The following is a 72,089-nucleotide window of genomic DNA, read 5'->3' as shown; positions in this document are numbered from 1 at the left end:
TTCCTGGAAATTAAGATAATTCCTGAATAAAAGGAAAATTCATTGTAAATGTGTAGGTCGCTCCACACTTTACGGAAAAACGAAACCCTGTAAGGGAACGAATAGACTTAACTTCTGCGAAACCTAATCAACGTTTCCCAAAAGTTGGGGGGCAAATGATAGGGATAAATAAATTATGATTGTATAATTAAATACTGTATTAATTGTACAAGCTGTGGACTGCTAGGCCCAATAAAAAGATATATGATACTTAGACCATAAAGGTTAAGCCTGATGGACCAGATCAGGCCTGATGGAATAAAAAAGGCCCAAAAGCCCTGATTATTAATTAATTTCATAATTAATTAATAAGGGAAAAATCAGATGTTGAGAAGAGTCCCAATAAGGATATAAATCCTTAGAGATTAGCCTCAAGGGGACCTAAAAGGATAAGGAATCAGTTTCCTACTATCTAGGACTCCAAAGTCCATTCTAATTATGAGACTTGCCCACCAAGTCTCCTATACCAAGTCCAATTCAAGGACTCCCAACATCTATATAAGGGGCCTCACCCCACAAATCAGAACTACATTTTTTGGCTTGATTCTCTAATTCACAGAGATACGTAGGCATCTCGTAAAGGCAGATCGAGCCACGAAACACGAGAGCAGCCATTAAAGGCCTTGAGCTCCCGAATCTTAGTAATAAATACAGCAAATAATAACCTTAGTTTTTTATCCATAACAATGTGTAAACACCAGGCTCTTATATGCCAAAGCCAGGCTATTTCTATCAAGACTATATATAACCAAATAGGGTAAACTGCTAATGCCTTATTAAATCGACCACCAAGAACGCTTCCTAGTGATATAGAATCCAATCCAGGAAAAGGGAAGTTGAAGAACAGGTGAACGCCATCACCTTGAGGTCTGGAAAGGTTACAAGCCCCCAAATTCAAAAAGACGAAGAGTCTGAAAAATCTCAAGTTCCAGAATTTGAAGTTTTAGCTGAAGAAGATGTGCAGAAGGAAGCAGAAGTGGAATCAAGGAAGAAAAATATGGTACATACTCCTCCTGAGGGTAATATATGGGAGAAACAGGTCTATCCTCCACCTCCTTTTCCCAAAAGGCTGTAGAAGCAAAAGTTGGATAAGCAATTTGTTAAGTTTCTGGAGGTGTTCAAGAAACTTCACATCAACATACATTTCGCTAAAACTCTTGAACAAATGCCTAGATATGCGAGGTTTATAAAAGCTATTCTCTCTCGGAAAGTGAAGCTCGATTACTTAGAGATCGTTGCTCTAACAGAGGAATGAAGTGTTGTGTTACAACAGAAGTTGCCTCCAAAGCTTAAAGATCCTGGAAGCTTCACTATTCCTTGCACTATCGGAAACTTGTCATTTGATAAGTGTTTATGTGAATTGGGAGCTAGCATCAATCTAATGCCCTTGTCTATCTTCAAGAAGCTTGGTCTACCTGATCCGAAGCCGATCTATATGTCCTTGCAGTTGGCCGATCATTCTATTACATATCCACGAGGCATTGTGGAGGATGTGTTGGTCAAGGTGGACAAACTTATATTTCCTGATGACTTTGTAATTCTTGACTTTGAGGAGGATAAGAAGATTCCCATTATCTTGGGGAGACCATTCTTAGCTACCGGCCGAACTATGATCGATGTACAAAAAGGAGAGCTTACGATAAAGGTTCACGATCAAAAGGTCACTTTTAATGTATTCAAGAAAATAAAGTTACCCACATCTAAAGAGGAGTGCTTTAAAGTAGAGTGGGTCGACTATGTAGTAAATTCAGAACTTGAGCAATTGCTAAAGTCAGATACCTTAGAGAGATCTTTGATGGGGAAATCAGTTATTGAAGACAAAGAAGGAGAAGAGCAATTGCAAGTTTTGAATGCACCTCCATGGAAGAGGAAGTTGGATCTGCCATTCGATTCTCTTAGGTTGGCAGAGCTGAAAATTTCTCAGGAGTGTTTTGAACTATCTATTGAAGAAGCTCCCACACTTGAGCTCAACCGACTGCCAGATCACTTGAGTTATTCATTCTTAGGTGAACCCCATGATAAGAGGTTGGGATATATTTTTGATAATATAGAGAGTGGCTGGATGGATCTTTCCGTGCCTACAGAGGGTTCTTCTCATGTGTAGCAGGTAGCTGATTGGACGGGTGTTGGTGAAGAGCAGTACAGGCGATTGACTAGGCGTATGGAGGCCATACACGATATTCACCATCATTTTGCTGCAGATTTGACACAGGCTTTGGGCACTATTTTCCGAGCCACTGGTGTCGAGGTTGATTGGCCACCTGATCCTCCACCCGAGGAGGGTGATCCTCCAGACAATTAGGTATGCCTGAAATCCTTATTATTACCTTTAATGAGGACACTGAAAATTTTTAAGTTTGGGGGTGATAATGTAAGGATTAGTTTGCCTGTGTCCATATAGTTCCTAGATTTATATAGATTCATGTTGTATGTTTAGTTGTATTTCATTCATATCTTTGCACGATTGTTCATATAGGACATATTTTTTTGTGTTATTATGTGAGCCCATGTAGTTGCATTTGCATGCACACAACATGATCCCTTAGGTTGAACTATTTCTAATTGATTGGTTGATATTGATGTGAGTGTAGTGATGACGAATAGAGGGATGTTTAAGTCCTAATAAATTTGATTTACATGCCAGAAAGAAAAATTCATAAAGTCTTATAGGATTGCTTCAGAGCTAGATCATGATCATATTTATTTATTTGTTGAGATTGAATCACTTGGTTATATTTAGAATTTCTGGTATTCTCGTAATGGCAAAAAGAACACTGATTTTTAAACTGGAGAAAAACTTGGACTTTATTGCTAGTTGTTGTAAGGCTAGGCGCCAAATGGCTAGTAGCCGGCTCATATTTATATGAGTAGTCTATGGTTGAATGAGATGGAGCGAAACGCACTCATTCAGAAATTATTGAAAAAAAGAAAAAAAAAAGAAAAAAAAGAAAAAAAAACTATGTGTCTATGCATAATTGATCAAGAGTGAGCTCTTTAATACTCGAGTTATTAAGTTCTTGGGGGAATTTGTGCCTAGTGACCTAAGACTTTCATAGTCTGGGATCCGCTAACCTAATGCTTGCTACATGGGTATTATTATGTAAGTCTTGGGACCTCATTCATTGCACGGTCAAATGAGCATCTTTGTTATGTGTTCAATAATAGTGTTAATCCTTGTATAACTCTAGTAGGAAGGAGGTGTTGTGAGTCATTATATGTTTAACATCTATTCTAGTTATAAACTGGTGATTGTTTTGATGATAGATAAGTTATGATTATTGATCTAGTATCAAGAGTATTTCTGGTAAGCATCCATACACGCACGTTTCTGGTTTGTGAGTTGGTTTGTGGGATTTATTCGAACTCTATTAAATGTTGTTACATTCTTGTAAGTCATATGTCATAGACCTATTTGTATATTTGAGGATTCAACTCAACTCAAATAAGAATGTAATAAGTAAATAGTGGATCGACCGTCAGAGAGATCTCGCAAAGTAATATCTGTCAAAGGATTCAGAAACAAGGTTCATCTACAGACTTGAGGAGTTAATTCCTTGGAAGAAGTTCAAGAAGTTGATCATGCCTCAGTGATATAAATCAAGATCGTGGATTTAATCAAGTGACAGAGATCTCGTCAGAGTATCATTAAATACAAGGATTTAATCTGAAGAAAATCAAAGTGTCAAAGTCAAGACATGAAGAAACGTCACGGAAGTTAGTCACTCATGAACCAGACAGTACATCGAGTGTCAACATTGAAGTGGTGGAATTGATTCATAATTTTCAGTGATTTTCAGAAGATCTGTAGAAGGATGGGTGCTGTTGAAGACTAGAATTAATTCTCTATTAATTAATTAAGTCATCTAATTTAATTAAGAAAATAAATTAATTAATTCTGAATTAATTTTAGGAATTTTCAGAATTTAAATTGGATTAAAATCTGCATTAAATCAACAAGACAATTGAAAATGAACTAGCATGACAATCAGGATTGTCATACCGATTGTCATGCTAGGCCATTTTCAATTGTCTCACCGAAAGTTACACTAGGAGGAGGATTGTCTTGCTAGTTCATTCTGATTGTCATGCTAGTTCATTCAGATTGTCTTGCTAGTTCAATCCATTGTCCTACCGATTGTCTTGCTGAGCTTAGGATTGTCTTGCCAGTTCAATTCTATTCTGTTGATTAAAAAGAAGCAGACAAGCAGCAGTTCAATTATCCATCCAGAGAAAAGAAGTCAAGAACATACAGAGAGAAAAAGCAGCCAAATATTTCATCTTATCTGCTAATTCAAAGATCAAATTTCTAGCTTGTAAAGTTAAATCCAATCAACTAGAAATCATTCTCTTGTTCTTGTTTAACAATCTAGCGGATCAAAATCCCTAGAACTTAATCTCAAATCGCGTTTAGCATTTGATTCTAATTATTGCAAAAATAGAAAAAGTTCATGTCGAATTTATTCTAGATTTATGATAATTGATTTGAGATTAATACCTTGTAATCGATACAGTTGTTGTAACACCTTTCAAGTTTAATAATATTTTTATTTAACTTGAATTTTATTTCACATTTTTTATTCCGCATTTAATTCGATTATTCGGTGCTGTTTGTATTCAACCCCCCCTTCTACAAACACATTGGGACCTAACAATTGGTATCAGAGCCTTCTGATTAACGAACAAATCAAGATCCTAGACTTTTGTGATTTTTCAACTCCTTGAATTTTTATTTATTCAAAAATTCATAATGACTTCACATAAAGTTGGAACCGTTAAAATTCCACAATTTGATAAAGAGAATTATATCATGTGGAAGAAGAAGATGCTATTATTTTTACAAGTTGCAAATCCCAAATATTCAAACTTGTTAAAGAAGGGTATAAAAACTCCGATGATTATTGAACCGGAGGTAATAATAGATGGTGTGGTGACTACTGAAGCTAGAACCTATCCAAAAAAGCCTGAAGATTTTACTCCTGCTGAGAAGGAAGAAGCCTCCTTGGATGCCAGCCTTCAATTAATATTAATTGATTCCCTTGATCCCTTGATGAACAGACATGTGATGAACTGTAAAAATTCCAAACACATGTGGGAAACTATTGAGGTGATTAATGAAGGCACAGAGGAAGTTAGGGAGAACAAGTTGGAAATCCTAACCTCTGAATATGAACATTTCAAATCAAATCCAGGAGAAGGAATTACTGAAGTGTTTGAGAGGTACAATGCGTTGATCAACAACCTGAACATCAATGGAAAGTATTATTCAATCAGGGAGGTCAACAAAAAGTTCCTTTTAACACTGCCAGCTCATCTTGAACATAGAATCACTGCCATTAGAGAAGCTAGAGATCTGAGTGAGATTTCTTTGGACAGGCTCTATGGAGTGTTAAAAACCTATGAGTTGGAGCAGATTCAACAGAAGGAAGTCTACGGGAAGGATAGAATGGTCAGCACATCTACTGCACTTGTAGCTGAAGGTCAACAACAACAACAATCTCAACAGTTAGAAAGAATGGTACAGTTTTCCAAGGGTGAGGAAAATGAGTTAGTAGCAGAATATGATCCTCCTACTACAAATCAATCAAGTGATGATTTTTATTCCTTGGAAGAGCTGGAGCAATTGGAAGATGAATCAATGGCCCAAATTGTCAAGAGATTCTCCCATGTCAGATTCAGGAGGAATCCCAAGCTTAAGTACAAGTCCAACTACAACAAATTCCAGAAAGGTGGATCTTCATCCTCTAACACCAGCAGTGGTGGGTACAAAACAGGGATAGTTGATCGAAGCACCATTAGATGCTATAACTGCAATGAGTTGGGACACTTTGCCACAGAATGTAGGAAGCCAAAGCAAGTAAGAAAGAACTCTGAAAGGGCTTATCTGGCAAAGGGAAGAAGCTGGGATGATACTGACAGTGAAGATGAAGATGAAGGAAATCTTGCTCTTATGGCTATTGATGGAAAAGCTTCATCGTCAAGAATAGAGGTAAAACTTTCTGATGTTGAAATGGTTTATCATCTAAGAGGTAACTTAGATTATGCACGTCGTGATAATGAACTGTTAAGTTTAAAGATCACAGACCTTGAGAAAGAGGTCAATGAATTAAGACTTGTGCATATTAATCAAGACAAATTAAAAGAACATGTATCTTTTCTAGAGAATAGAGTTGACTGTTATAGAAAACTCGAAACTATTCTCAAAGACAAGATCACCGGTCTTGAGACTAAGGTTAGAGCCTACTTCAATTCTTGTTCGAAGGCTAAAGAGTTCTACAGTAAGCAAGCTGTTAATCAAACATCTGGAATATGATATAATTATAATGCTGCTATTGGAGAATTAGGCATAAACTCCCCTCCTCATGTATGTGCTAAAGGGAGGGAAGTACCACATGTGCTTAAGGGTGTTGATGAACCCCTCTATAAAGCATCAATTGCTGAACCATTTAATGCGACCTCTTCTGTTATTCAAGAAGAAATACGTGCTGAGGATCATGCTAATGAGAAGATTGTTTCCAAGTCAAGTGAGTCGAAAGTTCCAGTCAAAGTTGTGAAAGCAACTGAGACTAACTCAGACACACATGAGTTGGATAACAATAATGCCATGTCTACCATGCATAAATTGCCTGCTGTTAATCACTCTCATAAAGCATGTGGTGTTGCTAATTGTATGTCTTGTGCTTTTAATATGATGTATGCTTATTTTAATGGTAAGCATGTGTCTAATGATAAGACTACTCCTCGTCAGCATGTGAATAACAAGAAGCATGATAGGTCTAAGACTGCTAGTCCTTCTAAGGCTAGAAAGGAGACATTTGTGCCTAAGCTTAAACAGAAATTTGTTAACGCTGTTTACAAGGTCAAATGTTCAGTCATTGAGAAAGTTGAGGCAATTAAAATTAAAAATGTTGTTTTGCCTGACAAAGGACAGTTCTACAAGTATGCCGGGCCCAACCAAGTTTGGGTTCCGAAGAAGGTCTAATCCATTTGTAGTGCAGGGCATTAAACAGGTGTAACCGGTAGTGTGGATTCTTGACAGTGGATCATCAAGACATATGACCGGAGATAGAGCCCTGCTATCAAATGTGGATTGAGAAAGCTGGCCCCATGGTTACCTTTGGAGATAACAGCAAAGGTTTATCTGAGGGATATGGCTGTTTGCAAGCTGGATATGTTATCAGTGAAATTTTGTATATTGTGCTAGGTTATTATCAGGAAGCAGTATCTAACATATAGCACCAGTGACGAGACTTGAGAATATTACGACATATCAAGCACCTGCTGCACATTACACTTGGAATTGTACTCTAGTAAGATGTGTACAAGTGTACTCCTGGTTGGTGAGTCAAAAAGAGAAAGTCAATGCATCACAGTTCATGAACTTTGCAGCTGCAGATCTATTGGACTATACAATCTCTTCTTCACAATCTCACTTCAGGTTGGTATGAACTAGTATACTGCTCAATCAATTGTCAAGGACATGGTATGGCACTCTAACTACAGTTATAATTTTATATGAATAAGTAGAGTCGTCATATTTATAACTCTCTTATCACTAGGCACAATCATATTGTTTTATATGTGCAGTGGTATATTGTTAATGCAACATAACAATTAGTATCTAAAGTACTTGACAAGTATCGGTCAATGATATGTTGTTAACATTATGTTGCAGATATTTGTAAGCTTTTGACATGAATGAGAATTACTTAGACTTTACCCTAAGTGATCAATGTTTTATCAAAAACTCATTCATATTGAAAAACAAAATCAAACTTCTTTCTACATTAGTGATTTCTTATTTCATGTAAAATCTTTTGAAATCACTATTGTAAATCATTTTCTCTCTATTACCATATGTTCTATGATACAGGTTCAGTCTCCAATGACTTTCTTTCATTGACAGTCATGAGGTTGAAAACCCACAACATCTATCCCAGACTGTAAAGACAAACACAAAAACAGAACCAACCAACACTCTCTTATCACTAAATATAGTATGAATGAGCGTGAGGGAGATAGTGCCTAGTGCACCACATAAGGAAGGTTCTGTAGTCAACCCAGTAGCTCTGTCTCCTACATAGATGAGTAGTATTTAAACCGAGACAACTGCTAGCCCCCATACATCTTCTCAAAAAGATGTAATGGCTAAAAAGGCACAAAAAAAAACAGTTACTAGATTCATTCTCTCAACAGGGTGAGTCTATTGAATTTTGCCTGTCGGCCAAGGTATCCGATGTAGTGTCACCACTTCAAACATAAACAATTCTTGATGCACAAGGAGAGGTTACACACACAAAGGATGAGTTGACGGAAACAAGAGTTTCGACCATTTTAAGGTCAGATTCGATTGTTCAAGGTTCGTTAATGGACCAATTGCCTTTACAGGTGTTAGGAGAGGATACTGATCCAAAAGCCATATGTCAGTGGTCAGTGTCTACCTCCCCAGGCTTAAATCCCCTGGATGCATCTGCGGATAGTGGATCTGACATAGGTGCAGATCGGCAACTTGTTGACAATGATTCAGATATTACCTGATGAGTCACAAGGAAATGTCTTCACAGGCATTAGAAGGGAACTGTGATCTTTATGCTAAATTCTTTGGATCATTGTTTACCTTCCCAGAATTCAAATCTGGAACCCTAAAAGGGAAACTAGCAACTTGTAAATTATGACTCAGATTCATCTGACGAGTTTAACAAGGATGGGGATTTGTGAACTCCCATTGCACCACCTGTGACCTCCTTAAGGATGGCTAAGGTGATTTTCCTTGCAGGTACAGCTGGATTATGGAGCTATGAGAGAAGAGTGATACACTTGTGAGAATGAGTGTAAACACGAGTGGAGAGAAGAGTGAAACACATGTGAGGTACACAAAAACACAATCACACACTCACAGTGAGGAAGAAAGAGAAACTTCTTGTTATTTCTTTTCGAACCAAGTGAAATATGAGAACTCCTTCAGACGACGGCATACATTCCTTCTTTAAGGGGGAGATAAAAGCTTAAGTAATAGTTTGGAGGATTCCTCAACTACGGGGGAGAAATAGCAGGGAGTAAGAAAAAGATCCTAAAAATGTACACTACACCACACCATTGTTGTTTGTAACTACGGATCCTATTGTACGGGAGAGGTGGTAAACACAAGGTGATTTCCTAGTAAGGGAAGAAGCTGTTAGGGGAGTACCATTGGTTTTTATCTGCGGATCCTATTGTACGGGAGAGGTGGTAAAACGAAGGTGATCTTCTTTAATCAGTTGATTCTCATAGGGGGAGAAGCAAGAGATATGGGCTTCTCAACAGGAAATGTGGTTGTACAAAAGAAGATGGAACTACTTGAAGATATGTTCAGTCTAGAGGAACATCTACTTGGAATCTGGAAAATGTTAAATCTAGTCCAGAACTTTTCTACTATTTACTTTGCATTTATATTTATATCTTTTTCTTATTTGTTAGTTGAGTTATCCTCTAGGTATTTGTGTGTTATTGTCTAACAAACAAATAGGGGGAGATTGTAAGTCATATGTCATAGACCTATTTGTATATTCGAGGATTCAACTCAACTCAAATAAGAATGTAATAAGTAAATAGTGGATCGACCGTCAGAGAGATCTCGCAAAGTAATATCTGTCAAAGGATTCAGAAACAAGGTTCATCTACAGACTTGAGGAGTTAATTCACTGGAAGAAGTTCAAGAAGTTGATCATGCCTCAGTGATATAAATCAAGATCGTGGATTTAATCAAGTGACAGAGATCTCGTCAGAGTATCATTAAATACAAGGATTTAATCTGAAGAAAATCAAAGTGTCAAAGTCAAGACATGAAGAAAGGTCACGGAAGTTAGTCACTCATGAACCAGACAGTACATCGAGTGTCAACATTGAAGTGGTGGAATTGATTCATAATTTTCAGTGATTTTCAGAAGATCTGCAGAAGGATGGGTGCTGTTGAAGACTAGAATTAATTCTCTATTAATTAATTAAGTCATCTAATTTAATTAAGAAAATAAATTATATCTGCGAAGAATAATTTATTTATTAATTGAATTAATTGATTAATTAATTCTGAATTAATTTTAGGAATTTTCAGAATTTAAATTGGATTAAAATCTGCATTAAATCAACAAGACAATTGAAAATGAACTAGCATGACAATCAGGATTGTCATACCGATTGTCATGCTAGGCCATTTTCAATTGTCTCACCGAAAGTTACACTAGGAGGAGGATTGTCTTGCTAGTTCATTCTGATTGTCATGCTAGTTCATTCAGATTGTCTTGCTAGTTCAATCCATTGTCCTACCGATTGTCTTGCTGAGCTTAGGATTGTCTTGCCAGTTCAATTCTATTCTGTTGATTAAAAAGAAGCAGACAAGCAGCAGTTCAATTATCCATCCAGAGAAAAGAAGTCAAGAACATACAGAGAGAAAAAGCAGCCAAATATTTCATCTTATCTGCTAATTCAAAGATCAAATTTCTAGCTTGTAAAGTTAAATCCAATCAACTAGAAATCATTCTCTTGTTCTTGTTTAACAATCTAGCGGATCAAAATCCCTAGAACTTAATCTCAAATCGCGTTTAGCATTTGATTCTAATTATTGCAAAAATAGAAAAAGTTCATGTCGAATTTATTCTAGATTTGTGATAATTGATTTGAGATTAATACCTTGTAATCGATACAGTTGTTGTAACACCTTTCAAGTTTAATAATATTTTTATTTAACTTGAATTTTGTTTCACATTTTTTATTCCGCATTTAATTCGATTATTCGGTGATGTTTGTATTCAACCCCCCCTTCTACAAACACATTGGGACCTAACAATTGGTTTATTTATTAATTGAATTAATTGATTAATTAATTCTGAATTAATTTTAGGAATTTTCAGCACCCATCCTTCTGCAGATCTTCTGAAAATCACTGAAAATTATGAATCAATTCCACCACTTCAATGTTGACACTCGATGTACTGTCTGGTTCATGAGTGACTAACTTCCGTGACGTTTCTTCATGTCTTGACTTTGACACTTTGATTTTCTTCAGATTAAATCCTTGTATTTAATGATACTCTGACGAGATCTCTGTCACTTGATTAAATCCACGATCTTGATTTATATCACTGAGGCATGATCAACTTCTTGAACTTCTTCCAGTGAATTAACTCCTCAAGTCTGTAGATGAACCTTGTTTCTGAATCCTTTGACATATATTACTTTGCGAGATCTCTCTGACGGTCGATCCACTATTTACTTATTACATTCTTATTTGAGTTGAGTTGAATCCTCGAATATACAAATAGGTCTATGACATATGACTTACAATTCTTAGAGGCGTCGGGTTATTCATTTGGTTATGGTTATTCTGAGGGGATCAATTGCATTGTCATTTAGTTGCATTAACGTAGTTGCATTCATACATTAGGTTTGTTTTATAATTTTTGAGTCTGTTTATGCTTGAGGACAAGCATCGATTCAAGTTTGGGGGTGTGATAAGTGGATTTTATATATACTTGGAACGCTTCATTACAAGCTTAAGTTGGTGTTTTGGACGCAAGTTGTTGGTATTTTTGATGTGTTTTTGTGTTATTGTATTTCAGGCATCTGTTAAAGGAAGAAAGAAGCTTTTCAAAGAATTATGCTGAAAAAAGATCAGAATTGAAAGCCTAGTCCATTCTCAAGTTGTATAGAATCTCGTTAGTTTCGCATGGGCAGTTGAATCGCCTAATTCTGACGAGCAGAACTCAAGATATGGTCAAAACAATATTCCAGCGTGGTCGCGCCTGAAAACAGCGCGCTCGCGCCTTGTTTCTGCCCCAGAATCCTGATTTTAGTCGAAATTGAAGATTTTGAGAGTCCTGGTCATCCTGGAGCCTATATATACCAATAAAAAGACGTTTTGACAATAAGGAGGCCTGGGAGAGCAATAAGAAGACCTAGAGAGCACGAGAAGGCTACGGAGAAGAAGACTTTTGTTTTCTTTGATTTAGAAGATACTTGGATGCTTGTTTTCGATTTGTTCTTGAACCCTAGTACTCTTATATTATTTATTATCATGCTTTCATTGGAACCCATGGTGATGATGAGTTCGATTATGAACTAATCGTTATCGTGGGGTCTAGCAGAGTTACTTATAGATTTCTATAGTTAATTTGTTTCAATATCTTGGTGTGTGATGATTGATTGATATCCTAGTAGTGGTTTTGCTTATTCATTTTATGTGCGTAGCTAACATATAAGATAGCGTGTTAATATCTATTGAAGCGACAGTGAATATAGAGATTTAGAACTTGCCATCACTACTAGAAAAAAGTCAATAGACATCGGCTAAAAACCGATGTCTATGAATAAAAAAATTCGATGTCTTCGTGGGTGATGTTAAAGACCCCCCTATTTAACATCGGTTTTAAACTGATGTGAAAGGGGACATTTAACATCGATTTTTAATATAAAACCGATATCTGTATCTTGATGTTAAATTTCTAATACACATCTATCATTTATATTACTATAATATGATATTTTAACCAATTTAAACATATGCTGGATAAGCAATAATTTTACCTTGAACCGGTATAATTTAGTTAAAACTGATGTTACTAATACTTTTGACATCAATTTTCATAATAAAATGATGTTACTAATAATTTTAACATCAGTTTTTTTAAAAAACTAATTTCTATAGTAGATAAAATTGATGTCTATCAGTATAATTAACATCACTATTTTGTAAGAAAATGTTGTCTAATGTACTCTTTTTCATCGATTTTTTAATCTAAAGCCTTTGTCTTTTGTGGTATTTTACATCAGTTTTTCTGGATGAACTGGTGTATATATACTACTAAAACTGATGTTATTATGTTAAATTAACATCATTTCTCATTGAAATAAATGTTGCACATTTTAAAAATATAGATGCCAAAAAAATTGTCAAAAGAAGAAACTATTAAAATCAAACTCCAATTATCATTACCAAATCAAACCAATCAAGTCTTACAACAATTAAAAAACCAAAAACTTATAATTCTCATAGCTACGCCTATAATATCATTCATACATTGCTCAAACGAATGTATTCTGGCACTGGTTCTTCAGGTATCAATGCAGCTGAGTTGGGCCGTTGAGTCCTAAAAATATGGGCATCTGCCTTCCCTAGAGTGTTATTTTTCTGCGCATGTCAAGGTCAAAAATCATTTCATCTAATGTTAATATCGCCAGTAAATATCAAACAAAGCAGCCAATTAAAAAACCCTTAAATCCTAGAAGAAAGAAAAATTACAAATCTCACTCTCACTAAAAGTCTATTATATTGGATATAACTTTTTTTTAAAAAGGTGGAGTATGAGGTCTATACATCACCTGTCCAAAATTAACAAGTAATGTATAGTTAGACTTGTAAAGAATACCTTCAGTAATGCTATGAAATCAGGATTTCAATGAAATGCAGCAAGCATAAACTCTAGGAGCCTCTTTTGAACCTACAAGTACAAACCTCAAGTTATAATCAAAAATCAACTTTTTTATATATATAGAAAAATTAAAATACACACAGTTGCATTCATCATCCCAGGAGAAGTCCAATGGCAATCCTGAAATATTCATTACATATACATTTTAAACTAGAGTTTCAATAAAGAAGGCACTTCATTACAATTTATAAGCTAACGGATACTGCAATCCATTCAAAAGAGTCTTAAGTAGATAGATATAGTCGGTACATGCACAACAAATCCTCTAACTAGCTATCATAGTTTCAATTTTTAAAACAAATATATATACCAGTGGCCCATGTCAAAAATTATTAACAAAAAGTAATCTAATTTTATAAGAAAAAAGTTTAGCTCCTATATGACAAAGTCACACTACTCTAGAGAAAATTAAACGCAAGATTAAACGCAAGAGAGTCCTTGAGGGACTTTGTGGCGCCCTCCAAACCCGGCTCAGAAGTTTGGGGTCCACACACACACACACCTTATTTATAACCTGCTTATAACAATAATAATAATAATATGCAGTGACCCTACTTACCAACTACCACGGACCGCAACAGGTTAAAGTATGTACACAAGCCACACACACACACTTATATTACAAACGTCCAAATCCCAACTATTCAAACTCAAATCTGAATATTAAACATTAATACAAACTTTTACAAACTTAAACTCTCTCAAAAGCTGTCTGCTAGCTTAACTTGATCAACCTGGACCCCTAGCTCTCGCACTGGATTGGGGATCCTCGCTACCAACTAGTTCCTTCTTAACTGGAAAAGAACATAAACAACATCGCACAAATGAGCTAACTAGCTCAGCAAGTCACAATGAAAAGACTGAGAATAATGATCATCAAGTGAAAAGGTTAAGGTATCAAGTGAACAATGATTAATGATTTAGAATTGGATATTATATTTTCATTTTAAAAACCAAGGTTAGGCTGCTGATCAGTCACGTACTAACCCCGAGCAAGGCACACAGCTCTGCTCTAATTACTGGATCAAAGGCACACATTGGCCTAACTTGACCACCAATCTGGTCTGACCACGAATTTGATCCACAATTTTATAAAACAATCCAATTCTAACATAATAATAGAATAATCAATATAAAGAAATAAACAAAATCATAAACAACATTGGATGTTCAATAATGAGATGGTTTCAATCTTCACAAAGGAATAATATGGCAATTTCAAAGAATGGCTGTTAGGTAATGAAATATTTGGATAACAAAGGAATCAACGTTTCAAAGTTACAAGGATTTGGTTTTTCAAACATAGGGTACAATGGTTTGAATATGTAAATCATTTGATTCAGTGGTTGGTATTTAGTTTGTATGTATTTGTGGGGTAGTATCGTATATATGTGGTTTGTATTCGGGTATTCAACAATCAATGGTTCAGAAAGAATAAGGTTTACGGCTCAAAGATCAACAACTGGAATCAAGGTTCAGGGTTCAGTGCTTCAACGCACTTGCAATATAAAAAAGGACTATCAATCAACTACAATATATCTCAAGAAAGTTCAGAACACTTGCCTGGTACTAGCTTGCTATACTGCACTAACTTCCAATCACAACTGTCTTACTCCTCGACTATCTGCTTTCCTTTCCTAAGCATTTCCTCTTCTGCTCACATATCATAAGCATCTATCAATACTCAACTCATACGATTCTAGTCGGTATACACTTCTATCTACCCTTTGTTTTACCCAAATCCGACTAACGGATTGAAAGTTACGCTATAAATAAGTAAACACCGAACATATAGACCGACAGTTAAACAACGAGCCACATATAACACGTAACACGTCAAACAATCAATGATATATCATTTATAAAGACATCTCGGGTCATAAACAAGCTTTCAGGTATTTAATATAATTTTTAAAATATTTTTCGGAATTAAAACGGGTCGTTGGATAAATTTTAAAGCAATAAACAAGGTTCGGTTGGCCACATCTGGCTTCAAAATAATTTTCTAATAATTATCGAGCCTTAAAAACAATTTAAAGTAATATTTTAAAGCTCGAAACTATTTTTTCCGAATTTTTAAATCATTTTTAAATAATTAAATCTAATTAAATAATTATTAATAATTAATTAAATCAATTAATCAATTAATTTTCGAATTAATTGACCCATTAATCAATTAATTATTAACTAAAATTAATTAACTAATTAATTCATATTTATTTTTGAATTGAAAATAATTTTTGGAATTAAAATAATAATTTTGGAATTTTCAGAAATTAAAAACAAATTTTTATAATTAAAATAAATAGAAAATATGATTTTTAAATTATTTATAGACAGGAATCCTAAATTTGCAAGTTCTGGAAAGTTCAGGGACTGAACTTCATCGTTTTCAAAACAACAGGGACTAAAGTGCAATTTTGCACCCCCCACCCCCGTCGCCGGAAAACGCCCTGTCTCGCCGGAGACGGCGTTCCCGGAATCCTCACACCTCCACAAACTCCAGATTTAATCTACACAACACCAGGAACACAACCATGTAATTAGATCATTCTAATAACTCCTGAGTTGGCCGGAAAATGGCCGGGAAGTTCGCCTGCGTCCGGTGACCCGACGTAAACTTCAAAACACAACTCCCTTCGATTCAGGATCCTCTGTTAACGAGCTGTACACCAATCGATTGCAAATTAACACAACCCACTATATTTCAACACCTAATAACCCCTAGAACAAAAAGCCCTAAATTTCAATTAAGAACGTTTATACGGGTTATAAACCCTAATTTTAAAATTCGAAGATTAAACTCAATTTTGAACATGTTATTGAACTCCAAATCAGTCATATGATATATGAAAATCATCAGGAAAACAAGCTCTACAACATGCAATCATCAAATTATTTAAACAATCATCCGAACAAAAATTCATAATTTTAAATAAAATAATTTGAAAATAAATAAAATATATAAAATCAACCTTTGATTCTGCAGTAAAACGAGTTCCAGAATCTGATAGTACTCCTCAAACCCTTCGATTTTGTTACTGGAGCTTTGAAAACAGAGATCACTAACACCTTCAAAAGCTGGTTTGATTTTCAGAAGATTATATAAATATATGAATTTTCTCTGTAAAATTATATAATTACTGTTTGCAAATGATTTTCGGTACGAAATAAATACGGTAAAGGCTATTTATAACTACGGAAAATTAGTATCCCGTTGGATCATTCCGGATATAAAATGGTACATTTATTTATAAAAACAGATCCAAACGGTACCGGTTTTCGGGATAATTATCCAAATCAGTACAATTTGTATCGCGGTCTTGGTCTCAGCGCCTGGTTACACGTTTTACGAGGTGATAATTGTAATAGTTTAATTTAAAGATCTCGTTTATCGAAAATACGAGTTTTATTGATTTCCCGAAACGAATATTGTATCGAAAATATTACGTCGGGACCCGCGCAGGACAAACCGTACACCGGATCGAAAAAGTCAAAACATGGAAAATGCTCGGAATATTACAATTAGGTTAGGAACGAGTTCTCAGAAGAGTTTCGGGTTATAAAAACGTAAAAATGGGTGACGTCGGTTGGTTCCCGATTGTATAAAATAGTTTATAAATACTCGGAAAAAGAATTTATAAAATTCATATATTTCCTATAAAATCTTAAATCAACATAAAAATAAATAAGAGGATATGACAATTATCTATATTTTATTTTGGACATATAAAAATTAAAATACTCAATTGATATTATTTTTAAACATCCAAATACATATACCACTTAACAATTAATTCACAGAATAAATACTGAACATGCATAATATTTATTTATTAGCAAAAATAATTACACGATATATCCCAGATATTACAAACTTGGCCAAAGTGGTCAATAATCATATTATAGTTTATTCCAAGCATATGTAGAAAAGAGTTTTAAATAAAACCTACTCTGACATAGTAAAATGGAATCATTATCAAGTAGCACTTAATGCAAGACCGTCGTTCTCATCCTTTAAAATCTCAATAAATAGTGGATCCCCGGAAGCCATCGTATTGCTATCCTCAGACTCAGAATCAGCACCTCCATTGCCTACAGATCCAGTATATGCTTCATCCATGAGAGCCAACAGCATCTGCAAGCATTAAAGAATGTCCTAACATAGAGCATATTTGGAGTTAATTGGAATGTTTAGCAAGTCCATATTTAACCTCTGGAGAAGTACTCTTCTGAATTGAGGCTATGATTCAGTAGGACATTTGAAAGTGCCTTTCAATAGTCGTATTTTATTTTTATCCGACAAAATGTACTTTTCTGTAAAAAGTGAAGTTTTGGGATGATATTTGTAAACATTACTGTGTGGGATTGCTAAAGACTATAGGCCAACACACAATTGTAAGTTTATTTTCTATTTTCTAACAAAGAACTAGTTACTATTTAACTAATATCACTTGGTAGAAGAAATTATGTTGTCACTTCCTCTAAAAAGAGATTGTTGTGGTCTGTGGTTTTTCATATTAAGACGACAAGACCTCAGTTTTTTGTGATAAAATTAACTTTGTAGGTAATGTTGTTTCAAACAGAGCATACTCTTTTTTTGTTTTATTCTTTTTGTTAATCAATTCAAGCTTACCCAATTCAAGCTTTGATCTTTGACTTAGAACGCTTTAACCACCGATTTAGCTTTAAACTCAAACTTGAACCTTAAACTCCGGCTTGATAGCTTTAAACTTTGATTTGAACAAACAAGGACGACCCTTTAAACTTCGACAAGAGCAGAGAGAGAGAGAGAGAGAGAGAGAGAGAGAGAGAGAGAGAGAGAGAGAGAGAGAGAGAGAGAGAGAGAGAGAGAGAGAGAGAGAAGAGAGAGAGAGAGAGAGAAAGAAAGAGAGAGAGAGAGAGAGATAGAGAGAGCAAAGAGAGAGATGGAGTTATTTTTCGGTCGACGAGAGAGGAGAGAGAGGAGAGTTCCTAATTTGTTTGATTTTATGTTTTATGTTTCATGATTTAAGAGTATATGGATTTTAATTTTTTAATTTTAGTTTACTCTTATGTTGAAAAGAGGGGGAAGATTTGTGACTTGAAATTTTGGCTAAGGGAAAAATGAGAGGGAACTTTTACGAGGGAATGAATTATTTACCTAAGGGGGAAAACTGGGGGAGGCGCGCTAGATCAATTTTTTTAAACAGACTTATAACATCGGTTGGGCTAACAAACTGATATCTATCTTACAAAAATACATTGGTTGACTAAAACCGATGTAAAAAACACGTTTTACATCGGTCCCAACAGCAACCGATGTCTAAGAGGTGATGTATATTCTACTTTTTCTAGTAGTGCATGCTAGCATAGGTTCATATATTTATATGCATGATTCATAGGTAATTTTAACCATCTTACTTGTCCTATGTAATCACGATAGATAACTTGTTTATTAAACCTTTATGTTGTCAAATTCTATATACATATAGGGTCTCAACATAATTGGTGTTTATTCAGCTTCTATCTCTTTTGTGGATGTCTGGTAGTAGGGTATTCGTGCAACGAAAGTTGGCATTTACTAGTTTCGTGTTATCCGATTAGTTGTCATCACCATTGCATGCTAAGGTTAATAACAATGACTTTGAATGAAGTAGTAATGAAGTTAGAATCCCATGTTTGTCATATATATTAATTCAACTATTCTTGTTCTCTTAGTTATAATTGTTAGTTTAATTCTTAGTTATAATTAATCTCAACTTGTTATTTGTCTTAGCATTGGATAATAACCATATCATTGTTGCATAGGTGCACATTTTTAAATTAACCAAAGAGTCTCTGTGGGAACGAATTTGATCTAAATCTTATACTACTTGCGAACGCATATACTTGCGTGTATTATTAGCACGTGTTAACATCCTAACAACATGACTACTTTCAATATTTTGATGTATTTCCTGATTATGTTCCAACTCTGGTTCAATATTATCACGTTGTTCTCGATCTTCATCAAGATCTAATATCCTCACACTAATTTTCTTAGAAAGAAGTTCTCCCTCAAGAAAAACAACGGTCCGAGCAATAAACACTTTATTCTTACAAGGATTATAGAAACTATACCCTTTAGTCTCACTTGGGTATCCCATAAAATAGCATCTATATGATTTTGGTCCTAGCTTGTCTGAGACTAAACGTTTCACAAATGTTTCACATATCCAAATTTTCATGAATAACATGTTATGACATTTTTCAGTCCATATCTATATGGAGTCTTTTGAACCGCTTTTATCGGAACTAGGTTAAGTGTATATGCAACCGTATCTAGAGCATATCCCCGGAAAATAATTGGAAGATCCGCTAGACTCATCATCGATCACACCATGTCCAACATAGTACAATTTCTAATCTTAGAAACTCCGTCATTGAGGCGTTCCCAGAGGAGTAAGTTGTGATACAATACCACACTCCTTCAAGAAACCTTTAAATTATTGACTTAAGTATTCTCCTTCACGATCTAATCGCACAACTTTTATACTTTCACCTGTATGTTTTTCTACTTCAGCTTTATATTCTTTGAATATTTCAAAAGAATCAGATTTGTTCTTTAAAAGTTACACTTATCTATATCTACTAAAATCATCATTAAATTATATGAAGTAGTAAAAGCCGCTCATTGCCATCATACGCATTGGACCACAAAGATCACTATGTATAAGTCCTAATCGTTCGGTGGCCCTTTCACCTTCTGCATTAAAATGAGCTGTAGTCATTTTGCCAATGAGACAAGGTTCGCATCCTTCGTGTGATTTAAAATCAAACTTGTCCAAGTATTTATCCATATGTAACTCAGAAATGTATTTCTCATTAATATGGCTTAAAGGACAGTGCCAAAGGTAATGTTTGATTTGAGTCATTTTAGAACATATAAATTGTTAAGTAATTGTGCAACATTATAGGTCTTATCACTGAAATAGAATAAAAAAATGTTGTTTATTTAATTAAATGAAAACCTTTCTTGTCCTGACAAGAAATTGATTCAATGTCTCTGCTAAATGCAGGCACGTAAAAAAACAATTTATCAAGTTCTTAAATTAGCCTTTTGGGCAAATTAAGAACTGAGTTCATCCAACTATAGCAACAACTTTTGCCATAATTCCAACCAAATACCTGAAGCTTGACCCTTGCCGGTCTTCTTTTTTAGATCTTCCAAATAAGCTCGACAGTTTAACTTCCAAATATCCAGTTATTACCATAAAAGCGATAATTATCTTCATTAGCAACACCTCAATTAGGCTTCAAAAGCCCTTTAGGGATTGTACTTTGGTTTGTCATAGAATAAGATCACATCTTCACCTTACATGCCCATTTTCTTTTCCTATTTGCATTTTGTACACCATCAATATGAACGTATTTCATGCCTTTACCATGTCATTTTTAGCAGTTCTCAACATGCTTAACAACTAAGTGGGTGTTTAATCTATCTCATTCATTTTGTTCATAATAATTGAGAATAGAAGTTGTTTAAAGATTTCTTGATCAAATCAATTAGAGTCTCTAGATGAATTGTGAAACCTAAAAATATCAAGGTACTCATTATACCTATCATCTTTAAAACATTTGGTCCAACTAGATCTTATTCTCCCATTTATGCAAATTTATAGTGCCTTATTATTATCAAATCTTTCTTGAAGACCATGTGCTCAATCACATCATAAGCATCAATATGCTCTTGTTGCTTCTAAAGCCCAGCACTCTAATTACAAGCATGAGACATGAAACATCAGTTGCATAATCAATTTGCTTTAGGTAAGTATTTTGTTCAGCACATGTTTCACTCTCCGCTAGAAGAAATAAGGGAGGGGTTTGAGTAACATCCTTGAACCATAGGACAATCCTCAAGTTCCTATGTTAGTCGAGGAAATTATTTCATGTCAGCTTGTCCTTCTCAAGGACTATTATAGAGAAGTTATTTGTGTTATTTGTCATTTAATATCTACAATATTAAAATGCATAGAATGAATTAGTCTACAGATGATCATTAAATCATGTTCAAGTGATTATTCATATATATTTACAATATATATCTCTCACTATTTTTATCAAATCAATAGCCCTAATTATTAATCCAGAAAAAATATCTTCTAAATCCTTTCTAGTGAGCCAAGATCCATATTTCACCATGCGTTAGGTCAGCTTTGGCTTTTCTCCTAAAATATGATTATTTAGGTAGACAATTTGTCAATTATATCAACTATATAACTCTTGGATAACTTGGTGGAACAACATTTATTCATATTTATTTAATTAATCTTGTCGAACTTTATGCCTATAAGTTCACAATCCTATTGTGGTAACTTAGTTAAGTCAAACCCAATAGTCAAAAAGTATCAATATACATCAACACATCTCCCACGACAGATGTGAGTACTTTACTTTGGCGAACCCACTCCTTATTGATCTAGGGATTAACGCATTGGACTCATTGGAAGGCATCTGATCAACTTAATATTAAATTTAGGGTTTTGTTAAATTTAAAACGATCATGATCCCATCATAAAGAGATTCCCAATTCTTTTTTGAATAAAATACTTCAAATCAATATCCATCAATGGTTTGATTTCCAGGTAGTGAGGGAGTCACAACAGTCTCGCTTAAAACCCACAACCTTACAAGTTCAATGAACCCGGTTTGACAAAACCGACCAATGTTAAAAATAAAGAAAATCCATATTTTATTATGTGTTCCATAAATACGAGAATCTCATAATCGCTTGTTCATTTTAAAATCTTAAGTCATTACAGATTTTATCTTGTTTAGGAAGAATGGCATGGGTATTGTATCTAATACATACATCCTTAATCTAATTAAGCATGCATAATTAAACTATTCTACACATACATTCATCATATGAGCATATATATGTAAAGTGCAATAAAGTAAACGTGGTTGGTTATGGATTCATCCTATGTGATCTTCATCAAGCTAATGACAAAGATCTAGGTCAACCTAAGTTGGTAAATAAATACAAGATAACGATTACATGTCTTCTTTTCTTGAGTTGCCTCATTGTATTACTTCATTGGATTGTCCTTCCTTGATCTTTAAGTCTTCATGTACATTACAAGACTGAAATATAAAAACTAATCTAATGAACTTACAAGAAGAACTCGAGTTACATTCGAGATTAATAATCATAAGATCAAACAACATGCAAGCCGTATTTAAAAACCAAAACCATTAACCTAAAGGTCATAAGCCATAACCATCCACCATGCTCAATTAATACTTAAGAACATGTTAAAACACATAATCTGATCTTAACATATCATAACCATCATGATCTAATCATAAAAACAAAATATGGAAAAAATCAGAAAAATCATAATTATATTCTGAAAATATTAAATCACTATTTACAGGCAGTAAACGACGTCAAGCGCCTTACAAACGAGTTGATGATAGTTTTAGCTATATGTTTTGTTCAGAAGCTCGATTACCTATCGAATGGAGTATTCGTTCGTGAAAATTGGACACCAGACCCAGATTTCATAGAATCCGCAACATCTGATTTAGAATCCGTATCTAATACGATTCTCATAATAAGAAAAAACATAAATCATGTATATATCAGTATACATACAGATTATATAATCATCATATGATTATACAACTTACATGAATATTGTATATTTAAACCATACATATACAAACATATTGTATCAACATCAAAACATGGCAAATTATGTACATACCTGTATATCAAAAATGGTTAAACACATAAACGAATTAAAAACTTTTGCAAGTAGCTGATGCCATTAAAGGGTTTTGAGTAAATAAACACAACGGAAATGATGTAAAATTAAATTAAATCAGAATAAAATCAAAACCCTATGTAGGATCCATGTGAAAATAGATATTTAATTCGTAGTAAGAATCTTTACCTTAAAGATACTTTAAGAGTTCATTAATGGAGGATTAATGGAGTTCCAAACCTTGTTGAATCACCACATATCCCGCTCTCGCGATCTACACTCTACGGTATCCACACGAACGCTTTTCTTGAAGGATTAATGTATACTAGCACCCGAAAACTCCATCTCTACATCTCTTCCTCTTTCTCCTTGAACGGCTAGGGTTTTGTAAAACATGTATACTTTTTTATATATAAATCATCCCTCAAAGTGTTTATATAGAGAGAATAATGAGTTTTCTAATTATAATCTAATTTTAATTAATACTAATCTGAAATCCTGCTTTATTATTTAATTAAATCACACTTAATTAATTATAACTTATTTCGGAATTAGTTTAGGTAATTTTTCTATTTTATTTATTTAATTAATTAAGTCATACTTGATTAATATCATAAATAAAATAAATTACTTATTTAATTTAAATTGATAATTTAAATTATTTCTGCATACTTGATTAATATCATAAATAAAATAAATTACTTATTTAATTTAAATTCATAATTTAAATTATTTCTGCTTCAAGCGTTATTCGTGTCTTTAGGTTATTATTATGTTGGTAATAATTCTAATATTTCATATTAAAATTATAAACAATGAGCGGTATCTAGTAATACATCATTGTTACCCAAGTAATAATAATTAAATTGGTGATTTGATTAAACCTTTCATGATAATGTATAATGTAATATAATCCCTTTAACCAAATATTATAGATTAAACTAGAGGTATGTAATGTGTCATCATCATCATAGTTTAATCCAAGTTTCCTTGATCAATAAGTAGACTATCATATCAAATAAACATTTGAGCGTGACCACACATTTCATAGTCTAGCTCACACAAGAGGCCATTAATATCACTCCTAAAATAGCAGGGTTAAATCCCATCTAGATCATTCATATTTCTCATACGATTCATAATATACCCGAAATACACTTTTATCATTAACCGGTCAAAGATAACTTTTAATGTAATTAAAGTACATTAATTCTCGTATAAAAATATAATGATTTCAAGTCTGACCATTACTTTATTATCATAGTGAGATTTTGACACAACAGACATGTAGAATCTCACATTGGGTCTTATCCAGCACAATTTACATTTATATATGTCTGTGCCTTTTACTTTAGTATCACTATACATATGATCAATGAGATGTGATCATTAGTCAACAAACACACCAGTCTTAATGCATTATAATTGTCCCTTAATAATATTATTTGACTAAGGACCTTTAGAAATATTGATACTATTATCATAATCTCATTTCTAAGTCATGTACTTAGAGATATAAAATTCATATCATATTCCAAGGACATTTACTAATCTGACATTTATATCACAGTAAATTAAAACACAATAAATTATAAATGGAATAATCGATAGAACATAAACATTAATAATCTAGATGTTTTAAACTAAAACATTATAGTGTTGTCTCGAGGGCACAAACACTAACAATCTCCCAATAGCACTAGAGCCAATCACTCATGTATCTAATACTCATGGAACTAGTATGACCATCGTACTTCTACTGCAACAAAGCCTTAGTTAATGGGTCTACAATATTATCATTACTATGCACTTTACATATATATCTCCTTGATCATTAATCTCATTAATAAGGTGATATCGCCTAAGGACATGCCCAAACAGTCTCATTGGTTGTTTTGAAAGCAATAATATATTCGGATTCTATTATAGAATCATCAATGTTCTTGTTGTGAACTATTCCAGCTAACGTCGCTTATATATAGACAAAACACAAAACATACATAAACATATAATCATCCTTGTCTTTCCAAAAATTAGGTTCAGAAAGTAGCATCAGTGTAACCCTTTACAACGAGTTCCCTATCTTCTCCATACACGAAAAATAAATTTTTAGTCCTCTTTAAGTACTTAATAATATTCTTGAAAACTATCCACTGACCCTCGCCTGAATTAGACTGGTATCTGCTCGTCATGCTCAAAGCATACAAAACATTAGGATAAATACATGTCATTGCACACATCATAGATCCAATTGTTGAAGCGTATGGAACTTTCTCAAACGGCACTTATCATCTAATGATTCAGGGGGAAATTATCCTTTGAGATCACTCTCCAATGAGACATCGAAATATATTCTTTCTTTGCCTCCTGCATCCTAATATGATGCACTACTTTATCAATATATGTACTCCGACAAGGTCGATTAATCTCCTCAATCTGCAACTATATAACCAACAGCTTCAAAATCAGTTCACTTAGGATACCACAATCTCAAGTTTAGAGTACCCTTCAAATATCTAAAAATCTTCTTGACAACCATTAATTGTGATTATTTAGGATTTTCTTGAAATCTTGCACACAACATGTAGAAAATATGATGTATGGTCTACTTGTTGTCAAATAAAGTGGAGATCCAATCATTCCCCTATAACTTGAAATGTCTACACTGTTTCCGTTCTTATCTTTATCCTATTTGGTAGCTATAGACATATGAGTTGATGCAGGTGAACAATCCATCATCCTAAATTTCTTCAGGAGATCTTTGACATATTTAGTTTGACTGATGAAAATTTCATCACTTCTTTGACTAACTTGAAGACTAAGGAAGTAACTTAATTCTACCATCATGGTAATCTCATATTCACTTTGCATGAGTTTTACGAATTTTGACAAAGCTTCTCATTAGTGAAACCAAAAATGTTATCATTCACATAGATTTGAACTAGGAGTCATCACTACGTTGCTGGTAAAAGAAAGATTTATCAATTGTGCCTCTAGTGAATCCATTCTTGATCAAAAATTTTGACAAGGTGTTATACCAAGCTCTTGGTGTTTGCTTCAAACCATAAGAGCCTTTAGAAGTCTGTAAACAAAATCTGGAAATTCTGGATCTTCAGTCATGAGGCTGTTACAAATAGACTTCTTCTTCCAATTCACCATTAAGGAATGCACTTTTCACATTCATTTAATACACTTTAAAATTTGAGTGTACAACAAATGCATGATTCTTTTTTATTATTTCTAGTCTTGTAGCTAGAACAAATGTTTCATCATAGTCAATTGCTTCTTCTTGTGAGTAGCCTTTGCAACAAGTCTTGCTTTATTTCTGGTAATAACACCATTTTCATCCATTTTATTTTCATACACCCACTTTGTTCCAATGATGCTTTTATTCCTTGGTGCAGGAACTAACTCCCATACTTTATTTATTTTAAATTGATTTAGCTCTTCATGCATATCAGTTATCTAATCAGGATCAAGTAGAGCTTCTTCAGTTCTCTTAGGCTCAATTTGTGATAAGAAGTAGGCATGTAGACTTTCATTTGCAGTGGCACTCATTGTTCTCACACTAGCACTGGGATCACCAATAATAGTGTCTCTAGTGTGACTCATGTCCCATTTCCTGGTGTGTTAATTTTGATGACTAGAGGTGTTTTCATTTTCTTCATTATTGGCATGACTTGCAGAATTATCATCTCTTTCTCCCCCTGAGTTTGTGCTATCAAATTCAGGCGTGCTTCTCTCTTGAGATGAATCCTCATTCACAGAAATTGCTGGATTACTAGCTTCTTCTTCTCCATTGTCTGCATTCTTTCCATCATCTTCTGAATCACTATCAAGGTTGAGATTTTAAAAATTTTAAGGCTTCAGCTTCACTTTCATCAAGACATTCCAAACCAAGATACTTGTCATTATCAAAAGTCACATATGTGCTCTCCATAATTTTTCTTTGATCTAGAACATAGACCTTGTAGGCAGTCTTTTCCAATGAATAACCAAGAAAGATAGCTTCAAATATGTTTGAATCAAATTTTCCAATATATTCAGAGTTATTTTTTAACACAAAAAAATTGCTTCCAAACACATGAAGATGTTTAACTATTGGATTCTTCTTAGACATGATCGAGTAAGGTAACTTGTCAATGCTTTTGTTCACCAAGTATTTGTTCTGAGTATAACATGTTGTGTTAACAGCTTCCTCCCAAAAGCTTGTTGGTAGTTTGGCATCCTGTAATATTGTTCTTGCAGCTTCAACCAGAGTTATGTTCTTTCTTTCAACCACACCATTTTTTTGAGGTGTTCGTGGAGCTGAGAAATCTTGAGTGATGCCCTTTTCTTTACAAAAACCATTTAATATCGAATTTCTGAACTCGGTACCATTGTTACTTCTCAATCTTTTAACAGAATTTTCATCTTCAACATATTTCTCTATCTTCTTTATGTGCTCAATGATAATGTGTGGAGTTTCATCTTTAGAATGCATAAATTCTATCTAAGTGTATCTTGAGTAGTCATCCACCATTGCTGGTGCATATCTCTTCTTAGAAATGGACATGACATTCACAGGACCAAAAAAATCCACATGTATAAGTTGTAAAAGAGCATTTATAGAGTTCACAATTTTGCTTTTATGACGTGATCTCTTCATTTTTCCTTTCTGACAAGCTTCATAGACTTCATATTGGACAAATTCCAAAGCTGGCATGTCTCTCACTAATTCTTTTTTCACAAGAGTGTTTATTGCTTTGAAGTTTAGGTGAGAGAGCTTTTTGTGCCAAAGTCTGCATTGTTCACTTGATGCCATGGTGTAGAAGCAACACACTTTGTCCTTACTTGTTGAGTTCATGTCTGCAACAAACAGGATTTCTTTCCTTACTCCCTTGAGTGTGACTCACCAGTCTTCTTCTTTGATATTGTACAATCTTCTTTGTTAAATTTAAGTTTGAATCATTTATCTGTGAATTGGCTGAAAATTAAAAGATCAACCTCAAGTCCTCTAACTAGTACTACATCTTGAATGACAACATTACCATTAATCAAATATCCCATTGTGAATCCCTTATTGTTGTCTTCAAAGGTCACCAAAGGGCCAGCCATCTCCACAAACTTTGATAGCAGGGTTTTATCACCTGTCATGTTCCTGGAACATCCACTATCAGTGATTCATATGACTTTATTTTTCTTTCCCTACACACAATGAGTTTTAAGTATTTTTAGCTACCCAAGCAGTGTTGGGCACATTTTTTTTCTTTGCAAAGTTAGCGGGAGTAGAGCTTGAGTTATCACAAGAAATAATTTTCTTAGGTTGATCAACATTCTCAGTTTTGACCTCAGATCCAAGATTAATTTCTTTTAGATCTTTTCTTAATTTATGACAGCTAGTCATAACCTTCATGTTTCAGTAAATGCAATCAAACTTGTCACAAAATGAGTAAGGATAATCAGTTTGTGCTTCATTGTACTTGCATGCCCCATACTTTGGCTCACTGACAGTCTTCCTAAAAATATGAGTTAGGTTATTTGTTGAGCCACATTTTTTTAATTATTTTCTAGGGGCATTTTTAACATAAACATAATTATTACTTTTGTTGATTCCAATTATTCCATTCCTGTTTTTCTTTTTCTTTTTTGTACTTTCATTCTTCACTTTAGTTTTAGGTGTCTTGAGAACTAAACTAGTCTCAGGCTTCTTCTTACTTTCTGTGTTGATAGTTGTTGACATTTTTCTTTCTTTCATCCTCATCTGCAATTTCTTGCTTGATGATAAGCTCTTCTTCACCGAAATTCACCTCACAGGCTTTGAACAATAGTGCGTTCACCTTTTGAAGCACAACATGAACTTCCTTGTTCACACTTTCTTTGCCTTTATCAATTTGATTTTTCTTTTGATATGAATTAGTCTCATAGTCTAGCCCAATTGCTATGTTAGCACAAGGTTTGTTCTTTTCATGATATTGGCCAATTAATTTAGAGGCATTCTTAAATGCCTTAAGTTTAAGTTCATTTTTCTCAATCTTTTCTCTTAGTACAGCATTTATCTCCTCTCCACATTTTAGCTTATTTTTAAGATATTCATTTTTTTCCTAACAGATTCTAGGCTTACAAGTTGCAGTTCTAGTTCTTATTTCTCTATTTCCAATTTCTCATTCACTTTAGATAGTATGTTCATTTCCTCAGTGGTAGCCACCATACTTGTGTGAATGTGAAACGTTTCCATACTCTTCTTTTCAACAGTTTCCATATATTGAGAGGCATTCAAATTAATGGTTAAGATGTGTTAGGTCCGTAATTAACTGTAGAGGGGGTGAATAAAGTTTATGCAAATAATTTGATAAAGTTTTAACATAATCAAAAGTTTTTATATTAATATGGTAAAAACAGTTACACAAGTACTCTATCAAAGAATGAACAATTATCTTTGAGAGCTGCTAGGTTATCTGAAAGATATTACAATTCGTTAACGCAACTCATAAAGAGTAAACCTAATTTGTGCTTATATAGTGCACAGTTACACAATCAATAAGGAATCTTATTCTATTACAATAAGAAAACCTAATACATATCCATGTATGATTGCTTCTGAATAAAGTTCTTCACCGCTTTGAATTTTGTAATCCTTTTTTTAGGTAATGAATAAAACACAAAGGGGGTGAATGTGTTTTGGATTATTCTTAAGCTTTTTGAACTGTTATGGATGTGGTGAACAAAGTAATCTAACTTGTAGAGATAAAGTGTTTTAACAGAATTAATAAAATATGCACATGAACACACTATCTTCAAAACTCACTTAATTTTATATTAAAATCAAGTATGTCTTGCTACAAATTTCTGGGTTCTTTCTTGATAAAGAACTCAGCTTCTTTCTTGAGAGAGTTACAAGGCTTTCTAGATCTTTTTGTTACTTCTAAAACAAAGAATCCAGTGTTTACTTTATTAGGATAGTAAACATAGGTTTTACACAGCATGCAATAGCATGTACTAAACCCTACTTCAAGTTAACTAAAACTTTTTATTTCTGGCTTAGTGTATCTTTGCAAATCGTGCATGTCTGAGACTTTACTTTGTCATTTAATATTGGACTTTGATCTTGTACTCTTTAAGCTGCTTTTGTAGACTTTTCAAATCAGTGACTGATTTGTTTTTTGATTGATAATCTTGGATTTTTAACTGGTCTGCATTTTGTACATGAGTTTTATATTGAGATCTCCAGTTTGTTATATAGAGAACTCGACATCTTAATAAGTATAATGACTTATCGAGATCTCTTATTTCTCTATAGTTGTTTTGACTTATCGAAGTCTCTGAGTTCTCTATAAGATAATTTGGCTTGTCGAGATCTCTGAATTTCTACATGTAGAAAAAGACTTGTCGATATCTCTGAAATCTCTATAGTATATTGACTTATCGATATCTCTGAGATCTCTAATGAGAGTTTGACTTGTCGATATCTCCAATCTTCACATCTTCAATTTGACTTGTCGATATCTCTGAGTTCTCTATTGCAGAAATGACTTGTCAATATCTTCAATCTTCATATCTTCGTTTTGGCTTGTCGATATCTCTGAAACTTCTCTATAAGCTATTTTTGACTTGTCGATAAGTCATTCTAGAGTTCTCGAATGACTTCTTTATATGACTTGATCTTTGACTTTTAGATTTTTTGACTTAGAATGTTTTTCTTAAAACATATTTATTCAACTCCAAGCTTCTTCATTCTTTCTCTGAGGCATGATTTTCACGATCTTCTTCAAGATTTTATTCTTAGGCTTGAGAATGTTTACAAAAAAATACTCCAGTCTAATCTATTAATATTTTTACAGAATCAAGTAATACAATACAAAATGCAAACTTAGATTATCAAACAACTTACGTAGGGTTGTCAATTTGATTTAGTCTTGTTATAGTACAGGCATGTCTTGCACAACAATCTCCCCCAATTTGTGAGAAGATTGCTTGTCACAAATTCATGCCTGGTAACAAGACTAACCCCAAGCTACAATGAACAATTAAACTTTACATGCAAATTGACAGAAATACAATATTTATACATAAAGGATTTCTTGAGTTTGACAAATACAATCATTAGACAAATGTCTCATCTCCTGTTTCATTTCTAATGAGATCCTTTAACTCTAAAAGTAGTTCCAGTTCTTCTATGATTGATGTCCCTCTTAGAGCTTCTACAAGTTTGAGTCTATCAGCTAACGGATAACTGTACAAGAAACTAGTCCTAATTCTTGAAAATCTACCAACCTTGATGTTTAGAAATTGTCCATCCTTGGTTATTCTGCTCATCCCCTTTGCCTTGAGATCTTCAGATCTTTGAATATACATTTATATCTCCTTAACACACTTTCTTTTCCTCTCCTCACTTGCAGCCTTTTCTCTTGCTCTTCTTTCTTCCCTTTCTATCAATCATTCAGCCAAAACAGATCTACATGCCTTAGTTGCAGTATCCTTGTCCTTAAGTAAGCTTATCACTATTTTGATCTCTGTTGATGAGAATGTCTCCATTAAGTTACTGTCAAGAAATGTGAAGGCCCGTCCTGATAGTAGATTCTTACCTCCCTTAGTGTTACAACCCAAACTCTGACCATTTCTTCAGCTAATTGTTAAAAGTAGTCTTCATCTGAGATGCACCAGTTTAGAGGCAGAAAATCACTTTGATTGAAACAGTTCCAGATGGCCCTCTCAGTTACTTGTAGTTTCTTTGATTTTCTCCCAACAGATTTTTAATGAATTTTGGTTGGTGGCTTAACAGAAGTTAGGTTTGCGATTTTCTTTTGAGATGTTTGGCTTGAGATGATTGGTATTTTCATTAAGGTGTTAGCAGTTTATTTATACAAGAATTTGGGCTTTGAGGTTTGAGGTGGTTTAGTAATTGAGTTAGAAGGTTGAGCTTGATTGATTTGGATAATTATTGTTGTGGTTCTGAGCCATCTTCCTTCTTTTTCTTTCTTCTTTCATCCCCTTTTTCTTCTCATCTCCTTTCTTCTCATCCTGTTTCTTCTCTTTGCTACCAGTTTCTCTAGAGGATTGACTTGGATTTGAGCCAAAAGGTTGTTGATCATCTTGCTTCTGCTCATCATCATCCTTGTCATCCTTTAAGTTGTATTATAATTTTGGCAACATAGTATCAGCATTCACAAGGTACCTTTCAAGGATTTTGATCATTTCTTCATCTTCAGTTTTCTTGTGCTTTTTGCATTTCAGATCAGATTGAAGAGTCATAATCAGCCTCATGTTTCCTTTTATATAGATCTTAGAAACAGTGAAGACTTTACATTTCTTAGTCTGAGGACAGATGTAGGCCACACCTTTGCTTGGATAGAGATAGGCTTCAGGAAAAGCATCTATCTGAGCCTTCTTGAGTTCATGTATCAATTGTGTGTCCTCCGAAATGACTGTGTGTACTTTGTCAATCACTACATCCAGTTCAGATGCTCTCAATTTTTGAATATTGGAGAGAGGCACCTGTAGACATCTATCTAGTCCACAATCATTCATATTTGCTATAATCCTTTTCTCCAGAAAGTTATCAACTTTGACAATCACCACTCTAACAAAGTTGATATTGTTGGCCAATGTTTTTTTGTAAGTGATGTAGTTGTTCTGGAGAGACACCCTTAAACCTGATAGAAGTTCATTGAATTCTTTATCCTGACAGGGTCCTTCTACAGCTTTTAGAAGTTTGTCCTTCCCAACATCTTTTGATAATTAAGCTTAAGAAGAGCTTTGACCAGTCTGAGTAGTTGATGTCAATTTTCTAGATTTCTTTGATTTATCAGCATCCCTGGATTGTTCCCTCGATTGTTGAATCCTAGCTTCTATCTCCCCCTTAGTCTTGGGAACAGGCATTAGGCGAGTTGGTATTTTTAGCCTCACCGTCTTAGAAAGTGCAGGCAATGGAATGTTAAGCTTTCCTATGATGGCTCTCAAAGCTACAGAGTTTTGCATTTGTAAATGCTTGTGGGAGTCCACCAAGTTTTGGATGTCTGCCTGTTGACTCTGCACCAGAGAGGTAAGAGTTTGCACTTGAACTGTGAGTGTGTCATTTGAAGACTGCAAAATTGAGACTTGTTGTTGGAGAGCTTGAATCTGTAGTTTTGTGGATGTAGAAGTAAATTGTTGAGAGCTTGAGGGAAATGAGGTACCAAAGGTGTCTTGGACAGCTTGCTTGATTCCTTCCATAAGCAAAGCAGAAGGCTTATACCTACTTTGATGAAGCTGGTTCAGTTTGAGTTTTTTATCATTTGAATTGACAATATGTTCTCGAACCACCTCATATAAAGCTATGAAAGATTGTCTGAGATTTTTGACATCCTTTTCTATAAAAGTCAGATCAAATTTGGCCATTTGGTCAGCAAAGTGTTGAAATCTTGAAGTGATCTTGACTTGAGAAGGAATAAGCTCATCCATCTTATCTCTCACTAGCTTCTTGATCTTGTCCTCATGACCAGTCAATTTTATTTCTAGCACTCTACCAAATAGGTGAAAAGTTTTGAGTTAAGCTTTGTACACTTCATTAATTGCATCATAGACCTCATGAGGAGTCAGGACCTTGGCATTGCTTCCCAGTATGGTTACATACTCATCTCTAAACCTGGCCAAGACCTGATCCATCTCCAAAGAAAATTCCTTAGACAACCAAGCATCTACATTTCCATCTTGCTCAACTTCACTAACTATTTCCTGCTTCTGCTTTTTAACTTCTTCATTGTAGTTTAGTAGAATAGCTTGATAGTCTTGGTTGCTCATATCTGAGGTAAGTAGATGCTGTGAGATGTTGGCTAGACCAAAAGTTTGATCAACAAGGAGATCATCTACAGTTGTAGGTTGAGTATCAGTTACCTGTAGCCATTGGAAGATGATGTGTGGTTGTTGTGGTTGAGAAGTAGAAGGTTGATCTGATGGATTAGAACCACCTGTGACTAAGGTCACAGTTTGACTCACATATTGCTTTATGGTTTTGATAATTTGTTATTTCTCACTTGGGGTGGGAACCTCCATTTGAATTGGATGGGAGTTAGCTAGGTTACTATCATGTACTCTAGCCTCAAACCCATGCTCATTTTACACTGAGCTTGCACTTGAATGTGTTAAACTTGCCTCCCCAATAGCAGGATCACTGGCGATTATACTCTTAGCTTCAATTGTGAGTGCAATTTCAGCTAGGGTTTTGAGGGAAATTATTCCACCAATAGGAACCTCTAATTGATTTGGAGAGGATTTAGATAGCTCCCCCTCAGGAGTACTACCCTCAAACCTTACATCTTATGAAGGTTGATTTGCACATAAAGGTGCATCTGTAACTACCATGGGGTCTTCAGTAAGAACTGATGGATCCCCCATATTTGTGATGGTGCCATCAAGGTCTACCCCAGCCAGTAGCCTCTTCCCATCTAGATTTGGTATCTGGGTGGTGAGCATAGTTTCTTGAACCATGTCACTTGAAGTTGGCAACACTTGAGAATTAGATTCAAGTGTTTGACTATAAGATGAAGAAATTTTAGAAATCAGATTATGAATCTCAGATTGGAGTGTTGGCAGCTCCCCCTGAATAGAATAGGGAGCTTCAAGTGATGTGCTCTCCTTGTGTGTTTCATCCTTATGTCTCCTTTCATACACTTGAATTTGTTCAAGTGATGATTGTGCAGACTTTTTACAGGGTGCACTAGGGAGAGTGCTCTTTTCAATAGAGACACCTTGTTGAGAGGATGCCCTTAGAGTCTGTTATTGTCCCTCTTTTACAACTACATCCTTTTGATAGGATGTAGAGATGGCTTGAGTGGTCAGCTCTAAGTTTTTAACCTTCTTTGGTTTCTTGACCAAGGTAGACTCTATCTGTGTGTCATCCTCACCACTCTCATTAATAATTGGTAAGGGTTCCTGTTTTCTCTTCTTTTTACTCACTTCACCCTTTTGAGAGGATGAAGTGGTTGGCTTCCTAGCAGTTACTGGTATGGAGGAAGGGGTCTCAGTATTGGAAGGTCCATGTTGGTGTTCCTGTGTTTGTACTTCCACAGGTATAGGGACCAATACTGCATTAGGTTGACTTACATTAGACCTCATGTCAGGCATAGGATAGGGATAAGTCCTAAATTTCTCCAATATGAATGGAGTTAATTTAAGACCCACATGCACCTTATTCTTTGTAATTAGTGATCCAAATAGAATTTTGGACACTTACTTACAATTTCCTATTAATGATATATCTACACCATCTAGCATATGTATGTCATTTATTTTATTATTTAAAGCAGACATAATGAATCTAGAAAGAAATAATTTCTTACCTCTTGATGCTAATGGTATTGTTAGCTTGGTGCTCAATTCATCCAAGATGTAGTGTCCTACATTGATCTGTTTGTTGTGAGCCATTGAGTAGACCAGCTTCTGGACAACACTTGAAATTTTGTCAAACCCTGACTTTCTACATGTGAAGGCCCTTATTACTGAATCAAAAAGAAAAGACCATTCCCTTCTCAGGTTCTTTATGTTCATGCTTTCCAGATTAATCTTTTCAGAATAATTGATGAAGTCCACAAATTCATGAAGCTCCTCCGGAGCTGGAACCTCCACCATCCTATCAATAGGTATGCCCAAAGCCATGTTGACATTATTCTCAGAAATCTCCAATTGTAGGCCTTGATTGTACAATTTATCACAATTGATGCAGCCTGATTCTCATGCACCACTGTTCTTGTCACTGCTGTAGTCCAGAAGTCCCTTAACACATCCAGGTAAAGTACAGGATTAGCAGTAAGATACCCACAAAATATGTTTCAGACAGAAACTTCACAAAGCTTTTGAAAGCTTCAGGAGCTTGATTTGCATCCAGAAATGCAAGAAAGTTGGTTTCTTTTGGGATAAAGGATACAATAGTGTTTGATGCCATTGATTAGTATTTAAGGTTTAGTGGGTAAGAGAAATTTAAGAGAAAGAGTTCAAAACGAGAGAGAAATCGGTTTGGATTTGAAAATTAGGTTACTTAGAGTTCTCGAAGGCGTAAGGATGTGTATGTCGAGATGTCTGAGTATTTATAGTAAAAGTAAAGGACTTATCGAGAACTGAAAAATAAACGTTTAAAATTTGCTTATCGAGAAGTCATTGTGAAAAGTGAATTACATATCTATAAGTCATTTTAATTTACTCTTTTAGAGAACTAAAATTAACTTGTGGAGATTTTAAATAAATACTCAGTTTGTCCAACTTGGACTGAATTGTTTCCATTTTTATTTGAATAAATCAAAATAAAATCAGAATGATTTTGTCAAAATTATTTTACTAGAATAATTTATTAAATTATCTTAGTTCTGAGTTATTTGTAAGTCTAAAATTGTACTTGTAGAGAACTCTATAAGTTAACACATATAGAGAACTCTACAATGACTTATTGATAAGTCATAATGAAGCCTATCGAGAAGTTAGAAAATTAACTTATCGAGAACTCACTCAAGAAGTCTTAAAATGACTTGTCGATAAGTCAATTAGACTTATCGAGAACTCAGTTCTCTATACTTTTGATTACTTTGATTCCGCCTTGTGCTAATTTTACATATTGAAAATAAAATCAACATTTAGAAAATTTTCTTAGAATTAGAAAATTCCAAGCTAAATTTTGATTTTGAAAAAAAAATATGCAGAGATTTCTGAAATATTTATAATTCATATTCCAGTAAATTTCCAATTAAATCAAACTAGTTTGATTTATTAGAAATTAATCTGCTGCAAAACATTAGTTGAGTTCTTGCCTTAGGATGAAGAATTTAACATACCAATTTCACGTACAAGTCTAGTGAAAGTTGCTTCATCCAAATGTTTAGTGAAAATGTCAGCTAACTATTTTTCTGTTGGAACAAAAATTAGCTCAATGGTACCATTTGTAGCATGTTATCTAATAAAATGGTACTTTACATCAATGTGCTTTGTTCTAGAATAATTAACTAGATTAGCCATAATAGATATAGCACTAGTATTGTCACACATAATTGGAATTTTGTGTAACACTAGGCCATAATCCATTAGCTGATTTCTAATCCAAAGCACTTGAGCACAACAACTTCCAGCAGCTATGTATTCAGCCTTAGCTGTGGAAGCTGACACAGATTGTTATTTCTTGCTATACTTGGATACAAGTCTTTGTCCAACAAACTGACAGCTTCCACTAGTGCTCTTTCTGTCAACCCTGCATCCAGCAAAATCTGCATCTGTGTATCCAACAGCTTCAAAACCAGTTCCCTTAGGATACCACAATCCCAAGTTTGGAGTTCCCTTCAAATATCTAAAAATTCTCTTTACATCCATCAAATGTAATTCTTTTGGATTGGCTTGAAATCTTGTACACAGACATGTTGCAAACATGATGTCTGGTCTACTTACAGTTAAGTACAACAAAGATCCAATCATTCCTCTATAGCTTGAGATATCTACACTCTTGCCATTTTTATCTTCATCCAACTTTGTAGCTGTACACATAGGTGTAGATGCAGGTGAACAATTAACCATACCAAACTTTTTCAATAAATCCTTGACATACTTGGTTTGGCTTATGAAAATTCCATCACTTCTTTGACTGACTTGAAGTCCAAGGAAGTAACTCAATTCCCCCATCATACTCATTTCATATTCACTCTGCATAAGCTTGGAGAATCTTTGACATAGCTTTTCATTAGTAGAACCAAAGATAATATCATCCACATAGATTTGCACTAGGACCATATCATCACCATGCTTCTTGTAGAAGAGAGTCTTGTCAATAGTTCCTTTAGTGAATCCATGCTTAATCAAAAATTCTGAAAGTGTATCATACCAAGCTCTAGGTGCTTGTTTTAGTCCATAGAGAGCTTTTAATAACTTGTATAAATTCTGGATCTTCAAAGCCATGTGGTTGTTGCACATAAACTTCCTCTTCCAACTCACCATTAAGGAATGCACTCTTCACATCCATTTGATACACCTTGAAATTGGAGTGTGTAGCAAATGCAAGAAAAATCCTTATTGCTTGAATTCTTGCAACTGGAGCAAAGGTCTCATCATAATCAATTCCTTCCTCATGTGAGTAGCCTTTTGCAACCAACCTTGCTTTGTTTCTGGTGACAATTCCATTTTCATCCATCTTGTTCATGTACATTCACTTTGTTCCAATTACACTTCTGTTCTTTGGTGCAGGGACCAATTTCCAAACTTTGTTCCTTTCAAACTGAATTATCTTCTTTTGCATAGCAGATATCCAATCAGGATCAAGTAGAGCTTCTTCAGTTTTCTTTGGCTCAACTTATGACAGAGAACATGCATTAAGACATTCATTTGCAGTTGCACTCCTAGTCCTCACTCCAGCATTGGGATCACCAATAATTACATTTGCATCATGACTTCTATCTCATTTCCTTGTGTGGGTTTTTGTCTTGTATTTTCTGCTCCTTTTTCATCATTGGTATGACTTCCAGAATTTTCTTCTCTTTCTCCCCTTGAGTTTGTGCTATCAAATTCAGGTGTTTGAGATGAGCTTCCATTCTCATGATTCACTTGATTAGTTGACTCTTCATCTATTTTGTGATTTGTGTCGCCTTTAGCTTCATCCTCAAAATCACTATCAATTTTGAGACTTTCAAATCGTAGGGTCTCAGCTTCATTTTCACTAAGGCATTCCAAGCCTGGACATTTATCATCATCAAAAGTAACATTTGTGCTTTCCATAATTTTCTTCTGTTCAATTACATAGACCTTGTATGCAGTTCTCTCCAATGAAAATCCCAGAAAAATTGCGTCAAAAACTTTAAAGTCAAATTTTCCCACATATTCAGAGTTGTCCTTCAAAACATAGCACTTGCTTCCAAACACATGAAGATGCTTTACTGTAGGCTTTCTTTTAGACAAGATTGAGTAGGGTGACTTGCCAATATTCTTGTTAATGAGATATCTGTTATGAGTATAGCATGCAATGTTCACAGCTTCTTCCCAAAAACTTGTTGACAATCTTGCATCTTGCAGCATTGTTCTAGCAGCCTCTACTAGTGTTCTATTCTTTCTCTCAACTACCCCATTTTGCTGAGGTTTTCTAGCAGCTGAAAATTCTTGAACGATGCCCTTGTCTTTGCAGAATTCAGTTAAGGTTGCATTCCTGAATTCTGTTCCATTATCACTTCTCAATCTTTTCACACAATTCTGATCTTCAGTCTGCTTCTCAATCTTCTTGATGTGTTTAATTATGATGTGTGGAGCCACATCTTTGGAATGCATAAATTCTACCCATGTGTATCTTGAGTAGTCATCCACCATTACAAGTGCATATCTCTTTCTTGAAATTGACAGGACATTAACTGGTCAAAATAAATCCATGTGAATAAGTTGTAAAGGTGCACTTATGGAATTCACAGTTTTACTTGTGTGACTTGATCTTTTCATTTTTCCCTTTTAACAATGTTAGATATATTTGTGATGTCATGTCTAATCCGATTTGTTTAGTTTCAGAACTTAATATCAGGACTTATCAGGACTTACTGGAAATCAGAACTTACTGAAGTCAGAACATATATCAGAACTTAAGGCCGTCAGGATTTATATCATGACTTAAGTGCGGGTACTTCAGATAAGGAATGTAGCTGATTTACAGGAGAGGATCATGACTAAAACACTGGAAGATATGCTTTAGAGTTAGAAGACTAGAAGACTTGTACAAGATAATATCTTATTGATTTATTTTAGGAAGAGATATATTTCATATCAATTAGAAGATATCTTGTAACTGTGTACTATATAAACACATCTTAGGGTTTACATTATATGTGTTATCATTCACGAGAATATTATTCTTTGTAACCCTAGAAGCTCTTAGTGATATTGTTCATCACTGAGAGAGTAGTTTAACCTACTTTGTAACAGAGCTTATTATATTGAATAAACTTGATTACTGTTACATGCTTGTGATTTAAATCGATTTGATTGTATAAACACTATATTCAACCCCCTTCTATAGTGTTGTGTGACCTAACAAGTAGTATCAGAGCATCTCTGTTGATATACAAACAGTGAGATCCAGTTTACAATCATGTCTGATGAAACACAAACTCCACCTAAGCCCACCAAAACTCAAGATACTCAAAACAATCAAACCCACAGTCGATATGAAATTATTAGGGTTCCCATACTGAGAGCATCTGAGTATCCTATATGGAAGGTAAAGATGGCTATGTTTCTGGAAGCCACAGATCCAGAATACCTTGATAGAATTAATGATGAATCATATAAGCCTACCAAGCTTTCTATTGCAGTTGTTGATCAACCAGTAAAGACCATACCAAAGGAAAAAGGTGATTACACACCTGAAGACATCTCATCTATTGCCAAGGATGCAAGGGTAAGGCATTTACTTCATAGTGCAATTGACAATGTCATGTCAAACAGGGTAATTAGATGCAAGACTGCAAAGGAAATATGAGATGCTTTGGACACAAGATGCCAAGGAACTGAAGCCATGAAAAAGAACATGAAGAAAATACTCACACAGGAGTATGAGCACTTTGACTCAAAATCTGATGAGTCACTAACTGATTTATATGACAGATTTGCCAAACTATTGAATGATCTGTCACTAGTGGACAAGGAATATGATCTTGAAGATTCAAATCTAAAATTCCTTTTAGCTCTTCCTGAAAATTGGGATTTGAAGTCTACTACCATAAGAGATAACTATGACCTTGTTGAAACTACTCTTGATGAAATTTATGGTATGCTCAAGACTCATGAACTTGAGATGGATCAAAGGAGCAAAAGGCATGGAAGAAAGTCAAAGACAGTTGCACTTAAAGTTGAGGAGGAATCTCCTAAAGTGGTTGTCTCAAAGAGGGGCAAAGGAAAGGCTCTCATCATACAGTTTGATTCAGAGTCATCATATTCTAATGATGATGATTCAGAATCTGTAAATTTATCTTAAGTGGATGTTGATGCAGAGATGATGCAACTGTGTGCTCTTATGGTGAAGGGTATCATAAAGATAGCCTACAAGAAATTCATAAAGGGTAAGAAGTTTTCCAGGAAAGGTGGAAGTTCTGAAAAGAAAGAGTTCAGAAAGACTGAAGGCAAAGGAAAAAAGTCTGACAGAGGAGACAACTCAAATGCCAAATGCTACAATTGTGGTGAAAGAGGTCACATCTCTCCTGAATGCAAGAAAGGAAAAGGTGATAAAGGCCAGTCACTTATCACAAAGAAGAAAAACTGGGCAGACACTTCAGATTCTGAAGAAGAGGTGAACTATGCCTTAATGGCAAATGCTGATAGCAGTTCTGGAACTGCTGAATTGAAGGTACCTCATTTAACTCTTGCTTTTTATAGTGATGATATTTCTGAGCTAAGATTATATCTTAAAACCATGTTCATTAGTTTTAGAGATTAGACTTTAGAAAATGAAAGATTAAAATATGAAAGTCTTGCTCTTAGAAACAGAAATGACTACTTAGAAAAAGATTTAGTTATATTTCATCAAACTCAGAAAGAAAGAGATGAGGCTTTGTATGTTAAAGATGAACTGCTAAAACTGAATAAATCTCTTAAATCTGAACTAGAAAAGGAAAAGGAGATAATCAAAACTTGGACTAACTCTGGAAGAATAACTCAGAAAATCTTAGAAAATGGGAATTGGAAAGAAGGACTAAGTTACCTAGATGATAAAGAAGAAAAGGAAAATGTGTCATCTAAACCAAACTTTACCAAGAAAGCTGAAAAGCCTAAAATTAATCCTGTCAAGTTTGTGTCAAATTCTGACAAGTCAAAATCTGAAAAGATGAAAGACTCTAAAACAGAAGTCAAAGAAAAGTCAACTTCTGACAAATTAAAACAGGATAAACCAGCTGTAGTAAACATTGGCTTAATGACAAAGAAGCAGTTTAAGTATAAGCTGAAAGAGATTAAAAATGTGAACAAGGTAAAGGAAGCTAGGAAAAATAGGAATGGAAAGGAAGGTGTGAATAAAAGCAATAATTATATGCATGTTCCTAATGCTCCTAGAAAGAAATGCTATAATTATGGAAACTCTAACCATCTTACTTGTTTTTACAGGAAAAATAAAAATATAAACTCTTTACCTCCTAGATCAGGAGTTACGAGTCAGTCTGTTAGGTTTAAACCACAAAATACTTATTTTCATTGTGGTAGTTTATGGCATTCTATTTATACTTGTAAGGAATATCATAGTTTGTACTATGATTATTATCAAATAAAACTCTTTAAAGAAAGTTAGTGTAATTCCTTATAGTGTAAATTCTGATGCAAAGTCTGATATAAAATCTGATAAAAAGCATGTTAGCATAAACTCTGAAACTAAATCCGCTGCAAATGCTAACAAACTTAAAAAGGCCAAAGGATCCAAGCAAGTCTGGGTCCTTAAAACTAACCAATAGTGGTCTTTGTGATTGCAGGGCAACAGGAAAAACATCCTAGTTCTGGACAGTGGATGTTCAGGACATATGACTGGAAATAAAGCCCTGCTATCAGACTTTGTGGAGAAAGCTGGCCCAGGAGTTTCTTATGGAGATGGAGACATGGGAAAAACTCTGAGATATGGAAATATCAATCTTGGGAATGTTATAATTGAATCAGTAGCTCTTGTCTCAGGACTTAAACACAATCTGCTAAGTGTGAGTCAAATCTGTGACAGAGGTTATCATGTGGATTTCTTTGAAGAACACTGTGAAGTTGTAAGTAATTCTACAGGCAAAGTGGTTCTGAAAGGTTACAGACATGGTAACATATATGAAGCCAGACTTTAAACAAATTCGGATGGTTCTGCAATCTGTCTGTTAAGCAAAGCATCAATTGAAGAAAACTGGAATTGGCACAAGAGACTCTCTCATTTAAATTTCAACAACATAAATGAGCTAGTAAAGAAAGATCTTGTGAGAGGAATGCCAAAATCGGTATTTGCTCCTGATGGTCTTTGTGACTCATGTCAAAAGGCAAAACACATAAAATCTTCATTCAAGAGCAAAACTGAATCCTCAATTCTTGAGCCTTATCACTTACTGCATGTTGATCTATTTCGTCCAGTCAATGTCATGTCCATTTCAAAGAAGAAATATGCTATGGTTATAGTGGATGAGTTCACAAGATACACTTGGGTGTATTTCTTGCACTAGAAGAATGAAACTGCATCTACTCTAACTGATCATGTCAGAAAGCTGGATAAGTTGATCAAAGATTCTGTTAAAATAATAAGAAGTGATAATGGCACTGAGTTCAAGAATTCAATCATGGAAGAGTTCTACAAAGAGCACGGAATAAAGTAAGAATTTTCTGCACCTGGAACTCCACAACAGAATGGAGTTGTAGAAAGAAAGAACAGGACTCTTATTGAAGCTGCACGAACTATGCTTGATGAAGCACAGCTACCAACCTATTTTTGGGCTAAAGCTGTGCAGACTGCTTGTTTTACACAGAATGCTACACTCATAAACAAGCATGGAAAAACACCATATGAGATGGTGAAGAAAAAGAAGCCAAATCTGAAATACTCGCATGTATTTGGATGCAAGTGTTTTGTTCTTAAGACTCATCCTGAACAGCTGCCAAAATTTGATCTAAAAGCTGATGAAGGAATTTTTGTTGGATATCCACTTTCCACAAAAGCCTTCAGAATCTACAATATAAGAACAAGGGTTGTCATGGAATCTATCAATGTATCTTTTGATGATAAAAAGATTACTGTACTTGAAGATTTCAATGATCATGATCAGCTGAGATTTGAAAATGAAGATGTAAATTCTGATGACCTAAATCCTGATCCTGTAAGTTTTGACGGGTTAAATTCTGATGTCATTGAAACTGTGGTAACTGCTCCAAAGGAAAATGCACCTGTTCAGGGGGAGCAAGCTGATGAACATACTACATCTTAGTCCCTTAACAATGTAACAAGAATTACAGAAGGGGGTTGAATGGAATTCTTGAAACTTTTCCTTAAATAAAAATGTTCTAACTCAAATATATATATAAGTGTGAATTGATTAGCAGAATGCGGAATACTTACTTGAAATGAATCAATACACAAGTAATTAAAAACAAGAGTCTTTAAAAACTTTCTGGTGGATTTGAATGATTCCACCAGAGATATATAATATATATCGAGAGAACTCTCTGTGCAAAAAGCTCACAGCTGCTTACAAAATGATAACAACTAAGAATGAGAGAAATGCTAAGAATATAGCTTACAAATGTTTCTCTCTTTCTATCTGAGTTTCTTAGTTCCTTAGTTACTATTCTATTTGCTGCTTCTTGGTTTATATATCACCAAGATTACAAAGTAATAAGACAGGATAATAAAACAAAAACTATCAAGTCTAATATAATGCTACTTCATTACTCTATTCCAACATCTTTGAATATCTTCATAATAGCATGGAAATGGAAATGCTTCTTTGTTCTCGAAAACCCAGTTGAATAGGCTACCACATTCCATTTGCATACACTCGATGCATGTGACTGTGTTGTCACTGTCAAAAAATATTTGAATTCTTTATCCGTCAGGTTCATGATAATCCGTCGAGTTATTGATCATCCGTCGGGTTGTTGATCATCCGTCAAATTCATTGTTGTTTATCCGTCGGGTAACAATCAGGCACTAGACTTCATTTCTTCTATGCAGATTTACAAGACATCATCTATGTACAATTAATCAACCTATTCTGCATATCTAGTTAAAGTCAACATGACTTAAGTACTACTACAGATTGTAAACAATGTGTATGTAAAAATGTGCTACAGACTTATTGTTACATAAGCTACTCACTCGATGGATAATCAATCATCATCCGTCAGGACTATATTAAGTCATCCGTCAGGAATATAATCCTTATCCATCGAGTGCTACAATTTCACTAAGTAAAATCTACCAAGGTGTTTTGTTAATAAAATCATCAAGTTCACAACATATACACAACAATCTCCCCCAATTTATGTCTACTGGAATTGTAACCATAAATTAAGAGATACTTGATTATAACAAAACACCCTAAAAATACACCTTTGAAAGTAGATAGATAAAACTGTAAAGTGCTTCAATTAACAAAATGTACAAAGTTTAGCTCACAGTCATTTTCAAGGTGCTCCTCTAGCCTGAGCAGATTTATCTAGTTCCTTGAAGGTCTGGATCTCTTTCCAAGCTTTTTGTTGTTTTCTTCAATCTAAATTTAGAGCTGCCTGTGGAATTCCAGTTCATCAGATTCTGAGAGATTTAGCTTTTCTTGCATTTCTAAGAGAGTCTCATTGCTAGAGATGCTCAATTGGTCTTCTAATCTGAAAAATCTTCTCACTCTTTTGTCATCCATGAACTCCATCAGCCAGTAGGGCCTTAGATGCACTCTTCTCCCTATGTAAGGGATGATTAGAGTATTTGGGAGTGCATATTTAGCTCTAACACTCCTTAGTTCTTCAATCTTCTTCAGTACCAATCTTCTAGCAGTAACATTGAACCCAAAGTTCTTCTTGAAAGATGAATAAACCTTAATCAGTACAACTTGGCTTTCTTGAAGGATCCTGTAAAGTGGCCACTGAATCTCCTTTCATCCCTTTTACTTGAACACTAACCTTTCAGGTAGGTTTCTATATGCATCAATTCCTCTCACTTTATCTAGTTCATCTAGATAGAGGTTTAGATCAAAAAACTCCTTGATGTCACACAAGTACATATAATCTCCTTTGTTGACTTTGGATTGAGCTTTGACTAGAGATTTGGATTTGAGAGGTGACAACTTCACTTTCTTGACTGCTCTTGACTTTGTTCTCTTTGGATTGTTAAGGATTGGCAAATTGAAGTCAGGAATTGGTATGTTCTCCCATTCTATTGGCTCATCCTTAGGCACAATAGGTTCACCATGAATGATCCTGTAAGGATCCACCACCTTGATATCTTCAAATACCATAGAGGGTTTTGATGTTTGAGTTGTAGTTGGAGTGGATTCCTTGGGAAACTGATTCTCCAATTTCTTATCAATAATGTCCAGTTTCCTTTTGGTTCTTTTAGCCAATTCATTGATTCTTGGAGACTTCTTCTGTTGTTCAACTTGCTTCTTTGGATCTTGAGATTCAATGATTTCATATGGTTGAGCAGGAATTTGTTGTGATGAATTTACAGCATGTAGCTTGGCCAAGATAGCAATTTGCTCTTTCTTTTGTTTAGCCTTTTTAGCATCTAGAGCAGCTTGCTTCTTTTCCTGCTTCAATCTGGCCTTTTCTTCTCTCTTTGCTTCAGTAAATTGAGGGTGTCCAGCCACTACACAAATTTCTTTCCCATTCCTGAAAACTTTAGCAATTCTCTTTTTCAAAGCTGAATCAACTGGATCTTTGTAGAAAGCAATTGACCTAGACAGAAGCTTCTTTTCATCAGGCTTAGGTGTCTCATACACAGTATCCAAAGGGTTCTTCAATGATAATTTTGGATAGTTCACCCTTGGTTTCAGAATTATTTCAGCCTTTGGAGATTTGATGCAGGATGACTGTCCCCTTTCCAGATAGTTCATGCTCATCTCATTCACAGAAATTTGCTTGACTTGAGAGTGATGGATGGCTGACTTTACTAGCTCATTGACTAGTCCAAACTTCTTTCGTATATCCTCATCAATCTTCTCCCAGTTGATTGGCTTCAACTGCTTCATTTCAGCTGCTCTAATGTTGGCTGCTTCTGTATTTATCAGATCTATACTGTCTGTAACTGGTGGTTTTGAAATAGTAATTGAAGGCACAATTACTTTACTGATTTTAATTTGAAGCCTCTCCCCCTCACTTGGTCTTTTCTCCCCCTTTTTGTTATCATCAAGTTGAGTAGAGGAGGGGGTTTGAGCAGCCACCAGTTTTTGAAGTAAATATGTCTGTTGGGCTTGATGAAGATGAATGGCTGTTAAAGATGCTTCCATGGCTGACATTCTTGTATCCAAGGCATCTATCTTGGTTGCAAGATTAGAATTTTTCCTTAATTGCCTCTTGATGTCAAGCATTGTAGCTTCTGGAAGCTTAGAATCCATCTTGTCTAAAATGGCCTTCTTCATCTCCTCAATATTACCCTTGATGGTGTTTACATCCCTAGCATGTTGGAATCCTTGAATTTGTTGAAGTTGCAGAGAGGCTAGATGTGCCTGAAGGAGCTTCTTGGTGCTGGCATTTGTAGTGGTTTGAAGAGCAGTATTTGTCTGATTGATTAGTTGGATCAGGGTTGTCTTAAAGTAGTGCTCATCACAGTACTTTGAAAATGCCCATGATGGCATACCTGATCTTGAACTGGAACCTACTTCTCCCCCTATGTCCATTGCTTCATCTTCACTATCCCCACTTTCATCACCAAAGAAATCAGCTGAGCCACCAGTTTCATAATCGACATCACTAGCTGTAGAGGGCAAAGCTGTGATGGCATCCTTAGCTCTTATCATAGACTGTGTGGTACACTAGATTGAGCATCCTTTCTGCATTGTCATTGCCCTGTTCAGCTAGAAGTTGATAAGCTGGAACAGGGTGAGTATATGCCTCAACATCAAGGGAGGTGTAATCTATAACAGCTTTGGGTTGCTGAGATAGTCCCTCCCTGTCTGCATCCTGGACATTCATTGACTCACTAGCAATGACATCCATCCTTATAGCTCCAGTACCTGCATTTCTCTCATTTCCTCTCTTTTGTTGCATCAGGATCTCAGCCTGGCTCCCCTCCCTCACACCCTCACCTTCACCATCTAAGGTAAGACTTCTCTCACTCTCTTTTTCCAATCCTGAAGAAATGGATTGCATAATTTTACTCATTTCCTCTCCTTTTTCCTGGGAGCAACCCAGACTCTCACTCATAACACTCTTCTCTCTCAATCCTAATAATGACTGTACAACCACTAATTCTTCTGCACTTGAAATAAATGAAGATTGAAGTGGTGCAGAAACACTCGACGGATGAGTGATATCCATCGGGTGAGTGGTTTTGCATTCCGATGAATAACTGTTGTTAAGCTTATCCGTCGGGATACAATCACTACTCGACAGATGAGCAATATCCATCGAAAGAGTAGAAATGAATGAACTAGGAATGGAAACTATTGTGGACTCTGTGCTGATTGAAGATATTTTGGGCACAGATGATTCAACAGTTCCTGAAAGAATTGGCAAGTGAGCCAACAGATCATCTAAAAGATGATGCTCACTTGCACTAGATTTTGGCTTCCCCGACAAAGTTAAAGAAGGGGAATCAGGAATTGATGTGTTTATCATATCCACATCCAGAGAGTTTGTGGGTGAGTCTGGTGTTTGAGGTGCTTCTATTACTAGAGATTTTGGCTGTGACTCCACATTTATTGGAGCCACATCAAACTAAATTTGTGAAGGTGCAGTGACTGTGTCTTTAGCACTAATTTGCACAGTGTGTATACCCTATGCATCCCCAAGGGTTTTAGATTTCTCCTTTCTGGCATAAGTTTGGGGTGAGCTTGTGTCCCTAACCCTCTTGACCTGTGCTCTTGGTTGAGAGCTTTGTTCAATAGCTACATCCTTTTGGGAGGATGCAGCTAGAAATGAGCTTTTATCCTTTTTAAGCACTGCATTTTATTGGGAAACTATAGTGTGGCTAGGCTGGGAACCACTCAACTCTCCATCCTTATCCTTAGGGTTTATTTTATGTTCATCCCTTCCCTCACCTACCTTGCTCACCTTCACACTCCCCTCTTTAGTTTTGGTGGATTTTGCAACTGGCATCTTTTGAGAGATACCAGAGGGGGTTTTCTTTGATTTGGGTTTTGAAATATTTGCAGGTTTGGTAGCTTGGGTAGGCAACTGTTGGGTAATTGACACAGTTGCCATAGCCACACTAGAACTCAAAGAAACTTGTGAGGTTGGAATAGCAGGGATAGATGAACTTACCTCACTTACCTGAGGTGCTTCCATTGTAGGAAAATAGAATAGTGGCACCTTCTTGTGATGATTGACCCTGTTCAAATCTGCAATGAGCCTTCTCTCTTGAACCCAATAATCTAATTTGTTGTTAGGGTTCTCAAGCACAATACCCTCAGAGAGATGGTTAGCTAACATCATAAAGAATCTAGCATAATACACATTCTTACATCTCTTATTTAACTCTCCTAGTTTGAAACCCAACTCAAACAAAACAAGGTCACTGAAATTATAGAACTTATCTGTAACTAGCATGTAGAGCATGTTAAGCTTGGAGATATTGACTGAATCAAAATTACAGACTTTACCTGAAAAGACCTTTGTCACTACATCACACATAAAACTCCATTCTTTCCTAAGGCCCAGTCTCCTAATATCACTTAACTTAGAAGTAGAAAGAGCATAGTTCATGGAATTAAGCATATTGATTATGTCAGTGTCAGTGTGTGGTGAGGTCACAGTATTATCAGGAATCTTGAAACATACTTTCATGACATCACTATTGATACAGAATTCCTTACTTTTAATGGTGAGTGTGATTTTCTTATCTGTTGAGTTGTATGTGGCAGTGGTCCACATCTCTTCAACAAGTTCACAAAAGATTGTGGGTGATTCCAGCATGGCATAGCTAAGCTTGCAATTCTTCACAAAGTCCATCATCTTGTGATAGTCACCAGATTGCTGAATACCCTTGTTTACTAGTGCAGTGAAATTGTTTTTCTCATAAATAAACCCAGTTTGAGACATAATCTTGAGAATGGGCGCCATTGTTAGAGAATGAGAGCTTGAAATGAGAGAGTAAGTGCTTTGAGAGAGAAAGAAATTTGAGTAGTTGATTTGAGAATGATAAAAAAAAGAAATTGAAATGAAATAAGCTTTTATACTATGTCAAAAATAACTGCTAAAAATAATAAAGTAAAATAAAGTAACCAATGAAAATTGCCTAAAATAGCCGTTTTAAAAATAAACTGTAAAAATTCCACCCATTATCCGTCGTGTCATGCTTACAAATTGTAAGTATACTCGATGGATAATGTTCAGGAAATTAACGGCTGATATTAAGAAAATTCGAGGATAAACTGTTATCCGTCGAGTCATAAAGTATTCCAGAAAAATAATTGATTTTTATTAGCAAATAGTATACCGACGGATGATCAAACTCGATGGATAAGGATCATCCGTCGAGATGTAAATTTTGACTTAGCCAAAATTTCATCCAAGACTGAAAAATTAATTAAATTTCTGGCTGCATTTCAACTTGCAAATTATTTCATATAGATTTAAGAATAATCAAGCATACCTAACTCACTTACTAACCTTGAAAAGGTGGATTCATCCAGTGGCCTGGTAAAAATATCTGCAAGTTGCTTCTCACTTAGAACAAAATGTAGTTCCACAATACCATTCATTACATGTTCCCTTATGAAGTGGTACTTGATGTGTATGTGCTTTTTCCTTAAATGTTGTACTAGATTTTCAGTGATGGCAATTGTACTTGTGTTATCACAGAAGATAGGAATCCTTTTAACTTGCAAACCATAGTCTAGCAATTGATTTTTCATCCATAAAATCTTTACACAGCAACTGCCAGCAGCAATATATTCAGCTTCAGCTGTAGAAGTAGAAACTGAATTTTGCTTTTTATTGAACCAGTTGTACTTTTTCCTGTTGTACTTTTGTGAATCATGCTGGAATCACCCATAATCTTTTGTGAAGTTGTTGAAGAGATGTGGACCACTGCAATATATCCTGTTGTACTTTTTCTATCAATCCACAGCAATATATCCTGTTGTACTTTTTCTATCAATTCTGCAACCTACATAATCTGAATCTGAATTGTGGCGCCCTCCAAACCCGGGTCAGAAGTTTGGGGTCCACACACACACCTTAATTATAACCTGCTTATAATAATAATAAAGATAATAATAATATGCAGTGACCCTACTTACCAACTATCATGGATCGCAACAGGTTAAAGTATGCACACAAGCCAAACACATCTACTTATATTACAAATCGTTCAAATCCCAACCATTCAAACTCAAACTGAGTATTAAATATTATTACAAATTTTTACAAACTTAAATTATTCCAAAAGAAGCCTGCTAGCTTAACTCGATCAACCTGAACCCCTAGCTCTCGCGCTGGACTAGGGATCCTCGCTACCAACTTGTTCCTTTTTAACTGGAAAAAATATAAACAACATTGCACAAATGAGCTAACTAGCTCAGCAAGTCACAATGACAAAATTGAGAATAATGATCATCAGGTAAATATGGTTATGATATCAAGTGAATAATGGATTATGATTTAGAATTGGATATTATACTTTTATTTTAAAAACCAAGGTTAGGCTGCTGATCAGTCACACACTAACCCCGAGCAAAGCACACAGCATTGCTCTAACTACTGGATCCAAGGCGCATATTGGCCTAACTTGACCATTATATGGTCTGACCACGAATCTGGTCCACAATTTTATAAAAACAATCCAATTCTAGCATAATAACAGAATAAGCAATAATAAAAAAACAGAATCATTAACGACATTGAATTGTTTCATAATGAAATGGTTTCAAAGTTCATGAGGATCAATATGGCATTTTCAAAGCTTAGCTGTTGGCTAATGAATGAATTGGATAACAAAAGAATCAGTGTTTCAAGGTTTCAAGGATTTTGCCTTTCAAAGCATAGGATACAATGGTTTGAGTGTGTGGGTAATTCGATTCAGTGTTCGGTATTTAGTTTGTATGTATTTGTGGAGTAGTATCGTATACTTGAGGTTCGTATTTGGGTATGCAATAATCAATGGCTTAGAAAGAATAGGGTTTACGGCTCAAGAGCAATAACTGGAATCAGGGTTTGGGTTTCAGTGCTTCAAAGCACTTGCATTATCAACAGGACTACTAAGTACTACAATATCTCGAGAAAGTTCAGAACACTTGCCTGGTGTTAGCTTACTACACTGTACTCACTTCCAATCTCAACCGTCTCACTCCTCAACTACCTGTTTTCCTTTCCTACGTCTTGCCTCTTCTGTCACATATCAAAAACATCTATCAATGTTCAACTCATATGATTCTATTCAACACATACTTCTATCTACCCTTCGTTTCACCCAAATCCGATTAACGGACTGAAAGTTATGTAATGAACAAGTAAACATCGAATATACAAACCGACAGTCAACCAACAAGTCACATATAACACCTAATACGTCACATAATCAATGATATATCATTTATAAGGAAGTTTCGGATCATAAATAGGCTTTCTGGTATTTAAAATAATTTTTAAAACATTTTTCGGAATTAAAACGGGTCGTGGGATCAATTTCGGGGCAATAAACAGGGTTCGGTTGGCCAATTCTGGCTTCGAAACAATTTTATAATAATTATCGAGCCTTGGAAATAATTCAGAATAATATTTTAAAGCTCGAAACTATTTTTTCAGAATTTTTAAATCATTTTTAAATAATTAAATCTAATTAAATAATTAATTAAAATCAATTAATAATTAATTAAATCAATTAATCAATTAATTTTTGAATTAATTGACCAATTAATCAATTAAAATTAACTGAAATTAATTAACTAATTAATTCAGATTTATTTTTGAACTAAAAATAATTTTCGGAATTAAAATAATAATTTTTAGAATTTTCAGAAATTAAAAACGAATTTTTATAATAAAAATAAATAGGAAATATGATTTTTAAACATTTTTAAAACAGGAATCCTAAATTTGCAAAGTCTGGAAACTTCAGGGACCAAACTGCATCGTCCCCAAAAGTTCAGGTATCAAACTGCAATTTTACACCCCCGTCGCCGAAAAATGTAGGGGTTGCCGGAGAACACGATTCCGGCCTCCTTACCTTACCACAAGCTCCAGATCACAACTACAAACTACCAGGAACACAACCTAACAATCCCTGAGTTGGCCGGAATTTGGCCGTGAAGTTTGCCAGTTTCCGGCGAACTTCGAAAATATTCAAAACACAACTCTCTTCTCTACAGACCTCGTTGATTCATGAAACTTATACGACTGGATTGCAAATTTCACAGAGAACACAATCCACTATACCACAACATCTATCTATTCCAGAATAAAAACCCCCAAATTTCAATTAAGAACATTCACACGGGTTATAAACCCTAATTTTGAAATTCGAAAATTAAACTCAAATTTGAACATGTTATTGAACTCCAAATCAGACGTATAATATATCAAAATCATCAGGAAAACAATCTCTACAATATGCAATCATCAAATCATACAAACAATCATCCGAACAAAAATTCATATTTTTAATAAAATTAATTCGAAAATAAATAAAAATATAGAAAATAAACCTTGATTTCTGCAGTAAAACGAAACTCAGAATCTGACAGAACACTTCAAATCCTTTGGATTGAGTACTCGAGCTTTGAAAACAGAGATCGGTAACGCCTTCGTTTTGCTATTTGATTCTTAGAACAGTTTATGAAATTAGGGTTTTTCTCTGAAAATTATATAATTATCTTTAAGCAAATGATTTTGATACGAAATAAAATACGGTAAAAGGCTATTTATATTTACGGAAAATTAGTATCCCGTTGGATCATTCCAGATATAAAACGGTACGTTTATTTATAAAAATTGATCCAAACGGTATCGGTTTTCGGGATAATTATCCAAATCAGTACGATTTGTACTGCGGTCTTGGTCTCAGCGCCTGGTTACACGTATTACGAAGTGATAATTGTGATAGTTTAATAAAAAGCTCCCGTTTTTCGAAAATACGAGTTTTATTGATTTACCGAAATGAATATTGTATCGAAAATGTTGCACCGGGACCCGCGCATGACAAACCGTACGCCGGATCAAAAAAGTCAAAACATGGAAAATGCTCGGAATATTACAATTAGGTTAGGAAAGAGTTCTCGGAAGAGTTTCGGGTTCCAAAAACGTAACAACGGATGACGTCGGTTGGTTCCTGTTTTTATAAAATAGATTTTAAATACCCGGAAAAAGATTTTATAAATTTCATATGATTCTTATAAATTCATAAATCATCATAAAAATAATTAGGAAGATATGACAATTATCTATACTTTATTTTGGACATATAAAAATTAAAATACTCAATTAATATTATTTTTGAATATTTAAATACAGATAACACTTAACAATTAATTCGCAGAATAGATACTGAACACATATATTAATTATTTAATAACAAATAATTACACGATATATCCCAGATATTATATCCTTCCCCCCTTAAAAGGATTCCGTCCTCAGAATCTCCTAAGAAAACAAATGAGGGTACTTTTCTCTCATATCACTTTCTAACTCCCAGGTTGACTCTTCAACCCTTGGGTTTCTCCACAATACTCTTACTAACTTTACCACTTTATTTCTCAATACTTTCTCTCTTTCCTCTAGAATCTCTATCGGGCTCTCTACATATGACAAATCTGCCTGAATCTCTATTGGCTCATATTCTATTACATGCTTGGAGTCTAGATTGTACTTCTTAAGCATCGATACGTGAAAAATATTGTGAATGTGCTCCATATGCGGTGGTAACGCCAATTCATAAGCTAGTTTGCCAACGCTCTTTAGGATCTCAAAAGGTCCGACATATCTTAGGCTTAGCTTCCCTTTCTTCCCAAACCTTGTTAATCCTTTCCATGGTGATACTTTCAGTAATACCAAGCTTCCTTCTTCAAATTCCATGTCATTCCTTGACTTGTCTACATATTTCCTCTGATGATTTTGTGCGGCGATCAATCTCTTCTAGATAATTTCAACAATTTCCTTTGTCTGCTGTACCAGTTCAGGTCCAAGTATCTTGTGTTCTCCTACTTCATCCCAGTACACTGGAGATCTACATTTACATCCATAAAGGGCTTCATAGGGTGGCATCCCAATGCTGGCATGATAATTGTTGTTATAAGCAAACTCTACCAGAGGTAAATGCTCGTCCCAACTTCCTTTGAAATCAATAGCACAAACACGTAACATATCCTCGATTGTCTGGATCGTTCTTTCACTTTGGCTGTCTGTCTGGGGGTGATAGGCCGTACTCATATTTAGTCTTGTTCCTAAATATTCTTGAAAACTCCTCCAAAATCTTGAATTAAATCTTGGATCTCGATCAGATACGATAGACACAGGAACTCCATGATGAACTACAATTTCCTTTAGGTACATATGGACCAACTTGTCGAGCGAAAATCTTTCATTTATAGGTAGAAAATGAGCTGACTTGGTAAGTCTATCCACTATAACCCAAATGGCATCATAATTAGCCCTTGTCCTTGGTAATCCAACTATAAAATCCATGGCGATATGTTCCCACTTCCACTCTGGAATCTCCAATGGCTGTAGCAATCCGCTTGGTCTCTGATGCTCTACTTTAACTCTCTGACAGGTATAACATTTGCTAACCCATTCCGCAATTTCCCTTTTCATATCTGGCCACCAATAATTTTCCTTTAAATCCCTGTACATTTTGGTACTCCCCGGATGGATGGAATATCTTGAACTATGCGCTTCCTGCAAAATTTCATTCTTCAGCTCCGTTACTGGTGGAATCCAAATTCTAGAAGAAAACCTCAAAATACCTTGATCATCCTTTTGTGTACATAATTCTTCACCTACCAAACGATTTATGTCTTGATCCATTATATCTTCCTGACATTTCTTTATTTTCGCCAACAATTCCGGCTGGAAAGTCATACTGTACACTTTAGCTTCCTCAGGCTTGTAAACTCTAATCTCGAATTCCAATTTCTGAAATTCCTTATATATCTCTTCAGGTACTGATAGCACATTCAACCTTTCCTTTCGACTTAACGTGTCTGCTACAACGTTCGCTTTACCGGGATGATAATTAATCGAGCAATCATAATCTTTGATCAATTATAACCATCTCCTTTGCCTTATATTAAGTTCCTTTTGGGTGAATATATACTTCAAACTCTTGGGATCTGTATAAATCTCACACTTTTCTCCGTAAAGGTAATGTCTCCAAATCTTCAAAGCAAACACTATAGTTGCTAGCTCCAAATCATGAGTAGGATACTTCTGTTCGTGTGGTTTCAATTGCCTTGACGCATACGCAATCACCTTTTCGTGTTGCATTAGAACACATCCTAATCCTTTGTGAGAAGCATCACTATAAATTACAAAATTCCCTTGATCGTCTGGAAGTGACAAAACAGGTGCCGTGATTAATCTTCGCTTCAACTCCTGAAAACTTCCCTCGCACTTATCGTTCCATATAAACTTTTCGTTCTTTCGGGTAAGCTTTGTCAATGGTGTCGCAATCCTTGAGAAATTCTAAACGAATCGACGATAATATCCCGCTAATCCCAAGAAACTTCTTACCTCGGTGGGTATTCTCGGTCTCTCCCAATTCGTAATTTCTTCGATCTTTGCCGGGTCCACTTTGATCCCTTCGTTACTGACTATGTGTCCTAAAAACTGAACTTCTTGTAGCCAAAATTCACACTTCGAGAATTTAGCATATAACTTCTTTTTCCTTAAAATCTCTAAAGCTATCCTCAAATGTTCCGCATGATCCTCTTCCGTCTTCGAATAAATTAAAATATCATCTATAAACACAATAACGAACTTATCCAAATACTCCTTGAAAATTCTGTTCATCAGGTCCATAAAAACTGCCGGGGCATTGGTCAATCCAAAAGACATTACTAAAAATTCATAATGTCCATACCTCGTTCTGAAAGCTGTCTTTGGTATATCTTCTGGCTTGATCTTTAGTTGATGATATCCCGATCTTAAATCAATTTTGGAGAAGTACTTGGCTCCCTTCAATTGGTCAAACAAATCGTCAATTCTAAGTAACGGATACTTGTTCTTGATTGTAAGCTTGTTGAGCTCCCTGTAGTCTCATGCTTCCATCTTTCTTCTTGACAAATAATACCGGTGCACCCCACGGGGACATACTGGGTCTGATTACTCCTTTCTCCAACAGCTCTTGCAATTGCTTCGCTAACTCTTTCATCTCAACGGGCGCCATTCTATACGGGGCCTTGGATACTGGTTCTGTTCCAGGTGCTAAGTCGATTGCAAATTCAATTTCTCTATCTGGAGGAAGTCCTGGCAATTCATCGGGAAACACGTCTGTAAATTCATTCACTACTGGAATATCTTCAAGTTTTGCTGGCTCCTGACTTTTGTCAATCGCATATGCTACGAAATGCTCGCATCCTTGCCGTAATAACTTCTTGGCTTGAATCATTGTTAAGAACTTCTTTACTTGCTTCTGGCCCTTGAACGTTACTATCCTTTCGTCTGGCGTTTTCACCATTACCTTCTTATTTCGAGAATCTATCTGGGCATCATGCTTAGATAACCAATCCATCCCTAATATAATGTCAAATTCTCTTAACTTAAATGGTATCAAATCTACACAAAACTGACTACCAGAGATCTCAAATTCATAATTCCCACAAACTTGATTAACAGATATACGTTCTTGATTTGCTAATTCCATAGTCATTATTTCATTTAAATACTCAGCTGGACAATTTAACTTACTAACAAAATCTTGTGAAAAAAACGATCGAGTTGCTCCCGAATCTATTAACACTTTGGCATATAAAGAATTCACATTAAGCGTACCTGCCACGACATCGGTATCCTGGATAGCATCCTTCACAGACATGTCAAAAACTCTAGCCCTTGGAGTCTCATTCACTGTTGGGGTAGATCCCATAATCCTCAATGCATTACTGACTAGGGCTGGTGTCTTGCAATCCGTGGCCATATGTCCTGGCTTTCCATATTTGAAGCACGTAAATCCAATGGCTGGAACCTTCACTGCTGGATTTCGGATAGGCTGATCCTTATTTGCTGGCTCTCTTGCTAGCTGATTTCGGCACTCCCTCGAATAGTGCCCTTTCTGGTTACATTTGAAACATACCACATTCAACTTATTACAAACTCCTCCATGCTTCTTTCCACATACTTGACAATCTGGAAAAGTTAGTCTCAACTGATTTGGCTGATTCGTATTAACTGGACGGTTACCCTGACCTCCATCGCCTGCATTTCGTCTCTTGAAATTAAAATTTCTCCCTGGCTGAAACTTGCCTTTCTTAACATTTAGAAACTTCCCTGGTTGTGACTGACCTTCATTCCCTTCAAATCTCCTTTTCTTACTTTCCTTCTCCTTCTGTGAAATCTCACTTTCTGTCTCCGCGATCATGGCCTTCTGTACCACTCCTGCATAGGTCTCCAACTCAAAAATAGCTACCTTTCCTCTGATCCATGGCTTCAAGCCTTGCTGGAATCTCTTAGCTTTCTTACTGTCAATATCCACATACGACGGCACATACCTTGACAATTCTTCAAACTTACTTTCATAATCTGCCACCGACATATTCCCTTGCTTCAATTCTAAAAACTTCAGCTCCATCTGATCTTGGACAAACTGAGGAAAATACTTTTCTAGAAACAATTCCTTAAACCTCTACCAAGTAATAGCATCTGTACCTTCCAATGTCTTCACCATCTCCCACCAATAGGTGGCCTCATTCTTCAGATAGTAACTTGTAAACTCAACTTTCTGCTCCTCTTTCACTTTCACTAAGGCAAACGCCTTCTCTATTTCCTTTAACCAAACATTTGCTTCAATCGGCTCTAAGGAACCCTTGAATTCTGGTGGGTTTATCGCCTGAAAAGTTTTGAAGGTTACCTGGGGATTGGTCTGCCTTTGTTGTTGTTGTGCCAGGTGAACTGTTTGTTGGGCCAAGATTTAAAGAATCTGGGCTATTGCTAGGTCTATGGGTCCTGGGTTCACATTCGGGTTTGTATCATCTTGGTTGTTATTGTTGTTGTTGTTGGTTTCTTCATTCTGGGTGTTGGTGCGGGTATTTCTTCTGGGAGGCATTTTCTGTAAAGAATCAAACAACTTATTTAGCTTTTAAATCAAATCTTTTGCATAAAAGAAAAGTTTTGTAAAATAAAAATATCTCTTTTTGAAAACAGTTGTAACTAAGTAAATTGCATGCTTCTTTACAGAACATAAACAGTTATGGAAAACAGGGTACATGGTATCACAGGGTATAACTGGTGCAATAAATAAGGTAAAGTAAAACAGGTGCAGTAAGGTAAATGATAGTGCTGGAAAAGGAAAAGTTACTGATATATAGATCAAAAGTTTTGGATAGTACAAGTGTAAAGACGCTTCGAAAGTAAAAGCAAAAGGGTACAACAACCTACTCACTAGTCAACATAGCTAGTCTATAAATACAACTCAAAAGCTTACTGATACACACTACACACTACTATGCATACTCTATAACCACAACAACACTACTCCGCATCTCTATCTCTGGATCTCTGACTCATGGCAGGTCTGGACCTCCAATCTCCTAAAGCTCTTCTAGAACCCACTTAGCCCACTCCACTAAGAAATCAGGGGTGATGTCCTCATGTGTAGCCTTAGCAATCCTCACTGCAGCTGTTCTAAGAAACGCCTGTAGCCTCTTTCTGAGTCGCCTCTCACCACTCCCAACCTCTCTGGTACGCATAATATGTAGTAACTCCTGAATCTGACCCTGAAGGAATCGCTGCTCCATAAGGCAAGCCTCAAACTGATAATATGGGACAGGGTATGAAGAGAACTGGAAAGGTACTCCTGTGGCTGAATGACCAGTAAAGCCTGAATCAGCAGGTGGGGGTCCTCTGACAGGTGGCCTCAAGCTTGGAGGTGGAATAGCCTGTAGTGGTACGGGCTGCAACACAGGTGGAGGTAGAATAGCCAATACTGATGGAATAATAGGACGTGGATCCGATGATGGCGCTCCAACTGAAGGCTCTGAGTGATCAGCTGATACGGGAATAAAAGAGTCGGCCATCGCTGCTATATGAAATCATATCGCAATATAAGAATCTCGAACCACGACGTGAATTATATTAATACCGGTTATACCGTAACACTCAACCTCTCGACGTTCTATCATTCTATTCCTTACTTCTAATCCTAATCCTCTACCCATTCCCGTCAACCTAGGCTTGTGTCAGTGACTTATAACCTGTAGCTCTGATACCAAACCTGTGGCGCCCTCCAAACCCGGGTCAGAAGTTTGGGGTCCACACACACACCTTAATTATAACCTGCTTATAACAATAATAAAGATAATAATAATATGCAGTGACCCTACTTACCAACTACCATGGATCGCAACAGGTTAAAGTATGCACACAAGCCAAACACATCTACTTATATTACAAACCGTTCAAATCCCAACCATTCAAACTCAAACTGAGTATTAAACATTATTACAAATTTTTACAAACTTAAATTATTCCAAAAGAAGCCTGCTAGCTTAACTCGATCAACCTGAACCCCTAGCTCTCGCGCTGGACGGGGGATCCTCGCTACCAACTTGTTCCTTTATAACTGGAAAGAATATAAACAACATCGCACAAATGAGCTAACTAGCTCAGCAAGTCATAATGACAAAACTGAGAATAATGATCATCAGGTAAATATGGTTATGATATCAAGTGAACAATGGATTATGATTTAGAATTGGATATTATACTTTTATTTTAAAAACCAAGGTTAGGCTGCTGATCAGTCACGCACTAACCCCGATCAAAGCACACAACATTGCTCTAACTACTAGATCCAAGGCACATATTGGCCTAACTTGACCATTATATGGTCTGACCACGAATCTGGTCCACAATTTTATAAAAACAATCCAATTCTAGCATAATAACAGAATAAGCAATAATAAACAATAAATAGAATCATTAACAACATTGGATGTTTTATAATGAAATGGTTTCAGAGTTCATGAGGATCAATATGGCATTTTCAAAGCTTAGCTTTTGGGTAATGAAAGAATTGGATAACAAAAGAATCAGTGTTTCAAGGTTTCAAGGATTTTGCCTTTCAAGGCATAGGATACAATGGTTTGAGTGTGTGGGTAATTTGATTCAGTGTTCGATATTTAGTTTGTATGTATTTATGGAGTAGTATTGTATACTTGAGGTTCGTATTTGGGTATGCAATAATCAATGGCTTAGAAAGAATAGGGTTTACGGCTCAAGAGCAATAACTGGAATCAGGGTTTGGGTTACAGTGCTTTAAAGCACTTGCAATATCAACAGGACTACTAAGTACTACAATATCTCGAGAAAGTTCAGAACACTTGCCTGGTGTTAGCTTACTACACTGTACTCGCTTCCAATCTCAACCGTCTCACTCCTCAACTACATGTTTCCCTTTCCTACATCTTGCCTCTTCTGCTCACATATCAAAAACATCTATCAATGTTTAACTCATATGATTCTATTCAACACATACTTCTATCTACCCTTCGTTTCACCCAAATCCGATTAACGGATTAAAAGTTATGTAATGAACAAGTAAACATCGAATATACAGACCGACAGTCAACCAACAAGTCATGTATAACACATAATACGTCACATAATCAATGATATATCATTTATAAAGAAGTTTCGGGTCATAAATAGGCTTTCTGGTATTTAAAATGATTTTTAAAATATTTTTCGGAATTAAAACGGGTCGTGGGATCAATTTCGGGGCAATAAACAGGGTTCGGTTGGCCAATTCTGGCTTCGAAACAATTTTATAATAATTATCGAGCCTTGGAAATAATTCAAAATAATATTTTAACGCTCGAAACTATTTTTTTGGAATTTTTAAATCATTTTTAAATAATTAAATCTAATTGAATAATTAATTAAAATCAATTAATAATTAATTAAATTAATTAATCAATTAATTTTCGAATTAATTGACCAATTAACCAATTAAAATTAACTGAAATTAATTAACTAATTAATTCAGATTTATTTTTGAATTAAAAATAATTTTCGGAATTAAAATAATAATTTTTAGAATTTTCAGAAATTAAAAATGAATTTTTATAATAAAAATAAATAGAAAATATGATTTTTAAACATTTTTAAAACAGGAATCCTAAATTTGCAAAGTCTGGAAACTTCAGGGACCAAACTGCATCGTCCCCAAAAGTTCAGGTATCAAACTGCAATTTTACACCCCCGTCGCCGGAAAATGCAGGGGTTGCCGGAGAACACGATTCCGGCCTCCCTACCTTACCACAAGCTCCAGATCACATCTACAAACTACCAGGAACACAACCATGCAATCAAAACAACCTAACAATCCCTGAGTTGGCCGGAATTTGGCCGTGAAGTTTGCCAGTTTCCGGCGAACTTCGAAAATATTCAAAACACAACTCTCTTCTCTACAGACCTCGTTGATTCATGAAACTTATACGACTGGATTGCAAATTTCACAGAGAACACAATCCACTATACCACAACATCTATCTATTCCAGAATAAAAACACCCAAATTTCAATTAAGAACATTCACACGGGTTATAAACCCTAATTTTGAAATTCGAAAATTAAACTCAAATTTGAACATGTTATTGAACTCCAAATCAGACGTATAATATATCAAATCATCAGGAAAACAATCTCTACAATATGCAATCATCAAATCATACAAACAATCATCCGAACAAAAATTCATATTTTTAATAAAATTAATTCGAAAATAAATAAAAATATAGAAAATAAACCTTGAATTCTGCAGTAAAACGAAACTCAGAATCTGACAGAACACTTCAAATCCTTTGGATTGAGTACTCGAGTTTTGAAAACAGAGATCGGTAACGCCTTCGTTTTGCTGTTTGATTCTTAGAACAGTTTATAAAATTAGAGTTTTTCTCTGAAAATTATATAATTATCTGTCTGCAAATGATTTTGATACGAAATAAAAATACGGTAAAAGGCTATTTATATTTACGGAAAATTAGTATCCCGTTGGATCATTCCATATATAAAACGGTACGTTTATTTATAAAAACTGATCCAAACGGTATCGGTTTTCGTGATAATTATCCAAATCAGTACAATTTGTACTGCGGTCTTGGTCTCAGCGCCTGGTTACACGTATTACGAAGTGATCATTGTGATAGTTTAATAAAAAACTCCCGTTTTTCGAAAATACGAGTTTTATTGATTTACCAAAACGAATATTGTATCGAAAATGTTGCGCCGGGACCCGCGCAGGACAAACTGTACGCTGGATCAAAAAAGTCAAAACATGTAAAATGCTCGGAATATTACAATTAGGTTAGGAAGGAGTTCTCGGAAGAGTTTCGGGTTCCAAAAACGTAACAACGGATGACGTCGGTTGGTTCCTGTTTTTATAAAATAGATTTTAAATACCCGGAAAAAGATTTTATAAATTTCATATGATTCTTATAAATTCATAAATCATCATAAAAATAATTAGGAAGATACGAAAATTATCTATATTTTATTTTGGACATCTAAAAATTAAAATACTCAATTAATATTATTTTTGAATATCCAAATACAGATAACACTTAACAATTAATTCGCAGAATAGATACTGAACACATATATTAATTATTTAATAACAAATAATTACACGCTATATCCCGGATATTACATGAATAACCAGTTAGATCAAAACCAGAATCTCTAGTGTACCAAATTCCAAGTTTTGGTGTTCCCTTGAGATATCTGAAAATTCTCTTAATAGCTATGAAGTGAGATTCTCTAGGATTAGCCTGAAATCTAGCACATAAACATGTAGCCAATATTATATCTAGCCTACTAGCTGTAAAGTACAGAAGTGAGCCAACCATGCCCCTATAACTTGAAATATCCACAGACTTTTCAGTAGTGTTTAATTCAAGCTTAGTTGCAGTAGCCATGGGAGTTTTTGAAGATGTGCAATCCATTAGATCAAACTTCTTTAAAGGATCAAAAATATATTTAGTTTGACTAATGAATATTCTATCACTAACTTGCTTAACTTGCAAACCAAGAAAGTAAGTTAGTTCTCCAATATACTCATTTCATAATTACTTTGCATCAATTTGGCAAACTTTTTGCAAAGTTTCTCATCTGTAGAGCCAAAAATAATATCATCTACATAAATTTGAACAAGTATACTAGAGCCATTAACATTTCTAAAGAATAAAGTTTTATCTACAGTACCTTTTGTGAAATGATTTTCCAAAAGGAACTTTGATAAAGTGTCATACCAGGCTCTAGGTGCTTGCTTCAATCCATAATGTGCTTTCAAAAGATAATAGACATGTTCTGGAAAATTGGATCTTCAAAACCAGGAGGTTGACTGACATAGACTTCCTCCTCCAAATCTCCATTCAGAAAGGCACTTTTGACATCCATTTGATAGACCTTGAAATTGGAATGGGCTGTATAGGCTAAGAAGATTCTGATGGCTTCAAGTCTTGCAACAGGTGAAAATGTTTCATCAAAATCTATTCCTTCTTGTTGACAATAGCCCTTAGCAACCAATCTAGCTTTGTTCCTGACTACTATTCCATTTTCATCCATCTTGTTTCTGAATACCCATTTGGTGTCTATTGGATTCTTTCATTTAGGCTTGGGCACCAGCTTCCATACATTATTCCTTTCAAATTGGTTTAGCTCCTCCTGCATTGCTAAAATCCAATCAGGATCCAACAAAGCTTCTTCTACCTTCCTTGGAAAGAAAGCTGTTGTATAGACATTCTTCTTGAGTTGCTCTCCTGGTTTGAACTCTAGAAGAAACATCACCAATTATGAGCTCAAATGGGTGATCTTTTGTCCATTTCCTTTGTTGAGGTAGATTAGCTCTAGATGAAGAGGCCTCATTGTTGTCTTGATGTGTGATTGAGTTTTGATTATTAGAAACTCCCCCTGAGTTTGTGGAACTTTGATTTGAGAAAGGGGAACTTTCTATAGGTGATCTATCCTGACTTCCTGCTCCTTTTGATAACCCGACGGATGGTGAATTTTGAGTACCAACGGATGAAGCGGGTTGCCTTCCGACGGATAAGGCAGATTATCTCCCGACGAATGAAGCATTTTACAATTCGACAGATGTTGAATTTTGTGCTTCATTGGTAGTAGATTTTTCTACATTATCTTTTGATACTGTTTGTTGATCACTTTCATCATCACTGTCATCACTAACCATTTCCACATTATCGAATTTGAGGCTCTCATGGTAATCTCCATCTTGAAGTCCTTCAATCTTTTTATCATCAAACACAATATGTATTGATTCCACAACAATGTTGGTTCTTAGATTGTAGACTCTATATGCTTTACCAACAGCATATCCAACAAAAATTCATTCATCTGCTTTAGCATCAAACTTCCCATTTTGATCAGTTTGATTTCTCAGAATATAGCATTTGCAGCCAAAGACATGAAGAAAATTTAGAGTTGGCTTCTTGTTCTTGAAAAATTGATAGGGAGTCATGCATCTTGCTTGATTAACCAGGGAAATATTCTGAGTGTAGCATAGAGTATTTACAGCTTCAGCCCAGAAATATGTTGGCAGTTTAGATTCTTCAAGCATTGTCCTGGCAGCCTCAGTAAGTGATTTGTTCTTCCTTTCCACTACTCCATTCTGTTGTACAGTTCTTGCCGCTGAAAACTCATGCAGAATCCCATTTTCCTCACAAAATGCTCTCATGACAGAATTCTTGAACTCAGTTCCATTGTCACTCCTGATTCTTCTAACCTTGAAATTGGGATGATTATTGACTTGCCTTATGTGATTGATGATGATTTCACTAGCCTCATCTTTAGACTTTAGGAAATATGTCCAAGAGAACTTTGAGAAATCATCTATAATTACTAGGAAAAATCTTTTCCTTGAGGTGGACAACACATTGACTGGTCCAAACAAATCCATGTGTAGCAGTTGCAAAGGTTCTTCAATTATTGAATCAAGTTTCTTCCTGAATGATGCTTTAATCTACTTCCCTTTTTGGCAGGCATCACACAATCCATCCTTAGAAAACTCTACTAGAGGAATGCCTCTAACCGGTTCTTTCTTTACTAGCTCATTCATGGTCTTGAAGTTTAAATGGGATAGTTTCTTGTGCCATAGCCAACTTTCATCCTGACTTGCTTTACTGAGAAGCCAAGTAACAGATTCAGCTAGGTACACATTTCCTTTTCTCAGACCAGTGAGAACCACTTTGTTGCTTCTTTTGTTAGTCACAACACAGGCTTCTGAGTTGAAGGTTACTGAATTGCCTTTATCACAAAGCTGGTTGATACTCAACAAGTTGTGTTTGAGACCATCCACTAAGGCAACCTCCTCAATGATGACATTGTCCTTTGAAATCAAGCCATATCCCACAGTATAACCCCTGCTGTCATCTCCAAATGTAATACTTGGGCCAGCTCTCTCTTTGAACTCTGTGAGCATGGTAGAATCACCAGTCATGTGTCTTGAACAACCACTATCCAAGTACCAAAGATTTTTTCTATTTCCCTGCACACATCAAAATCAAATCAAGTTGATTTTGGTACCCAAGTTTCCTTGGGTCTTGCCTTGTTAGCTTTCTTTTTCTGTTTCTTAGGCTTTATCTCATTTGACTTGGGGATATCAGATTCATCCTTAGTCATTTGAGTTGGGCATTTGAAACCATTCATTGTAACAGAATTATCATGCATATTATAATCAACAGGGAATGGCATGCTATTAGTGAACATGTTATTCCAGTAAGGCATGCTAAATGGCATTTGTGGCATACTAAATGCAGCATAATAAGGATTAGGTGCAAATGGCATATTAGCAAACTGTGCATTCATATTCTGTGTAGACATAACATTTATAGGCATGGGAGGTATGACATTTATGTTGGGAAAGTGAGGTGACACAGACATAGAAGTAGGCATGGCAGATTTGCAATTAACAGACAAATGACTTACACTACTACACTTGACACAGATTTTTCTAGGAGCATATTTATCAGGTGTATAGTTATTGTGTTTGTTAATGCCTACTTTACCATTTTTATTATTTTTCTTTTTAGCCTCTGTTTTTACCTCAATCTTTTCAAGTCTGTCACTTAATTGTTCGACAGTCATGTGACCAACATTATCCTTTTTGTAATATCCGGGATATATCGTGTAATTATTTTTGCTAAGTAAATAATTAATATATGTGTTCAGTATATATTCTATGAATTAATTGTTAAGTGTTAAATATGGTTGGATGTTTAAAATAGTATTAATTGAGTATTTTAATTTTTATATGTCCAAAATAAAATATAGATAATTGTCATATCTTCCTAATTATTTTTATGTTGATTTATGGATTTATAAGGATCATATGAAATTTATAAAATCTTTTTCCGAGTTTTTAAAATCTATTTTATAAAAACGGGAACCAATCGACGTCATCCGTTGTTACGTTTTTGGAACCCGAAACTCTTCCGAGAAATCCTTCCTAACCTAATTGTAATATTCCGAGCATATTCCATGTTACGACTTTTTCGATCCGGCGTACGGTTTGTCCTGCGCGGGTCCCGGCGCAACATTTTCGATACAATATTTGTTTCGGTAAATCAATAAAACTCGTATTTTCGATAAACGTGAGCTTTTTATTAAACTATCCCAATTATCACCTCGTAGTACGTGTAACCAGGCGCTGAGACCAAGACCGCAGTATAAATTGTACTGGTTGGATAATTATCCCGAAAACCGATACTGTTTGGATCAGTTTTTATAAATAAACGTACCGTTTTATATCCGGAATGATCCAACGGGATACTAATTTTCCGTAATTATAAATAGCCTTTACCGTATTTTATTTCGTATCAAAAATCATTTGCAGTCAGTAAATATATAAATTTCCAGAGAAAATTCATATATTCATAAACCTTTCTGAGAATCAAACCAACAATCGGAGGTATTACCGGAGTCCGTTTGAAAAGCTCGAGTACTCAATCCAAAGGTCTTGAGGTGTTCTATCAAATTCTGTGTTCCAAATCACTGCAGAAATCAAGGTTTATTTTCCTGAAAAATTATTTATTTTCGAATTAATTTTATTAAAAATATGAATTTTTGTTCGGATGATTGTTTGTATGATTTGATGCTTGCATGTTGTAGAGCTTGTTTTCCTGATGATTTTCATATGTCATACGTCTAATTTGGAGTTCAATAACATGTTTAAAATTGAGTTTGATTTTCGAATTTTGAAATTAGGGTTTATAACCCGTATGAATGTTTTCAATTGAAATTTGGGGGTTTTTGATTTAGGGGTTATTAGCTGTTGATTTATAGTGGATTATGTTACTTATGAAATTTGCAATCGATTGGTACATAGCTCGTTAACAGAGGATGTCTGAATCGAAGGGAGTTGTGTTTTGAAAATTCCCGATATTCGCCGGAAATCGGCGATGTTCTTGGCCATTTTCCGGCAAGAACAGGGATGATTGTTATGTTTTGTGTAATAACCCCAATTTTTGGGAAATTTTTGAAACCCTTATGAATAGTGTTTTTGCTGAATGAGAAAACTTTTCATGCCACACTATGTAGGGGTTCTGATATGGATATTCTGAGATTTTATTAGTACTTTATATGGGATATAAGTGTATGTAAAGATCGTCAGAATCCAAATCCGAACACTTTGATTTTTCCCGGAAATACACTACATACGGAAAGATTTGAGAAAAAGGTAACAGGATAAAAATGATTTAAATTAAAGGATTATAGGAGAGGATCATAAAAGGAATATAATATATTGAGAAAGGTTAAGGGAACCTAAGTAATAAGATCCCGGGTATGATCCCTCAAACGATAAACGAAAATGAAAGTTAAGCGAACCGTATAATAGATCAGCGGTCATTAGGCAAACGATTAGGAAGTTAATCAAGGGGATTAGTGGGGATGATGTCATCCAGCCAATAGAAAGAGGACAAGGAGGGGAGGATGACATCATGAGGATGACACAAGCATGACATGGGAAGGAAGGAGATGTGGTGGCTTTTTAACCACACAAAATCAAGGGCAACTAGGTAATTTACTAAAACAAACACAAAAATCAAACCAACCAAGCCAAGCAAATCATTTTTCATCAAAATCAAAAAGAAACCAAGGCATTGTTCTTCATGCTCTCGGCCAAAACAGAACCAGAACACTAAAACTGCTGTATCTCCTTCATTTCTCACTCAAATATTGTGTTCTATAGCTCATTGGAAAGGTATTGAGATGGCCTACAACTCTTGTTCACAAGTCTCGTCCAAATAATCAAGGTAAGACCCTCATTTTTACAGTTCTTTAAATCGGACTTTTAGAAACTTCAAAGCCTAACTTTGTGTTCTTGATTTCTTTGGAAAGATCAAGCTTGTAGGAGGCTCCCTAAGACTTCCTAGCAACTTAACACCTCCCAAGGAAGGTATAAACTTCAAACCCTAGCCTTTACTTTATTTTTTAGTAAGTTTAATGGTTGGTGTTGTGAAATGAGAAGCATGGATTGTGATTATTAGTAGTTTGGTTTGATTTGGAAGTGTTTTGGTAATTGAAGTTTGATTATAGTTCATAGGTCTTGATTGTGGTTGTTTGAGTTGAAAACCTTGGAGATTATGGACTGATGTGGTATGGTTTAGGTGAAGTTTTGTTGTATTGATGGTTATGAGTTGGTTGGTGGTTAATTGGAGTAGTTTAAACATTGGTAATCGCGTAAACATAGCCGTCGTAACGTCCGATTTTCTTTGGACTGTTTTTGTGCATAATATTAGGACCCGAGAACCCCCTACTAGATTATGACCACTGCCGTGTTTAGATAGCTCATGTTACGAGCTTCTTTTTGATATGTAGTTCGTTCGATTCCGATGCACGGTTTAGGAGAAACGACCGTTTCAAGTAACGGCATTTCGCGAACGAAACTTTTCCCCTCGCCTTACTTTGAAACATAGGTTAAAGACCTTAAAGGACTAATTGAAGTATGAAACATTTATGTAAGGTGTAATAGGCAGTTGGTAAGACACTCGCGAAGGAATCGCCTTAAAAATGGTAATGGTTAAATTATTAAAAATAGTGGAGCCGAGGGTACTCGAGTGACTTAAGAGAATCAGTAAGCGCAAAACGAGCGTTAGAGTCTGAGTTGGTTAGATTATAGATTTACAAGTGACTTTGGTTTAATTCCAACTTACTTGTTGCTTATAGGTTACCAGACTCGTCCCGAGCCATTCGTAACCCCCAGTCGCTCAGGCAAGTTTTCTATCCGTTATACTGTTGTTGTGATGTATATGTGTATATGCATGATCTTGCGATAAATGCATATTTGATATTAGCAAATTCTTGCGATATATTGTAGCATGTGATGTGGTACATATGCATGCCTGTTTCGTATTCTTGTCATATATATCTGTTGGTTCAGTTGATAATACCTATGCTAGAGAATAGCGGTAAATTGCATATACCCTTAGTATAGGGACCCAAAGGTGAAAACATTTTTTAAAACCGGGAGTCGAGGATCCCGAGTAGATTTTATATATATATATATTTATATATATATATATATGGTTATAGTTTTAAAAACTATTAATCGAATAAGGTTTATTCGATAACTTTAACTTTATTTTATTATTGAATATTATTTCAAATATTCATTCGAGGGCTCATGACTCAGTTATATTATTAATGATTATTATTGAATATTATTTCAAATATTCATTCGAGGGCTCATGACTCAGTTATATTATTAATGATTATTAATTGAATATTCATTCGAGGATGTATGACTCCGCTATTTTATTTAATGAATATTATTTATAATATTCATTCGAGGTATTACGACTCCGCTTGTTATTTAATAATATTCTTTATTTTATTAAAGAATAATGTTTTGATAATCAAACTTATTTTCGATTATTCAAATAAAGATAGTACTTTCGTATAAGTATATCTTTGGTTATTTAATACTCATTTCAAGTATAAGTCTTACAACTTCTACTTCAATTATTTGTATAAAGATTATTCTTTATGGGAATATTATTTAAATAATAATATTCAGGCATTTTCTAAATATATTGGGACTGATTTACTTCATTAAATCAGCATTACTCCAAACACTCTTTAAAGTGTTTTCGAGTCTTCAAAATGATTTTTAAAAGTTAGAGCGGATCCCAAAACTCATTTTTATATTTAAGATCTTCCTTTTAAAGGGGATTTAAATACTCGTTCAAAACCTGAGGGATCCGGCTCTATGGTGTATTTTATATTCGCAACAAGGTTGCTGTTTTGATAAATGAATTGATTACTTGCCCAAATGTTCGGGAAGTAAGCCCATCTAATTGAGTCGGCATAAGCGACAGGCCGGGGTACGGTCTATCAAAGTGTAAGTGGCTGGGTGGCAGTCCATCAATGCGTGAGTGGCCGGGTAACGGTCTAGCGCGAGGTCCTAATGCGGCCAGGGTGATGACCGGTGAGGAATTCATCCATCTACAGTAGAAAAGGTTACTTATTGGTATCTTTGCCTGATCAGCAAGATATTTGGTTTATGCCAAAATTCTTTTCCTTTCCAAAATTCATTGGATATTATAACTCTGTTCATACTTTATATGACAGAGATTTTCAGGAAATGTATGAGATATATATATATATATGGATATATATCAGGACTTAATGAAGTATCTCGTAACTTCATTATTTATAATGATATTTCAAAGATTGAATCTATTCAAGTCTTATCTTGTAGTCTCATCTGGGTGATGAACTTTGAAACTGATTATAACTTGAACAGTGGTAGTTCAAGTAGTATGTGGATATAAAGTATATTGGAGTATCTTGTAACTTCATTTTTTTTAACTTATATCTAGTAAATGATTATCTTATGCATGACAAAGATTTTCAGAAAAACGTTGAGACAAGGTTAGATATATGAGATCACCTTGCAACGGTATTTTTATACAGTTATACACTGGAACTCTGTGTATATTATGCGTGGAAGAGGACTTCCAAGATTTTGAAAAGTATATATGTATATATACTGAATATTTTGCGACTTCATCGCATTAAGATATCAAACTTGGTTCATTTCTTTTGACCAAGACTTTCTTGAGTACTATGAG

Source organism: Apium graveolens, chromosome 5 (assembly GCF_009905375.1).
Source record: "Apium graveolens cultivar Ventura chromosome 5, ASM990537v1, whole genome shotgun sequence".
Taxonomy (NCBI): Eukaryota; Viridiplantae; Streptophyta; class Magnoliopsida; order Apiales; family Apiaceae; genus Apium; species Apium graveolens.
The sequence above is the reverse complement of the archived record's forward strand: the minus strand, read 5'-3'. Positions refer to the sequence as shown.